We start from the raw sequence: 72089 nt of genomic DNA, 5'->3' as shown, positions 1-72089 counted from the left end.
AGTGTTATGGAGAGAATCAAGATGCTAAAGCTTTTATTTACTCCAAAGTTCCTGTCTTCCTTTGGAGAGAATGTGGATTCATTTCACGTAGGTGCACTCTCTGTGCCTGTGTTCTGAGATATCCAAGTATTTTATCCAAAATCATGTGAGTCACACTTCATAAAAATCTGCTTGACTGTGGTCATTAACTGGAGCTGTGTAACTCAGACACTGTAGTTATGTGCCTTTTCAAGCAGACCCTCCTGCATCTGGCAAACTCAAGGTGAGGACAAAACACATTTTCATCTGGCAGCAATAAGCCAGGTAAGCAAGCATATCTTATATGTCCCAAACTACCAAGTGGATATGCAAGTCTTTTTCATGTCAGGTGCCACAGGTCAGTGGAATATCTGTATATACATTTAAGCCTTGAGAAAGGTCTACCCTGGAGGAGTCTGCATATTGTTAGTGTGCAATAATGTCTTTATTGAATATACAGCCTGTACATCTCTGGCAAACTTGTGAGGTGAATACATGAATTATCCACATATACATGAATACAGTGCTGTTTAAGTAAAGTTGTTTTTTCCTGTTAGCATGTAAGTTTCTTTGAAGACACTCATATCAATTACTGAAAGTAAAGACAAAGAGTTTCCTTGTTTTCTAACTACTGAGGTAGAAAGAGTGGTTGGCAGTGTGTGTGGAGGGAGACGTCATAAGTAATCCTTATCAATCGATTCCCTTCTTATCTTTAAGGCACAGATGACTGCTCTGCTCTCCTAAGCCCACAAGTTAGTGAGAGGACCTCTAGCTTTTTTCTTTGTGACAGAATCCCCAACTTCTTTCGCTTCTCTATACAGTGTGTTAGGTTCTCCAAGTGTAACACTGATCAGCACAAGAATAAAATGTTGGATATGCCTTCCAGCTGTAATGCAAAAATGGCAATTATCTTTCAGATATCTCCTTGATTCTGGTTCATAACAATGTGCAATTAAGTGCATAGATATGTATTTAGCAGATATTATTAAAATACAATCAAGATGGTTGTTAATCTAGTAAGATTTCAAAAAAGTATTTTCTTGATATCTGTCCTGAAGGGACAGTGAACTGGAGTTGTGCACTAATTTTTACCTGTGGCAAATTCAGGATAAGATCTGTGCTGGTGAGAGTAAAATGAAACTAAGGCTTATAACCTAAACTCTGGATGCTAATGTGTGAGGTGAAAAGGGCCTTGAATTTCAGAGATTATTGGTCTAATAAGCAGAAGCAATTAAATTTCAAGTGTAGATTATGTTATTTTGATGATGAATCACTAAAAGTCTATAATTTGCAATCACTATGACTCTAAAAAGAGTCAATTTCAGTTATAAGACTTCAAGCTCGCTTTCTTAAATCAGTTTTTCCCTGGAAAATCCATGCTAAACTGTGATGAAAATGAACATTAGGAGAGTCATATTGGAAGGAAAAAAGGGATTTGAGAATTGAATGTGCAGGAATGAACAACAAAAATTGCAATGGTCTCATGTTAACCACTGTCAAATACTGCCACAGAATGCTTGTGTTCCAGAAAAAGTTTGTGAATGGAAAAATAAAACAATTAGTTTAGTTTCTTAGGAAGTACTGCAAATCCTTAGGAATCTTTTGGGGGCTGTACTACTTGAAGGATGAAAGTTGAGCAGGACAGTATCCAGGAAAAAGAAGCAAGCCCAGAAGAATTTTGCAAGAAAATTTATGCCTTAGAAATGGGTAATTGACCTAGACTAAGTACTAAGCATAAATTAATCCATTTTTAAAACAAACTGCTAACTCTGTGTAGCAGAACAGAAGCACATAAGTGCTTAACACTGTCTGAAGACAAGGCAGTTAAAAAGAAAATGATTGATAAAAGCATTCAAATTGAATGCATGGGTATGTTTTGCAAGTGTTTGAACTTGAGTACATGCAATCTTTAGCTATTCCATTATTTACTAACTAAATTCACTTGAGTCATGGCTGTTACAGTACAATAGACAATTACAACTGAGAAGCTTGCATCTCAACATTTATGTTTTAACTGTATTGTCACAAAAATAAATTATGCAAAACCACAATATTTACAGTTAAATTAGGTAACATAGAAATTCCATGGCTATTGGCTATGCTTTAACAGATGTCAGCAAGAACACTGTTTTTCAGTATTGTTTTGGACAGAAGTATATCCATATTATTTACCAATAGTTACAGCTCTGAACTGGATATCTAATGGTCTTCTGTCATAGAAATTCTTCCTTCTATCCAGTCCCCAAATCTGCTGTCCCCATTTGCATTTTAGATCACACTTAACATTACTTTGCAATGTCACAAATAATGTTTGTGAAATACAAAGAAGATAGACATATAAAAAAATAAAATAAAAAATAAAATAAATGACCTTATCTTTCCTGAGCAGAGCCCTCAATTTCCTCTGCTTCCACAAATTTGTCATTTTATATTCATACTCTTTTGTTATAAGTTAACAGCAGGATCCAAGAGAAATTCACAAGGGCTAAAGAAAGAAAACTTGTGGGGTGAGGTTAAGAGTTTAGTAAGTGAAAAAGGAAAAAAAGAAAAAAAAAGAAAAAAAGAAAAAAGAAAACAGCACAAATCAAAACAAGTGATGCAAAAAGTAGTCACTCACCACCAGCTAATCAATGTCCAATGACAGACCAGGCAACCCCTCCCCCCCCCAAACAGGTTTGGTTTTTTTTTGAGTACTACATCATATGGTACAGAATATCCCTTTGCACAGTTGGGATCATTTGTCTTGATGTGTCCCCTCCAAGCTCCTTGTGCATCCCCAGTCTTCTCACTTGCAGGGCAGTGTAAGAAGCAAAAAAGCCCTTGATGTTATGTAAGCACTGTCCAGAGATAGCTAAAATACTGGTGTGGTATTAGCATTGTTTTAATCACAAATTCAAAACATGGCACCATACTTGCTGCTACAAGGAAAATTGACTCTGTCCAACCCAAAACTAGGACACCTTTTCATCCTCTTTGGTATATCCAGGTATTGCACTGTCCTTTAGAGATTAAGGTCTAAATTTAGGATTATGGAGATTTCAAGTTACACTCTTATCTTTGATTCATGATGTGTGATCGTGAATGATCTGCTAACTTATCAGTGCATTTGTAAAATGGAATTTTTTGCATCTGTCCAGCAATGTGTTATATTTTTGAAAACAATTAAATAACTTTCTATCTGTCTATAATGTGGGAATAAAAATGTTGTTTTTGCGGAGTTACATTGTTTAAAGGTAAGGAATGCGGTATTGAGATATGCTTGCAGTGATAAGAAAACTTAGCAGGCGACCTTGTAAAATGCAGACAACCAGACTCCTCAGAACAATTAGGTGAAAATCACGGTGTTAAGTCAGATAAGTGAAGAAACATTACCACTTCAAACAGTAAAAAAGTCAAAAGAAATTTGAAATGTAACAGGACGGCAACTGAAGGCCATGCCTTGTCTGTGAAGCATCAGATAGGTTGTGAACCTGGATTACCCACTCAGTGGGGAAACAAGGGGGGGTCCTGTCATCAAAAAGTATATAAACTGTGTTTTGGAACCAGTAGGTGCGCTCCTGCTTGTGGGACGCCCGCCATTGCAATCGCGAATAAATTACTACTTCACTGAGATCCTCGCCTGAGCCTAAGCTGTTGGCTATGGAGTGTTTCTCACAATTTGGGGGCTCGTCCGGGAGCCAGTCACCTACTGGGGAGCCCCACCGCCGCAGCAGCAGGAAGGCATGCCCCGCTGATTTCAGCGGTCCTGTGCATCGAAGGTGGCGGTTCTGCAGAGAGCTGACAGAGGGCCCGAGACTGATTAAAGAGGCAGGATCCGTGAAATAGTGGGGAAGGGAAGAAGGTAGGCACTCCGGGTTTAAGAATTGATCCAGTAACTCTGTGCACAGACCAAGGTAAGAAATATTAAGTATTGCCTTGGGGGTCGGGTGAGACTCTGTGTGATGTGTGATTGAGACGTACTTTTGTACGAAGCGAGTGTGGAGTCCTGATCCGCGGTTCCATAACTCTGCGAGGGGCGCAGCCGGAGTTGGACGAAGCGTGAGATAAGGGAGAGAAAGGAAGAGTCTCGGGAAATTTGGTGTACGGTAAGCCCTTGCACAGGGAAGTGCTTGGCAGTACACCAGGGAAATTTGGTGTGCGGTAACCCTTGCACGGGGAAGTGCTTGGTAGTACACCCCCATTTTCCAGAATTGGAACGTTAGTGTGTGGTACCCTGCGGGAGGGAAATTTCTGTAGCAGCACACTGACAAGGGCTAGGAAAAATGGGAAATATGAGTTCCAGGGGACAGGGAAATATCCCTGGGGGAGTGCCTACTGAAAGTTCTTCCTGAAGAATTATAAGAAATTGGAGGAATAATCTCAAAATTAGAGGAGATGATAAAAGAAAAAAAATGGTTAAATATTGTGTATTAGTCTGGACAAAAGAACCAATTAAGGAAACAGCAGTGTTTTGGCCAAAATACGGGCCTGATGAAAATTCAGGCTTTAAATTTATGTGTAAACAATAAGATTCCTTTTTTTTTTTTTTCGGAGGAGGAGCCAAGTTATGCTCCCTATAATCCTAATATTGCACTGGTGGCAGCAGCAGTAGCTCCAGGAAGGGAGACTGGGACTGCAATTAACACTGTCCCTAGAGAAGGGCGTACTCTAGGCTCTGGCAAGAATTAGAACAAGGTAGAAGAGGTACTGAGAATTTTGCCTTCCCTGATACTAACAGTGCTAACACTAACTGTGTATCCTCTTAGGTGAACTTCCCCCCCTCCTTACCAGCAGAGAGGCTAGGAGTTTTAAGGAGATGAAGTCTTTAATTGAGGACCCCAACAGGCTAGCTGAACTATTAGACCAGTTCCTAGGACTTAACTTATAGGGAATTATGTATATAAGTATTTTGTTTACAGGGAAAGAAATGGGAATGATCAGGAAGAGAGCTGCTATACAAAAATGGGAAAGAGCTCATCCTCCAGGACCAGGGGTAATACCGGCAGGGCAGAAATACCCACTTGCCGATCCTGGCTGGAATAATAATAGTGTGCAACACAGAAATCATATGAGAGACTTGGGGTCAGAATGAGAAAGTACTTGGGGATGAATCCTGAGGACCCGGTATCCCAAGGGCTCTTGAAAGTTCATTTTGTGATTAAAGCCTGGCAAGATACACAGAAAATGCTCCAGAAGGTGGGGGGATGTAGTGAACAGTCACTGGGGGGCCCTCCTGCAGGAGGCCCTGAAGGTGTGTGTCAGGAGGGAAGATGAGAAGGAAAAGCAGAGAGTGAAACTAATGGTATTGACAGTGTAGCAGGTAGTCACGCAGAGGGTTGGAGAAAGAGGAAGAAAATCTTCAGGGGGAGTCAGGGCCAGGATGGAAAGGAGAGGAAGAGAGATGAAGGAATGGCGGGCAAGGAAAGCTACCTGTGTTGCGGCCTGAATCTTCACAGAGACAGGCTTTGATGGGATGTTTTAAGTGTGGCCAGGCTGGCCACTTCAGGTAGGAATATCCGGAGTGGAAGAAGGAGGAGAGAAGGAAAATGGGATAAAATATGTTATACTGATATGTTGTTTCAGCATCCTGGAGGGAGAAAGGTATGGAATTAAGTTGGCCAATGACTGAGACTTTGGTGAAAGTACAGGCTGGAGAAAGATAAAAAGAAGTGTTAAAAAGGGTTATTGAAGGTGTTAAAGGTGTGGTATGTAATGTTTGACAGAGCTGTTTTTTGAATGAGTTGGGAAAGTTGAATGAGCAGGGAAAGAGGATGTAGGCATTATCTAAGTAACAGTCTAGAAGTTTTGGTATATTTGCTGTGGTGTGTGGTCAGTTTCCCAAGTATCAAGAAGTGGGGGGGACGGGGGGACGGCCTGCTCCACCAGGGGCCTCTCCACAGGCCGCAGGGGGCTTCGGCTCCGGCGCCTGGAGCGCCTCCACCCCCTCCTTCTGTGCTGACTTTGGTGTCTGCGGGGAGGTTTCTCACTCCTCGCTCTCCCAGCTGCTGTGGAGCAGCAGGTTTTTGTTTGTTTGTTTGTCTTCGTGGATGTGCTCTCACAGAGGCACGGACTGTGTTGCTCATGGCTTGGCGCTGGGCAGCGGTGGGCCCCTTTAGGGCCGGATGAAATTGTCCCTTGTCTGCCACGGGGCGGTTTCTGGATTCTCCTCATGGGGGCTGCCACTGCAGCCCCCCCAGAACCTTGCCATCAAACCCAATACACTGGGGCAGCTAGGTCATTACTGGCCTGTAAAGTATCAGGGATTAAATTAACTAATGAAACCCTAAAAAGTGATGGGGGTAGAAGGGGCTGGGATAACAGTGCCACCTTTGGGGGATACCAAGCTGAGACTAGAGGATAAAATGATCACTGGGCAATTATTCTATGTACCCAAGGCAGGGACTAACTTGTTGGGAAGGGATTTGATGATGAAATTGGGCATTCAAATAGTAAATTGTTAGACTGGAATAACAGTGCTATTAATGGAGTGCTCTCAGGCCCTGAGAGCAAAGATATATTCACCTCTGACTGGAAAGACTCTGAAGTGGGGGCGGAAGCAACAATACATATGGACAGTTTTACCTCAGGGGTTTACAGGGCCACCGATTTATTTGGGCAAAGTTCTAGAACAGATTTTGGAGCAATTCCAGCCTCCCAAGAAGGAATTACTGTTACAAAATGTGGATGATTGTTTATTGTCAGGACAGGAGAAAACAGTTGTGAAGGAAGCTACAAACAAGCTATTCAACTTTCTGGGAAAGCAGGGCTTGGGAGTATTGAAAAATAAATTACAATATGTATAAAAAGAAGTCAGGTATTTAAGGCATCTAATGTCTGAGGGAAAACGGAGAATAAATCCAGAGAGGATTCAGGGAATTGTTGAAAACTAAGAAAGAACTAAAAAGTTTTAAGAGAAAGATTTTTTTAAGGAATCAGGAGCCATGAAGTCTGAGGGAAAATGGATACCCCCTGATGGGAGAGAAATGCTGAATAAAGCACCAATGAGGCAAATATTAACTGGTTTACATCAAGAGAGTCATTGGGAGGTGCAAGCAATGTGTGATGTTGTGCTAAGAAAGTATGTCTGTGTAGGAATATACACTTTAGTGAAGCAAATATGCAGAGGATGTACCATATGTCAAAAGGCAAATAAAAAGGTCATTCGTAACTCACCTAGAGGGGGACGGGAGCCAGGGATTCGACCTTTCCAAAGTATATAGGTAGACTTTACTGAGTTACCTAAAGCAGGGAGACTTAAGTACTTGTTTGTCCTAATTGACCACGTGACTGGATGGGTGTAAGCTTTCCCCTCCGTATCTGCCACTGCAAACATGGTGGCTAAGGTATCACTGGAGCAAATAGTCCCTAGATATGGGATAGCTGAAAACATTGATTCAGATCAAGGAAGTCATTTCACTTCACAAGTACTGCAAGGGTTAATGCAGGTCTTAGAGATTGAGTGGGATTTTTACACCCCCTGGCACCCCTCCTCTTCTGGGAAGGTAAAGTGAATGAACCAGACATTAAAGAACCAATTAACTAAATTAGTGTTAGAAACCCAACTTCCTTGGGTAAAATGCTTGCCTTTAGCACTCCTACAGGTTCAAACAGCACCAAGAAACGATATAGGAATTTCACCGTATGAGATGCTGTTCGGATTACCCTATCTGGGCAGAAGGGATGAGATACCACAATTCAAAACAAGAGAGTTTTCTTAAGAACTGTATTGTGGGGTTGTCCTCTTCTTTGTCATCTCTCAGGACCCGTGGGAAATTGGGTCCTGATTCAGACCTGGAAAGTATCAACTCCAGCCTGAATGGGAAGGACACTTCCAAGTACTACTAACCACTGAAACAGCCATAGGAACTGTGGAAAAAGGTTGGACTCACTATACTTGAGTGAAGGCATCCGTCGACCCTAGTACCTGGGAAGCTGTTCCTACAGAAGACTTGTTGGAAGCTGAAATCGAAGAAAAAAATCTCATAGTGGACTCTGAGTGGGATAAAAGCTTACAATTGTAAACTAACCTTTTATTTTCAGAGGTAACTAATGAGTGTGACTTGTGATTGAGAGAAAGGACAGACCTATAGTGAATTGAAGTGCTCCCAAGGGGGGTTTGTTATAGTAGTAGTGTACATCTTATTCTTTGTATTGATAATTATTTGGAAACCTGAGGTTTAAAAATAATGACAGAGAAAAATCAATTATTAATTTTGTTTTTAGTGATTGTAGGCCTCAGAGAAAGCCTTGGTCAATTGGCAACTTGGAAAAGGCATGACCAGATAATAGTAAGACGGGATACCCGGTCAAAATATGGGTGACTGTGACAGAGGGTTATGTACCACAATCTGTCATGTTTGGTGCTTGTGAGGTGTTAGCTTGTGGAGATTTAAATGCTCAACGACAATTGAGCAGAGAGAACAAATAACTGGGAGAGACCCAACAGCCAGATTGAGAATAGCTGTATGGAAACAATCCTCTATTTCCATCAGAGAAAGGGAGAAACTCAAGGAGAAAACAGGAGAGAAAACAGGAGGCCCTCTTTGAAATGCGGCAGTTCAAACATTTGAGATTGAAACAGGGTATGGGGATGTGAATGCCTGGATAGAATGGGTCAAATATACTGTCCAGAGTCTCAACCATAGCAATTGCTATGCTTGTGCCTCGGGATGACCGATTGCCCAGATAGTGCCCTGCCCATTGAGGTGGACCAAGGATTCCCAGGGGATGCAATGTATGATTGCATTGTACCAAGAAAAGACTGCCTGGGGAAATGAGGCCTGTAAGTCTCTCTCTTTGCTGTTCCCTTCCTTGCGTGACAGCAATATCAGGGTTCCCTCTGCATTCTCTACAGCTATAGGTAACCATACAGCTTGCCTCTCACGGCAGGGTGTGAGTGCTACCCGGCATCTGGGAGAACTTGCCTTGTGCACGAGGACCTTGAATGCTACCAAGGACTTGATGGGAAACTGCTCAAGACTTGAGATCCCCAGGGCAGATCTCTGGTGGTACTGTGGAGGGAAGATCTTACGGTCCACCCTACCATCTAACTGGGGAGGCACTTGTGCACTTGTTCAATTAGCTATACCCTTCACCCTGGCATTTGAAAGAGGAACATCACAAATACCCAGAAGAAGTAAAAGAAGCTTAGGAGTATCATTTGATGATAGAGCGTACATAGATTCTATTGAGGTGCCTAGAGGAGTTCCCGATGAACAGGAAGCCAGGAATCAAATTGCTGCAGGGTTTGAGTCACTGTTCTGGTGGGTAACAATCAATAAGAATGTGGATTGGATTAATTATATTTATTATAATCAGCAGAGATTCATAAACTATACAAGGGATGCGATAAGAGGAATCGCTGAACAACTAGATGCCACCAGCAAAATGGCTTAGGAAAACAGAATAGCATTAGATATGATTCTTGCGGAGAAAGGAGGTGTGTGTGTGTGATACTGAGCAACCATTGTTGCACTTTTATACCCAACAATACTGCCCCAGATTGCATAGTAACTAGAGCATTGCAAGGGTTTACCACCCTTGCCAGTGAATTGGCAGAAAAATTAGGCATATTTACATCCTTGATCGTAGTAGCAGGAGTTTTGACAGCTGTTGGTTGTTGCATTATCCCCTGTGTAAGAGGACTAGTACAGTGGTTAATTGAAACTGCACTATTGAAACAAATGACCATGAAGCCACCACCTTACTCAGATAAGGTGATGATAGTAGAGGAGATGGAAAGCAAAGAAGGTGAAGAAGAGGAAGATATCTACCAAATTACACCTTAGAGAAAAGTTTTGCAAAAATCAACAATTTATAAAAAAAGAAAAGGGGGGAATTGTGGGAATAAAAATGTTGTTTTTGCGGAGTTACATTGTTTAAAGGTAAGGAATGGGGTATTGAGATCTGCTAGCAGTGATAAGAAAATTTAGCAGGCGACCTTGTAAAATGCAGACAACCAGACTCCTCAGAACAATTAGGTGAAAATCACGGTGTTAAGTCAAGTCAGATAAGTGAAGAAACATTACCACTTCAAACAGTAAAAAAGTCAAAAGAAATTTGAAATGTAACAGGACGGCAACTGAAGGCCATGCCTTGTCTGTGAAGCATCAGATAGGTTGTGAACCTGGATTACCCACTCAGTGGGGAAACAAGGGAGGGTCCTGTCATCAAAAAGTATATAAACTGTGTTTTGGAACCAGTAGGTGCGCTCCTGCTTGTGGGACGCCTGCCACTGCAATTGCGAATAAATTACTACTTCACTGAGATCCTCTCCTGAGACTAAGTTGTTGGCTACGGAGTGTTTCTCACAATAAGGCATTCTTAAGTACTGAAAACTGAAGTCAAAAGACAAATTAAACAGCCTAATTAGCAGAGGAAGATTTTGTCCCAGACTGATGAAATAGAAATGAATCCTTTTCAGTAGACTACTATGCAGTTAAATGAGTAAGTTGTACTTTCATTAATTTCTCAAAAGCAGGATCAACTTTCCCTGTGAAACTTCTGTGACATTCTTGTTCAAACTCTTCTAAAAAGCTTGCAAAGAGAATATATACGAACTTTTTTTTCCTAAGTTTTATCCCTGTAATCATAAGAAAGATCCAACTTTGTCATTATGAAGCCTGCCATTCCTTGCTCTATCCATAATATACATGGAGAAAAGTTTATTCCTGTATTTACAGAGTTATCTTTTCATTATTTAAGCCCTTTTGTAGATTTCTTTAAACTAAATAAGACCATTCCTTTCAATTTTTGCATATTTTCCAATTTCTACCATTCTGTTGCACAGCTTTAATAAAGCCATATAGAAAAAGGTAATGTCTTAATCTGTGCAATAAACAAATGTGCTGTTTATATTCCAGCATGTCATTTGTCTTTTTTCAGTTGTCTTCACAACTGTTTCTTTCTCTTCTTCTTCTGATTCATTGTATCCACCAGGTCCTTCTGTGCAGTTCTGCTAAATGACAGCTTCTTCCCCATCTGGTACATTTGTAGATGTCTGTTCATTTGTTCGTATTTTTTCAGTCTGCTTCTCCAGTTTGTCAAGATCATTTTGAGTTCTGAATATGTCTTCCAAAAAACTTTCCAACCAGTTCCAACCTGGTGTTATTTGTAGAATTAATAGTCTCCAGTGACCAGAAAAATAAAAATACTGCTCAAAGTTATTAATAAAATGGCAATCTATCAGAATTCTTGGATCAACCCCTGAGGAATTTTCCTCATTATTTTCTCCAGTTTTGATAGTGAACTATTTATATGACTCTTTAGGTCTGAATTTTTCAATGAGTTTTTCATTCAGTTTACAGGATAGGTTTCCCAGTTTGCCTATGGGAATATCATTTGAGTGTTAAAAAAACAGGAGTGAAACTGTATCACTTTCAAATTTATTCCCAAATCCACAGTCTCCTACTCTGTCAAGAGAAAAATTAGACAAGTTTAACATGATTCCTTACTGACACAGTCAGCTACTATTCATTTATTCATTTCCTTCTACATGTTATTAAGGATTTCTTTTTCTCCTGGAAATTGAAATTAATTTCAGTTTATAATTTCCTAGTATTAAAAAGAAAGACAATTTGCTTATTCTTTCTCAGTCTTTCTATTCTTCCTCTTCTTCAGGTGGTCTCGGGTTACTGGAATGCTTCTGACATCTCTTCAATCTTTAGTAAAATACCCTGGGTAAATTCTATCAGGATCAGCTGAACTAAGAACATCTACTCTTCTAAGTATTTTGTAACACATTCTTTTCCTATTACAGCCCATCACCTTTTTCTCATGTTGCTGATGCAAATGATACTAGCTATCTGATATCAATTGACCACTTAAGGAAACAAATCAAGAGTTTCTTCCAACTTTTTGATATGTTCTTTGTCTTAGGAATTTGAAGGACTGTACTACTACAGATAGTCACAGAGAGAAGAATAGGACTCTCAGGTTTCTAACAAGGATATAAATACCATCTGAGACTCCATAATGAGGTACTTGCCTTTTCTAAAGAATCTAAACAAAAGGAGACTTTACAAAATAAGCACATCAAAAAATGGTTTTTTAATTTTCCTCACTTTTTTTTACATTCTGAAAAGTGTATATTGTTCTGCAATGATAATGAAATGAGATCAAATTTCTCATAGTAAAAATTCAAATTCAAAGGATTCCCAGTAACACAATGTTAAAAATATATATACATTAACGTAAATAAGAATCCTTTCTGTCTTTGCACATCAAAATAGTAAAAGTAATTCATTTGAGTAAATGAGGAAGAATAATTTCTCTATATACATCTCTTTTCTAAACAACTGCATAAACTGCTATGGTTTAGGAAAGACAAAACTGCCAACAGTGGAAACGGAGAACAATCAAGTTCAGTAGGAACCTCAGGGGGTCTCTAGTCTAACTTCCTCTCAAAACAGGGTCAGGTCTTAGGTCAGACCAAGACACTCAGGGCTTTATTCAGCCTTGTGTCCTGGTTTTGTCTGGGATAGAGTTAATTTTCTTCAAAGGCTTGTATGGTGTGGTGTTTTGGATTTGTGATGAAGATAAAGTTGTTAACACATCAATGTTTAGTCTTTGCAGTGTAAGCAGTGCTTACACTAAGTCAAGAACTTTTCTGCTTCTCATGCTGCCATGTCAGTGAGATACCCGGGACTGCAAAAGAAGCTGGGAGGGAACACAGACAGGATAGCTGACTCAAACTGACCAAAGAGATATTCCATATCAGATGATGTCATGTTCAGCAACAAAAATCAGGGGAAAAGAAGGAAGAAGAGGGAATGTTTTAAATAATGGCATCTGTCTTCCAAAGTAACCATTAAATGTGACACTGCCCTGCTTTCCTGGAAATGGCTGAATATACGCCTGCCGATGGCAATGAATTCCTTAATTTGCTTTGTTGCACATGCAGCTTTTGCTTTATCTAGCCAACTGTCTTTATCTTAACCCACGAATTCTCACACTTTTACCTTTGTGATTTTCTCCTCCATCCTGCTGGGGTGGGAGTATGCAAGTGGATGTATGGTGCTTAGCTGCCTACTGGGGTTAAACCACAACACCTTGTCTTGAATATCTGCAAGGATGGAGACTGCACAACCTCTCTGAGAAAACTGTCCCAGTGACTGAAGGTTCTCACAATAGAAAAGGATGTTCTTACCTGGTTGGAACCTTTCCAGTCTCAGTTTATATCCATTTTCCCACCACACCACTATGGAAAGCCTGGGCCCATTTTCTTGATAACCTCCTTGTAGGTACTGAAAGACAATTAATTAGGTATCCCGTACATCTTCTCTTTTCTAGGCTGAACAAGCTCAGTTCCCCCAGCCTCTCTTCTTAGGGTGAGTACTCCAGCCCCCTAACTACCTTGGTGCTCCTCTACTTACTTATGGCAATTTTTCAATGTGTTTCTTCTATCAGGGGCCTGAATATTGAACGCAGTATTCAAGATACTGTCTAAAAAAGTGCTGAAAAGAGGGAGGTTATCACTTCCATAGATGTACTAGTTATGTTGCTGTTAAAACAGCACAGAATACCATACACTGTGCATATAGTCTCTGTACATTTACTGAATTTCTTTATGTACCTTACTGCTTAACTGCCGTGGTAGTTAAATTTGTTTAAGCAGACTGTTTTCTTGGTAAACCTTTGGAATACACTTTTTTAGAAGAGCACTGATATTATTCTTTTTACCATCAGATGTAGGAAGATAGTACTATTATGGACTCACTGGTGAAGTTCTCAGTAATGCAGATTGTCATTCCCTTTGCACTGCTCCTGGGGTTTTGGCTGCCTGGGTTTTGGCTGCCTAGGTTCATGTCCAATTTTCACAGTGCAACTGTTTGACCTTAAATCAAATCCCTGTGAGAAGCCTCAGTTGGGTTTGTCCCCTTACTTTGCTTCTAAGCTGGGATCTCACCCTTGGTCTCTACTTGAGCTATGTTACAGGTATGCCTGTGCTTTCATATGTGTTTAGCTGATCCGGGTACTTGATCCTAACGTGTGGACTTCGCTTTTTGGCATGATCTTGGCTCTGCCTTGTCTGGTGCTCTATGGACTTGTCTAGCAATCACTGGACTGCTGGCTGACCCTAGTTACTATCACAGAGCTTAGCTGCTATCTTTGCTTATATACTCTTGTATACCTTACAGTGCTGTTACTGTTCTTGTGTACCTTGTGGTGACACTAACTTCCTGGCTCACCTTGCCTTATGGAAGAGCCTCTCCTGCTGTTCCCTGATGCAAATACATGCTTCATCCGTAATTATCCTTCTGTGACTCATCAGGACTTGAAGAATGTTGAGTAGCTTTTGAAATAGATGACCTGCTAGTATTTTCTCTATAAACAGTGTATGGGGACACATAATTTGTTAATTGCCTCCATGCAGATGGGAAATTCAGGTTGGGCTAATGCACATATGACCTCTGTGTTGTTGTTTACTCATGGGTAGATAGACTGAAGAAAAGCCTGGGAGATCTCCGGGATATCAACCTTATGCACTATGGACTTCAAAATGTCTGCCTAGCAATAAGCACCAAAATAGTGAGGCTTCACAATGCAGTGGAGGACTTTCTCCACAGGTGTTAGCACCCAGAATGTGGTATGGTGACACGTGACAGTAGGCACTAGAACATTGCATAGAACCTTGAAGGTGACCTTCCTTATATCAAAATTCTATATTTTCTGTTGGTCCATCCAGGTGCACAACACAATATGACCCCAAGTAATGGAGGGTCATTTTCTGCAGAGTGAAGAAATTATCTGCCCTTCATCGTCTCATTTCCTGGAGGAAAAGACTGGTTCAGTTCTTTCTAGATGCTTCCTGAGCATGAATGTAATTGAGTATACAGCAGCAGTAGAATCAAAAACAGCAGCCAGAATGGCAGCAGTATCTGTCAGCTTGTTAGTCAGTTGCCAGACAGGGTAATCTTGGTCTGGCTTTTGAGGTGTGTAGTGAGTATTTGCATATGAAAAGTTCTGTAGCAGATCATCAGGGCAAGAGAAAGTTGAAGAAATTGCTACAAGATCTGTAATTTGCTTGTTGCATAGGGGATGAATTATAATATACTAATAGTCAACAAAAACTAAAGATTATTTCTCTCAGCAGTTTGGTGACATGAACTGTGTCCAGCTCTATAAATGTACAAATAATTTAAACCATTAAGATGGCGCTGTAGTATGTTAATAACTGTATAACAGATTATAAATTGTTACATAATTTCATTGAATGTTGAAACATCACCAGCATAGATGGTATTTATAATACTTGATAAAAGCAGCATTTAAGCCTACTATTTTTCTGTACTGCTACAGTTTGATGAATCCACTAGCCTGGCAGAGGCATGGAACTGCATCTGTTGAGGTTGGTCTGGTGATGGTCTGGTCTGGTCTGGTCATGAAGCAGAGCACATACTCCTTACACATCTACAGAAGCACACACAAGCACACACAGTCACAGACACAGCCACACAGATCACCACACATAGAAAACAATTATCTTACCAGCACACATATAAACACAGTACTCGTACAAACAAAAAAACAACCACAGACGGTCTGATCTTGACAAATACAATATGGATGGTCCCTCATCTCATTTAGTAACACATTCACATCACCTCTAGTCTTTGTTTTGTCACTGATACACTTACAGAAGCCCTTCTTGTTGTCTTAAATCCCCATCGAAATTCAATTCCAGTAGGGCTTTGACGTTCCTAACTTCATTCCTGCATGCTTGGACAATGTCTCTGTATTCCTCCCAGGCTACCTGTCCTTGCTTCCACACTCTGTAAGCCTCCTTTTGTGTTTGAATTTGAATAGGAGCTCCTTGTTAATCTGCACAGGCCTCCTGGCAAAAGAAGGGGAAATGAAAATAGGTGCCCCCCTCTGGGGGCTGAACCCCTGAAGGAGAGCAGAACCCCTGCCAGAGCAGAGTCTGAGCCAGAGCTGCAGCCCATTGAGAGGAGCCCACACATGAGCAGATGGTCTGGCAGGAGCTGCTGACTGTGGGGGACCCATGTTGGAGCAGTTTGCTCCTGAAGGATGGACCCCATGGTACAGACCCATATTGGAGCAGTTCTTGAAGAGCTGCTGCTTGTAGAAAGCCCACGCAGGATCAGTTCAGGAAGGACAGAATCCTGTGGGAGGGACTCCATGCTGGAGCAGGGGCAGAGATTGAATGTGAAGAAGCAGTGGGGACAAAGCATTATGGACTGACTGCAGCGCCCATTATGCATTCCCCTGCACTGTTTGGGGAGAGGACGTAGAAGAGGGTGGATGGGGGGAAGGTGTTTTCAGCTTGCTTTTAGTTTCTCACTGTTCCAGTCTGTTAGTAATAGGCAATACATTATATCAATCTCTCTATGCTGAGTTTGTTTTGCCTGTGACGACAACTGTTGAGCAATCTCCCTGTCCTCATCTCAACCCTTGAGCCCTTTTCATCATATTTTCTCTCCCTTCCATTTTGAGGAGGGGGAGTGAGAGAGGTTGGGATGGAGTTCAGCCGCCCAACTGGGTAAAACCACCACACCTAGCCATCCTGTTGTTAGCTTTACGGGCTTAAAAAGGCTTTGTTACTTTCAGGAAGCATATGCAAGATGATTCCATAAAACAAAAGAAACTATGGGAGGGTAGGCTGCCTCATGGCAAGCCGGTGTTTAGATGTGTATTTAATAACACTGTGGAAAAGCTGTAGCTGGAAAAGAAAGGGATATGAAAGAGGCGAGAATGCCCCTGGGAACAAACTCATTAGATGACTGGGACCACTGTTAGTATTCTGTCACTAGTCCCATGAGTGATTTTCTAGTAGATAAGGGAGAAGACAGAGTATATGACCAGTGCTAACTTTAGCACAAATGTTTCTTTCTTCATTTTTTTTGGCACGGCAGTTTGCACATCAGGGCGAGCAGGAAGGGCTGTAGGCAGGCAGATCTCTACCCTCTATTCTGGAAGCATCAAGAAGTGGCTTTCCAGTGAGGCCAAAATGGTGTCCACCTGCCTCACCTGCTGGATTGAGACTGAAATACAGACGGAGTGGCCACGACCCACCCTGGCAGACGTCTCTATCCAGACAGACCTCCCAAGGACCGAAAGAGCTTCCCAGATGATCCGTTGCAGGGAATTCCAATATCTTAAGGTCCCCATAGGGCCTGAAGGCAGAGTTGGGTGTCATGGGTGCAAGGGTGACCAGGCAGATGAACTCTGAGCAAGTTGCCAGGTCGCGAGAAGAGCTCAGCAGGTTGCAATGCATCCAGGAATCCAAGCAAGAGATCGGCATGTTGTATCATGCGCTGGCGCAGGCTGAGCAACAGCCTTACCTTAAGTCCTTGCAAGGGAGTGGTAAAGTGGATTCTGACCCAAAACCATCAGAATTTACGGACTCGCAAGACATGAGAGGCTGGATCCTCATCTCTGCTCAGAGCAGAGTGAGAAATATCCCTCATGGCCTTGAAGTGTCCCTACACAACAGATATGATTCTCTGGGGCTCAAAAAAGGGAGAGGGTGTCAATAACAGCAATGGTAATGGTCAAGACCCAGGAAAGGGCAACTCCAAAAAAGTGGACCAGCAAACCACTTGAATAAGAGCTAGTGCCACAAAAAAAAAAAAGCACAGAGTGTGTTGGTAATTGAAGACTCTTCTCTGAGAGGCACCCATTTGCCACCCAGACAATCTCTTGAGGGAGGTTTGCTGCCTGCCTGGGGCCTGCATTTGTGACATCACAAAAAGGCTACTGAGCTTGGTCAAGCCAGACTTGTTCCTGCTCTTTCACGTAGGCACAGCTGAGGCCACAACAAGGAGACTCAGAAACATCGGAAGCAACTTTATGTCCCTTGGAAAGATGGTGAAGGGATCAGGAGCACAAGTAGTGTTCTCCTCAGTCTTCCCAGTTGGAGACTGGGACCCAAGGAGGGGGCAGCATGCACATCAGGTGAATGATTGGCTTCGTAGTTGGTGCCATGTTCAGGGTTTCAGGTTTTATGATCTTGGGTGTGCTCCTTGCATGGTTTGGAGGCAAACTATTGCAGCAAAGAAATGGGAGCCAGAAGTACACAGGATGTCATCAATGTGGCTAATTTTATAAAAACAAACCTTAAAACAGTAGAAACTTTACAATGCTTTGTATTCAAGATAGGGATGACCATAAAGATGTTTTGTACCACACAGAGTTTCATTCATTATTTCATGGCAAAGGGCTTAAAAAAGATGTCAAATTTAAAGACAATTTTTTACACGTTTTTCTTTTACAAAAAAGGTGTTCTGAATCTACTAACCTTTTTTGTGATAAGTGGCTGTCAGTAGTATGCTACCCAGCAGATATTTTCAGAGAAATAAACATATCTAATCTGTCCCTTCAAGGTTAAAGTGACATTTTAACGAGTGAGAAAGTAAGTGTTTTTCAAAAGAATCTTGTGCTGTGGAGATTTTATGATTTTCTTGTTGAAAATGATTTGGGCTACCTATAAAAATTCTCATATCTCTACAAATAAAAAACTTGAAAACAATTTTCTAACCTGTTTCCTTCCACAGGAAAGTTTCAGTGGATTTTGAACCCATTTATTAAAGATATAAAAATGCAATTAATTTGCAAGAACAACTGACTGACATCAGGGAAGATGGAAATCTATTAGCTGAATTACAGCAAAAACAACTGCATAAATATTGAGTGGAATTGAAAAATCAGTATCATGATTTAGTAACTGCAGCCAAAGACGCACTTCTTCCATTTCAATCTTTGTGAGGTATCTTTTCAGCTCAGACAGCCATTAAAGCCAAGTTGTGAAATAAATTGAACCTACAACCAGACCTTGAATCACTGTATGAACCAGATTCAATCACATTACTCTCACTAATAAAATTTGTTAATATTTTAGTGTGAAAAAAAATGTTTTGCACCATTAAGAAACCAAGTAAAATAAAAATAAAATATTTTATTTAATCTTTTTCTATTTTTGTATGTTTTATTATGTAAATGGGCATAATATGTACATACTACATACACATGCACAATAGTACAACTATATTCTTTAACAATAAATATGCATATATCAGGGATTGCATGCTCAAAAAATTTTTACCAGTAGAGGTGCACAATCAAAAAAGTTTGGAGACCACTGTCCTAGGCAAACATAGATTACATTAAAATATTTGTAAATTCACACTACATAAAGAAACAGTTTTGAAGAAAATATTTCAAAAAACTTCCCTTCATAACTGCCCACATCTACCATATTACTGACAGAAACTTCTGTGACTTCATTTCTAAAAAGGCTTTGTGCTCTTTCTTCAGTGTTCTATCCTACATATAAAACATCTCTCCCAAGCTTTATCACTAAACCCAAACCTGTCCACGCAGAACAAGAACTTTTAAAATTTTTCTTTTTATATCTGGAAAGTGTTTGAAGTCACTTCTTTTAGCAAGCAAAACAGATTTTTTGAAAGTATGCAATTTCCATATTGAAGCAAAACACTGACTCTATTAACACTTGCACCATTTCCCCAAACTTAATTTTGTACATGTCCAGACTTCACATTCCAAAGGTGAATTTGGTATTTGGTATTTTTTCATAGGACAGTAGAACAAAATGGTCAAGTGGAGTACTTTCAATAATTTTCATTTTCCCTGTTCATATCTTTCTACAAATTAATGGTTATAATTTGTGGCACTCAGAACAAGCATATAATGACAATTATAATGTTTAAAAATTTCTACACGTGAGAAAAACATGATAATCCACTTTGTAATAACCATTTTAATGTATCTGATAAATATAAAGAGCTGATCTGATGCTATAGTATAAGGACATCCATTTTCTTTCTTAATGTAAAAGAGTCTATGGTAAATATTTCTTATAAACTCAGAAGTGATACATCTAGAAATTATGAAATTCAGGGAGAAGTTTAGGCATCAGATATAAAATACAAATATAGGCATATAAAGTGGCACTTCAGTCACCTGAGTTCAAAACTGTGGTTAAAAAACAAAAACACAAAAAAACAGCAGCTTGGCTACTGCATAATCCTAAACATCTGTATTTCATAGTGTTAGGATCTTGGGATATCTGTTGTGTCTCCTCTTCCTCTGCCAGCGCAAGAGAAATCACAGTTTCCCAGTGATCACAGACACAAAGGAAGAAAATGAAAGAAAATGCCCAAATCTCTCTCAAGGAAGTGAAAGAGATAATAGAAACTCTCCTACACAGAGTTCACTGTATACTTTTTGAAAATGTCTTACATTTCTTGCACTTTCTAATATTGAAATGATCTTTATTTCTACCCTAATACGGGCATATGGGGTGCAACCCTATCATGAGAGAGAATGCACACATTCAAAACTTTTCTCCATCTTTACATACATAAATTCAGAGGGCTCTGTGACAAGCGGATTACAACACAATCTTAAAAATCCATCTGAGCCCTTTAAATGCAAATCCTTTCTCTAAAATGAAAAGACAGTAATTGAATACTTATCCAATTTGCATGCTTAGAGATAGCAGCTGGGATATTAATCATCAAACAAATGTAAAATAGCATAAATATTTAATGACTTGTTATAAGAGTTCTCCCTCTGAGATAAATAGATGGACAAGTGCTAAGTTGGGTGTAGCATTGCTCTGTATGTCTAGATCTTTCAGGAGCCTGTGAAAAGCTGCGTAAAAATTGTGAGTTCTTGATATGTCCAATATGTCCGATTTATTTTCTCTTATATGCCTAATAATTGTTATAATTGAATCAATGACAGGACTTCTTGGAAATGCAACTATTTTGGCTGTCAGTTCAGCTAGCTGCATCGGGAGCAAAATATTGTCCTCCTATGATATGATTATGATTTTTCTGAGTTTATCCAGATTATTTTTGCAGTCCTGGATGATGTTGGATTTCTTCCTAAGTCTGTTTTGTGAAGCCTCCTATTATGAAGAAAACTTGTTTGTAACTTTCAAGACAGTTTTTGTATTTCTGAACTACTCCAGCCTCTGGTTTGCTGCCTGGCTTAGTGTCTTCTATTGTATCAAGGTTGCCAGTTTTACTCAATCATTCTTCATCTGGCTGAAGCAAAGGTTATCCAGTTTCATGCCCTGGATGCTGATAACGTCATCTCTTTTCTCCTTTGTAATCTCTCTGCCTTTTTCCTGGGATATCTACAATGTGCACAACAACTTCACTACTCCTTTAACCGTGAGAAACTCTTCAGAAAGGAGAGGCACAATGAAAACTAGTTTGTTATTATTGATCCTTCTCTGTAACGCTGGTATAGCTTTACCTTTAATAATGTTTGTTGTTTCAAGTATCCTGCTGATTAAGTCTCTCTGGAGACACACCAAGCAGATGCAAAATAATGTAACTGGTTTCAGGGATCCTAGCCAAGAGGCCCATATTGGTGCTATCAAGTCAGTCTTTTTCTTCCTCATCCTGTACATTACAAATTTTATTGCTTTGGTTCTCTTTTTATCCGATGCTTTCTCTCCTTTCAGCATTGGAGAAGCGATATGTATAGCTGTAATGGCTGCCTGTCCTGCAGGACACTCTATGGTCTTAATCTGGAGCAACCCTAAATTTCGAGAGATGCCAGCTAGGATTTTGCAACACATAAACTGTCATGTTAGAACTAGATCCATGTAAAAGACCATGAGCTGTGTAGGACTTTCTATTTAGATTCAAATAAATTAAATTGAAGTCACTGTAGTTGTAAAATAATAGAAACATAAAACAGTAGTCTATAGTCCTGATCTGGAACCATGAAATGGGATTTTGCTTTGTTTGAATGTGACCCTTGCAATGAAGAACTTCATAAATTCTCTCCTGTTTTAAAAGATGATTGCCTGCAGCATGTAAGTATTGTACCTGCTGTATTTTTGTTTGGAAATCTCTATTGTTTCTCAAAGACAGCAGGGAAAAAAACAATAACTAAAAAAAAAAAAAGACCCAAACAATAATGTAATCTCATGAAATTCTCTCTCAATTCTTCTCTCTTGCCCAGAGTTGTGAATGCCCTTCCCTGGAAGTGTTCAAGGCCAGGTTGGACGGGGCTTTGGGCAACCTGGTGTGGTGGGAGGTGTCCCTGCCCATGGCACGGGGGTTGGAACTAGGTGATCTTTAAGGTCCTTTCCAACCCAAACCATTCTACGATTCTACAAAATGGTTTATATTCTGGGTTACAAATCAGATTCTCATGATGCTAATAGAACAGACCTACTTAAGCATAGACATGCTCAAACTTCATATGTGAATATGGGGCTTGAAGGCTGTTTCTGGTGAGTACAGGCATGTTAATGAAAATGCTGAGACCCAAGAATCTAGAAATATCTTACAGATCATTTTTGACTGCTTGTTGGTTCTAAAACTGGAAGATTCAAATTGAGTCAGTAAAAAGTAACACATTTTGAGCTTCTTGGAATTGTTGAATTAATAATCAGTGTCTGTGTTCCCAAGAAAAAGATGTATTAGAAAATTGTCTAAAAACATATGATTAAAGCTAATATAAAAAACATAAATAAAAAAGTTTTCTTAATAACAGACTTCTCTGAAGAATGAACTTAAAGATTAATATTTCAGATTTTGCTATGCAAAATAAATTCCTCAAATTTAGAATGATTGCATATTTGTGTCATATAAATATTGTCAAAATGCATTAAAATACTTACTACTTTAGTATTGAAATTAATCATCATTATTGAGAAATTAATTCACCATTTTCAATGTTAAACAAAAATGTTTAAATATATGCTTTGAAACTCTTCAAATGTTTCTTGAAACAGGCCCGTCTCCACGAAGTGTCTCACTTCTAATAAAGGTGTGTCCTGAAAAATTTTTCTACAGAGGGATTCCTTCAGCTTTAGAAATATACTGCTACTTCCTGTACAAATCATATATTTGTGAATCTGAACCTCAGCACATTATTGTTACACTAGAAGTGGAATTTTATGATCCCTTTCAGTTGCAGTGGAAGTTTACATTCTCTTAAAGTGATCATCACTAAAACTTCTATATATGGTTTGAGCCTTCTGTTGTAATTAGCATTGGACTAAGCCCATTCTCATGTATAATATGTTGTCAGAGCCAATCTGTTAGAAGCAATTTATGTGTATTTAATCTTGTTTTGTGCTGGAGTTTGTTTTTTGTTATCTGTTTTTTAAATTTTAAAATGCCAGATTAAAGAATTATTTCTCTTAGTCTCTCTTCCCCTTACAACATAAACTGTTGCACAGGTACCAGCAGTGGCTTGCAGATGGATTTTTTTTTTTATGGCATTTAACATAGCTGATGAAAATTCAGAATGAAGACAATGACACCATTGTTAGGGAAGCATCCATGAATAGCAGTGTTTCCCAGCTTAGCACCATGAAACACTTTTGGAGGTTTAGTCTTCTCTCTCCCTTCTTGCTGCCATAAGGAAAGCATCTCATATCTCTCTGAGCACAAGAACAAACAAGACATACGGGTTATGGTCAACCATTAAACAGGTATTTTGTCCTGCTCCAGGCTGTTATCAGGTATGTGGCTACTCAACAGAGGCACCCTGAACAGCATCTATCACATCACATGTTTTACTTCATATCCTTCTTTGCACTTTTCTGCCTCAAGAAAAACAAACAAGTCACATTTCTTAGTGGACATGAAATTTGAAAGAGATTCCTATATTGTTTTAAAGGCTTTCCTCCACAGCTTTCTTTAGAGTGAGCATTCTGGAAGCTCAGAGGGAAACCTAAGAGAGAAATACTGGAAGGCGACTTCTATGGTCTACCTTCTGCTAAACTTTTTTTTTATTTTTCCTCCGTTGCCCAGTTAACTAAATTGTCATATTAATAAAATCTATTTAAAATATGTTTTCTAAACTGTTTACCAGATCTATTTTGCTCTTTTTGACAAATGATTAAATAAGATTGATGAGCATTTTTTTTTCCTAGGGAAAAAAGTAACACACTTACTAGTAGGAAAAAACATAGTTAACAGAGCCTGTGATTCTTTCAAGTCATGTATCTTATCTCATAGGAGGCATTTTTCTCTTTTATATAAGTTTTATAGAAATAGGTTTGATTCCACCATCTTGAACTTACTGGTTGTCAATCTGAAAGAAATTTGAAATTTATCAAATCTTCTAAAATGTCCCAACTATTCCATATACACCTATGCTACTTAGGGGCAGTACCAGATCTATTCAGAATCTATGCCAAAAATCAGGAAACAAGCAAAATTAACAGCTGTTCCTGTTGTAACATTATCACAATGAGATGATAAAAATCATGTAGTCTTGTAACTGTTTTCATTAGGAATCCAGAAAAACTACAATATTTTCTAAGAAATTGCTACAATGTAGCATAAAACAGATGCCAGCTTTTGCAACCAAACCCTTTTCCATTAAGTAGACTTTTCTGGGTTTCTATAAGTTACTGGTTTAATCTTAGAATCACAGAAAATTCATTAAGGTTGGAAAAGACCTATAAAATCATCTGGTCCAACCATCCCCTTACTACCAATGTCAGCCACTAAACCATGTCCCTAAGTACCACATCCAACCTTTCCTTAAACACCCCCAGGGATGGTGACACCATCACCTCCCTGGGCAGCCCGTGCCTGACCACTCTTTTTGAAAAGAAATGTCTCCTAATTTCCAACCCAAACCTTCTCTGGCACAGTTTGAGGCCATTCTCTCTAGTCCCATCACTAGTTATATGTGAGAAAAGGCTGACCCCCAGCTCCCCACAACTTCCTTTCAGGTAGCTGTACAGAGCAATAAGGTCTCACCTGAGCCTCCACTTCTCCAGATTAAACAACCCCAGTTCCCTCAGCCGCTCCTCATAGGACTTGTGTTCCAGGCCCTTTACCAGCTTCATAGCCCTTCTCTGGGCAAGGTCCAGGGCCTCGATGTCCTTCTTGTACTGAGGAGCCCAAAACTGAACACAGTACTCGAGGTGTGGCCTCACCAGAGCAGAGTACAGGGGGACGATCACCTCCATGGCCTGGCTGGCTACACTATTTCCGATACAAGCCAGGATGCCGTTGGCCACCTGAGCACACTGCCGGCTCATGTTCAGGCAAGTATCGACCAGCACCCCCAGATCCTTTTCCCCTGCACAGCTTTCAAGCCACTCTGTCCCAAGCCTGTAGCATTGCGTGGAGGAGTTGTGCTCCAAGTGCAGGACCCAGCACTTAGCCACATTGAACCTCATCCCACTGGCCTCGGCCCATCAACCCAACCTGTCCAAATCCCTCTGCAGGGCCTTCCTACCCTCCAGCAGATTGACACTTCCCTCCAACTTGGTGTCGTCTGCAAACTTACTGTGGGTGCATTCAATTCCCTCATCCAAATCATCAATGAAGATATTAAAGAGGATGGGCCCCAACACTGATCTCTGGGGAACACCACTTATGACCAGTCACCAGCTGGATTTCACTCTATTCAACACCACTCTCTGGGCCCAGCCATCCAGCACTTTTTTAACCCAGCAAAGAGTATACCTGTCCAAACCATGGGCTGCCAGCTTCTCCAGGAGAAGACTGTGTCAAAGGCTTTGCTGAAATCTAGGTAGACTATGTCAACAGCCTTTTCCTCATCCTCCAGGTGGGTTACCTGGTCATAGAAGGAGATGAGGTTGGTCGGGCAGGACTTGCCTTTCATGAAACCATGCTGACTGGGTTTGATCCCCTGGTTGTCTTGTACATGCTGTGTGATTGCACTCAAGATGATTTGTTCCATAACCTTCCCTGACACCAAGATCAGACTGACAGGCCTGTAGTTCCCCAGTTCCTCCTTACAATCCTTCCTATAGACGGGCATTACCTTAGCAAGTCTCCAGTCATCCAGGACCTCTGCAGACAACTACAGTCTGTTATGGATGATGGAAAGCAGCCCAACAATCACATCCGCCAACTCCCTCAACACCCTCAGGTGGATCCCATCTGGTCCCACGGACTTGTGACAGTCCATGTGGAGCAGCAGGTCTCTAACTGTTTCCACCTGAACTATAGGGGTTTCTTCTGCTCTCTGTCCCAGACTTCCAGGTCAGGAGGCTGGGTACCCCAAGGATAAGTGGTCTAGCTAGTAAAGACAGATGCAAAGAAGGCATTAAGAACCTCAGCCTTTTCCTTATACTCTATAGTCATGTTCCCCCCTGCATCCAGTAATGGATGGAGATTCTCCTTTGCTCTCGTCTTGAATTTAATTTATAAAACATTTTTTGTTATCCTTAACCATAGCAGACAGGTTGAGCTTGTACTGGGCTTTGGCCTTCCTGATTTTTTCCCTGCATATGCTAGCAACTTCCCTGTACTCTCCCCAAGTTGCTTGCCCCTTCTTCCACCGGACATAAACTCTCTTTTTCTCCCTCTACCAGACATAAACTCTCTTTTTCTCCTGGACACTCAGCAAAACCTTTGTTTTTGCCAGAGGAGCAACTTCCTTGTCAACTGCTGTGTGATGTGATTTCAGTTCCCTGAAGAAATACTATACAACTACAACATTATGACTATGTTTTAACAATGTCTATGAGAAGCCTTGAGATTCCTTTGTAGAAGACAGGCAGAAAATCACTGTATGTTATACGACATGGGACTATGGACTATTGGATACTAATGAACTCTTTGCAGTAAAGGCACTGAAAAAAATGATTAAGGAAATGGGTCACAGTCAGAACTTCAATTTTGTGACAATATCCATATGTCGTATTAAACTAACCTATAGATCCCTGATAAATCACAAAATCCTTCATAATGATTAAAATAAAAATAAAAAAATCGAAGAGCCATTCAGAGGAAAGGGAACATCAACACTCATTTGTTTTCTAAATCAGAGTCTGGCCTCTTTTCCAAGTAATGAAACAATAATTTGATTGTATTAAGTAGCTCAGGACAAGAAATGCAAAGATATGCAATGAAATTGATATCTCACTGCAGGATCCTCCTTTCATTTGCATGCCTATAAACACAGCTGGAGTTTTCATGACTGAAATGCTGGAAAACATGCCCTTTCCCACTAAAAATGTTCATTTAAAGACAACTCAGCACCTGTACAGTGTGTGTGTGTGTAAAGCGTTCCTGAAAGTACATATTTTGTCAAACCCATTGTCTGCAGAAATCACTTTTCTAAAACTTCTAAATTTAAATTTTCCCATTCATACCCAGGCACTCAGCTTTGAAAAAATGGAGTGACAGACATCATACTTAATAGTATAAGAAGAATTAGGTACCAAATTCTTTTCCAACATGGTTTGAACCAGGCCTAAGAAGATCCCACTGCATAAAAGTAAGTCATGAAGTAACTCACACACTCTAACTTGGAGACAGTTGGAAAGGAAGACAAGCAAGACACATACCAAGTGCAGGAAACAGAGCCAGCAAAAGGGTCAGAGTGACTTATATATGACTGATTATCATTACAAGAGATAAGAAATTCAAAGGGAATTAATTAATCTTTAATTTATTTATTTTTCTCAGCATTTGGATATGTGCTTCTTCCTCATTTATGTTGGAGGTAACAACATTTTTCAACTCCTGGACAGTCAAGATCATCAAAGTCTTCACTGTCTGGAACTTTTCTTCTAACCAAATGCAGGAGAATAAGGACACGTTATAGGAGAAGCCTATGTCATTTCTCAATAGATTGGTTCTCTTATGGCAAAACTGGGTCATTGTCTGGAAAAAAAGCAGTGAGGGTAACATGTTCACACATGTTCCAATCTTAGAAGAACAATATAGCGTCTCTTAGGAAGCAAGAAAGACGTTGAATTATAGAAAAAATTCAGACACGTGGATCTTCCATGATCATTTGAAAAATGATTGAAAGAACGTATTTCTGAGGAAATCAAAGGTTCTTTGTTTAGCATTTTTTAGGAGAGTAGCTTAGTCTTAGAGTCACACCATAAATGAGGTGGGATTTTGTACATTCTTCTGTTCGTTAAATACAAATGAGTCTTAACAGTTAAATGGGTGACTTGAAGCTCTATAAACACTTTTTAATGTACCAAATATTTTTAAAGATAAATTAATACAAGATAATCTTTCAAACTATTTTGAAACTCCGTTGTACACGTATCATATAATTGTATAATTATTTGCTTTGAATGTAAGTTCTTACTGTAACTGGCATTGTAGTTTCATACTATATTTACATACAGTTTCAGATACTTCATAGATAATTTCCTAAGCTTGAGTAATTTTAGGTTTTGTATTTGTAGGGAACTTTCTAATGATAAAGCTGTTTTTAGTCCTGTAACTTCTCTCATCGAATAACACTGTGCTATAGATTAAAGTGTTCTGTATCTCATATACAAATGTACAGGCATATGGTATCTGTGTGGATTTTTCACAGACTATTTGTACAAGTTTGCTTGCAAACACCGACTGAGAATTTGAAATCAAAAAGGACTACTGTAGTTGCTGTTATCTAGTGTAGTTCATCTTTACTAATGGGTTAATCAAAACATTCATGAACTGTGATATGTGCTTGTCTCATGTATGAACAACATTATGTAAACAGGTTTGCTATTCTCAAGGAATCATTCTTCTCCTTTCACTGACATGAGTTTGTAAAAACCCCCATGTGCCCATGTTCCTGATAGGAAGTTGCAGGGCCACAAGCTACCTGCTCATACATAAAAATGGTGTGATAGTAGTCTATTCCTCTGGTTATTGTTGCACTTTTTTATATTTTTGAGGTTTGCCAGCAATAACTCAGCTTGAACATTGGTATTGTCAAATATAAGTCAATGTCACTCTGTTAGAAGCAACAACCACACTGTTTCTGCAAGCCAGAAGAGGACTTAACCCTCATTATTTCCTTGATATACCATGTTGTATGAAAGACAAATACTAAAGAGAGGTACAAAAAGCACTGGAAGAAACTTCTAAAATTTGCTAGATTCCATATTGTCTGCTTATTTGTGAATTTGTGAATTTTGAATTTCAGTTCTGTAAGTACTGAGAAATAGTCTATCCTATTTCTCACTTTAATTCTGGAGAAGATAAAATAAAACCTAGGTAAGGCGGCATATACCTTCTTCATGCATTATGTTTGTCCTGCCCCTAGCTAGCATAAACCAATGGAGTTGAGCAGCTCCAAAGACTGAATCACAACTGACTTATTTTCATTAAGAGTTAGTAGGAGAGGAACATGCTTCTCCTCCCTTTCTTAGTCTACTGTCTAGAATACTTCTTCAAGGAAGAGGAGCAGGATTTAATGTCTTCTTCAACCTGCAAACCGGCAAACAAGCATTCTGAGGATTTTCATAACTTCAGGATGCTTACTATGCATTGAGGGGGTTGGCTGAGGAGGAAGTTCTCTCAATTCATTTAGTGGAGATGTTTCATAGTGTAGTACTAATTGGACAAAGAACATGACTACCATTTAATATAAAGTGTCTGGGTCTAGGAGAGAAGAGTCCTTGTTTCCAGACCCTTTCTATTGATAGATTATCAGTTTTACATGAAATATTTATGGGACTAATATCCGGTAGTATTTGGAAAAAAAAAAAAAAAAAGATACAATACAACATGTAGACACTTAAATGTCTTCCTGGGAATGTGATGTCATATTCATGTTTTAGTTACACACTTTTGGCCTATATTTTTCAATAAAACAACCCTAGGTATTCCTTGTTTGTACATGGATTACTGCTTCCCTGTGGGGATCCTATCACTTTGCATTACCAAATCAAGTTCTTACAACTGCCAAGAGCCTTGGATGTTGATATTAGCAAGGTCTGTTCTACTCTAGGTGTAAAATACTCAATTCTTTGCAGACTGTCCAGCCACCAACTACAAAACAGATACAAATTAACTGGCACAGCTTGCAATTTTTTTATTGCCTGTTCTTTCTGGGTGCATGTTTCAGAAATGTGATACACAGATTGACCATACAAAGAGTTAAATTATGAAAAGAGGATATGCAAACAGCTATGCACTGTAGTTTGCATCTTTGTGATTACTGATTGGACTTTTAAAATCAAAGTACTCTTTATTGAGTGAAGAGAAGTGGAAAATCCTCTTGTATCTCTGAGGCTTTCACAGAGTTCTGGGCACTTTATCTTAAGAGCGGTAATATTATCCTGATTTTAATTTTCTTAATGCCTGTACACATATAGTAAATATGTGAAAACTGGTAAATAATTTTAAGAGAGTGTGTAGGAAATACATAAATATATATAGTATATATATGTGGTATATAATATAAAAATACCTCATATTTTTCAGTGTCTCTCTTTAAGTGATTACTCCCACAAAGACAACTAAATTCATCAACTTCTGCTTCTTGACATCTTTCTATCTATTTTTTTCCTTTTTTTTTTTTTTTTTTTAGCCTGAATTGGGCTTCATGAAACTTACCTCATTAAGCAGATAAAATATCCTTCTAGATTATGACTTATATATTCCTTATGTCAAAAAATATAACTGAAGTAAATAAATAAAGTGTTTTACAAGGGTAGAAATGAAAAATCAAATATCACATCAGTAAGGGCTAGTAATAATTGCTTTAACTATATTATGTCAGTCAGTTAGATAATTTGAAAGAAAAGATTTGTTAGTATCTCTGAAGAAATCAGAAGAGAGGTGGTTGGTATACAAATATGAAAGCTCAGAGAGACTCTGTAGAAATGACAGAGGCTAGCAGGAACTGGAAAATCAGTATATTTTTAAGGGGTCATAAAGTCATGAAGTCCAAGATTTTAAAAATCTCATGCAATAATGAATTTTAATACCAAGGCTCATTTTTAAAAGGTGTTTTCTAGAGTTTCCCTTAAGATCCATGATGAATACATGGCAAATCATTGTTTATGACCCTTATTTAATGTTTGTCGCTCATGCATTTTTATTGTTCTGGTGGAGTTCAGCTGCCTAGCGAGGTAAAACCACCACAGCGAATATCATTGATCCTTCAGAAGGAAATTTGCATACATGAGGCACCATCCTTTCCCTGACATTTTAGGACACAGCCAACTACATTGGATCCCCAGGAGGTACACTGTAGTATTTTGGCTTTGACAACAACAAGAAGTTGTTGTGCCTTTACTGATAGTTTCTCACACTTAGGGATGTTTTGTAGCCTAATTTGGATTTTTTTTTTGTTTGTTTGTTTTTTAGTGTGGCACCACACAGATGCTGATTGAGGTGGCCATGGTTTCTTTCTCCTCTCAACCTCTTTGCTCCTTTATGGAGGGTCATAAGTCAAACTGAGATCTACCCAAGAAGTGAATGTTTCTTTCAAGGATTTGTTGATACGTTTCCTAATAACATTCTAGAAGTTCTGAAGTGTATGCTCCAGTACATATTCAGAGTTCCCACACTATAAATAATAAATTTCAGGACTATTTAAAAAAAAAAAAAAAACTTTTCAGTGGTCAAGATTCCTGAGACAACTAAGTTCATAGGACACATATACTTCAGATTACTAAACAAAAATCTGTTTAAGCATATCTGCTAACAGCTGTGCAAATAAGCAGAAATCAATAGGAAAAACAGTGACAAATTAGGAACTCAGACAAACTAAACACTCTGAATCAGCTACTCCTAAAACCACTGAAGATGAATAATTTAGTAATTGCTCCTGTTGTAAAATACTCATTGGTGATTCAATTCTCTTTGGAAACAATATAAAGGCAGACTATTGCATAAAAATGTAAAGCAGTTAAAATGGGGTGATTGGGGGAAGAGGAGAATTTGGGGATAGAACAATGCAATTTTGAGGGGTACAGGATGAATTATGGGTTGCTTACAGGGATTGGGGTGGATTGTGGAGGGAAATAGAAAAACGGGGGAAGCGGAATATAAAAAAGGCAGTTGTACATTAGTACTGAATTAGTCTGGCCAATCCTTGCATAGGATTGCACACTATAGGCTGTCTTGTTTCCTTATTAAACTCTAACTATTTTCATGTAAGTATGCTCTCTATTTCCTCGTGTGTGTGGTTTGTCAGCAAAATTCAAGCTGGACTAGCCTGTCAGTAGCACAAGAAGTTTTGGATCCAGGTACTGAAGAGTCTGAAGATCTGGAAGCCAGCTACCAGAGACACCTTATCCACTGTTTTTTATCTGTGCCTTCAAAATCAGGAATGAAAGGTTTAAATATTAGGACAAAGGAAAAACTTAACTTGTAAAGAAGGACAAACACAAGCATGTATATATCACCTCCTTCCTTTTGGAATTCGAATCATTTGATCTTCAGAACTGAGATCCTGACATTTAATAACAGCTACAAAAAGAAACCACCAAAGTTTCCATGTATAAAATAAAATACCTCAGAGAAAGCTCACAGAAAACATCTGCCTTAGACCACAATCCAAAAGAGAAACAAAATAAAAAAATAAAAAAATAAAATAAAACTTTAATTTCAATTTGTTTTTTAACTCTTGGGGACAAATACTTCATATATCATAAAATCAAAATGTGGTTTATTCTTAAATTGAATGACATTAAAACATGGCTTACAAAACACAGCACATTGGCCTGTACTTGAGCAGTCCCTAAAAACAAATTTTGTCAAATCTATGTATTTCTTTAAAATATGCTTTCCTTAAATCATTGTTTTTAGATACACACTTTTATTATAAAATTTGATTGCCATTCCTCCAAAAGAATGTGGGTCCACCAGAGAGCAGCAAATGTGTGACTAACTTTTGGATGTTTTTGAAAAATACATTCACAAGAATTTACAAAGGCAAATGATTCCAGATAACTTCATTTTAGAAGTTTGCTTAAACCATTGTCAGTTTGAGATACAGAGATTAATCTTTCTCAAAGTTCAGGTTTAACTTAACCACAGGATACATTTAATTTCTCTGAAACTCTAAATTCCTCCAGCACGACCTGAGTAAGGAAGAAGGTGGTTTCCTTCCTAACTGCTCATTTTCCTTCAGACCCACTCCCTCCCCATCTTTACCTTAGCATTACATATATTAGCTCCATCTCTTATAAAGAAATTTATCTTTAGTTTAAAGATAACAGCAGTTCAAAGATGTGTATACTTTTATAGCCCCAAAACAAGATTTGTAACAGCTTGGATAAATTTTGGACCACAGGATATGACTTTATATATGTTTATCCTCCTCGCTCACTTTCACAGATGTACAGGCCTGAAGGTCTTAAGACCTGGAGGTTTTTATAAATTTGTACAGCCTTCTGTACAAAAGATTCTGCATTCTGATTAAATCCATTTAATAGCACTACAGGACAAATACCTAAGAGCTTTTGTTTTTTTTTTCACCTGTAAGCCTAATGATTTGAAATCTTTCCAGAAGCCATTGTCTAGTAAGCAGAGAGTACAGTGGCTTTTTCTGAACGCTATAGAGCAGAAATTGCCATAGTGTTGGGGCAGTAGCCCCTTCACCTGCCTACCTATAGCATGCTGGATAGGCTGGTGAGGGTAGGCAGCCAAGGGGCAACAAAAGCAGCTGCAAGGCAACAGTCACAGGAATGCTGCCTGGCTTTACTGGGTGGAGACTGAAAAATTACAAAGATCTGCCATGCTCTGTCAATTTTAATTGGAAAACTGTGCACGCCTGGAGTCCAAAGTGTGGAAAATAGCTCTAGAGTGATACAGTTCATGTTATTTGTGGAGAAAACTGTGTCAGCATGTGGTAGAGGGTATCAAAAAAATCACACAGGAGCTATTTACCTCCTAGTTATGTTGCAGTAAGTAGTATATATTGCAATTCTAAGTTTTACTGTACCATATCACTGGTATAAATTTCACATAAATACAAGAGAATTGTGTCCAGAGGAGTCAAAGCTAAAGATTACTTTTGCAAGCTGAAATCTTGGGATGGGGGGGCACCTTATGGGACACATGCTGGCTTATGCCTCTGCTTAGATACTGCATTTCTGTCATAAATGTCATAAAAGATCCTACTAGGCAAATCTGTGTGAATGAGCTGCGCCTATGTCTGTGAAGGGAGAAACAGTAACCAGAAATAAGAAAGTCAAAGAAAGGAGAGGTAGGTGCTGAAAGGTAGCATGTGATGGTCTCCCAAGAATATATAAGATGTGGAGACTAGCAGTCTTGTGGATCCACAAGAATAGACTAAGTCAGAACATCAAGAATCAGACAGATTAGACAGTCACCCAGCACATAACAGTCTCAACAGTGTGTTGTATATCTTAGTCCTAGGATGCAGTGACTGCTATGTACAAAGATAAAAATTATATACACACCTGTTGAAAAATATACCCTCAGAAGCCTTTCTGAGGATCAGTTAGAACCTTCTGGTACAGCAACCCTCTCTGCTTCTGGGATGAGTTTCTCAGATCCTGCTGTAAACAGTTAACTGTTATTGAGTGCCTGTGTGCGAGGCAATAATTGAACATATTGTGTGAATAGTTATCTGCTATTATAATAGCAGCTTGATCCTATGGATAGCAGTTTAACTAGCAAAATGTGATCTGATTATGATATTTTTCTCTCCTCGCTTGAACCATTAATGAGGAAAAAATATAATTCTACTAATGAAACCATCCTGTTCTGTGATATATTTCATACAGCCAATTTACCGTCTTCTTCAATTTAGCCGCTTCCAATAGGATCCTCCTTTGTACAGTTGATGCATGCTAACTTTGCTCCACCAGCCCAAGACAGTTTTCCCACTTTCTTAAAGGAACAGCATACTTGTTTCTGTAGACTATCCAGATAGATGTGGAACTTTCCCTTCAAAAGTATCTTTACCATCAAAAAGAAAAAAAAAAAAAAAAGAAAAAAAAAGTTACAAAATTTAAAAGAAAAAGGAGAAGAAACATGCCAATTCTGAGAAACTGAGAAACTGGAAGTATTGGAAAACAGCACAGATATACAGATTAAGTCTGATATACAGGGAAAGGTAGAAGAGCACAAGGTAAAATAACAGATCAGAATTTAATGTTAGGTAAAGAAGACCAGGACTGGGGATCACAAGAATGTGGACATTTGAATCAAATCTGAACAATGCCACACAACGGTATTAGAGCAGGAAAGAAGAAACGAAGGATGGAAGGGGAAAAATATGGAAAACAAACAAAAACCTAGAAATAATGAAAAAATCTGAAATTTCTTCAGAAATTGACCTCAGAAGAATGAGGTGACAGGAAGATTCTAAAAATAAAAGCAAAAGTAAAGATATAATCATGACCTAAAAGGAAAACTCATTAGAATATATCTCGAAATATAGTTGTGTGCTGTTCCTGAAATTAGGGTGTTTCCAAATCTGGGACCCCAACAGAAGCAAGACAGCCACAGCAGCACTGTGGGTCCAACTAGTAGTGAGGCTGAGCATGTATTCCAGTAGTCACAAAAACAAACACGTGTACAGTACACATACATACATACACACAGCTGGCCACAGAATATCACAGACAGAAACATCCAGCACTTATGCAAGCATGAACAGCACCAACGGCCTCATTCTGTGCCCCTCTTTGGCTTACCAGGTTGAAGATTGTGAAATGTATACATACAGTATGGGTACCTCCACTAGCTGGACTTAGACGTGCAGTCTATTCAGTTGCTGGTCCTTGAATTCCCAAGTCCCCCCAGCTGCTGACATCTGACCATCTGAGTCTGTAGTGGGTTTACATGGCAAGGTTTTGGTAGTGGGGGGAGGGGGCGTAGGGGTGGCTTCCGTGAGAAGAATCCAGAAGCTGCCCCATGTTAGATATGGGGACCATCGCTGGCCAGAGCCGAGCCAAAAAGTGATGACGTTTGTGCCTCTGTGAGAGCATATTTAAGAAAGGAAGGAGGAAAAAAAATAATAAAAACTACTGCAACCACAGCAGTTAGGAGAGTGAGAAGCGAGAACCAGCCCTGCAGACACCAAGGTCGGTGAAGAAGGAAGGGGAGGAGGTGTTCCAGGTGCTGGAGCAGAAGTGCAGCCCCTCCTGCAGCCTGTGGAGAGGACCATGGTGGAGCAGGCCATCCCCCTGCAGCCCATGGTGTATCACAGTAGAGCAGGGTTCCATGCTGCAGCCCGTGGAGGAGCCCACGCAAGAGCAGGGGTTCTGGGGGGAGTTGCCACCCATGGGGGACCCATGTTGGAGCAGTTTGCCCAGATGGATGGACCCTTTGGTACGAACTGATATCTGGAGCAGTTCTTGAAGAGCTGCTGCCTGTGAGAAGCCCACATAGGATCAGTTCAGGAAGAACGACATCCCGTGGGAGGGACACCACATGGAGCAGGGGAAGAGACTGTGAAGGAGTGGCGGCGAAGTGCTATAGACTGACCACAATCCCTATTCCCCCATTCCCCTGTGCCACTCGGGGGGAGGAGGTGGAAGAGGGTGGATGGAGTGAAGGTGTTTTTGGTTTCTTTCCTTTGTTTCTCGCTTCTCTAGCTTGTGAGTAATAGGCAATAAATTTTACTAATCTCCCTAAATCTAAAACTAATCTGAGTCTGTTTTGCCAGTCACAATAATTGTTGAGCAAGCTCCCTGTCCTTACCTCAACCCTTAAGCCCTTTGCATCATATTTTCTCCCTCTTTCCCTTTGAGGATGAGGAGTGAGAGAGCAGTTGTGGTGGAGCTCAGCTGCCCACCTGAGTAAAACCACCACAAATCTTCTCAAGGCCTGTAGATCTGCTTTATTTTGCTAGTACAGACCCCCTTACACATACAATTTTAAGGACTCTCCTGTAGTGGCCATGGGAGGAGCACAGCTAGGGTATTAGTCAGGGTCCTACACCTGCCATTGCTCCTCTGCACTCCTCTGAGTGGGTGGAGACAAGCTTTTTATAATGTAACCACTTAAAAGTAAAATTAGAGACTGCTGTACTATCCCCTTTCTTTGCACAGCACTTTACACTTGCCTGTTGTGCCTGGTAGGAGAACTGCACTCTAGGAGCAGAAGACTCCAGAGCTGCTGGAAGATTCCTTCTAAGGAGTCTGTAGATTTATGCATATCTGGTGACCTGTGTCTTACAGTATCGCTCCTAAGGAAGGGCAGTTGCAGGGTCAGAGTTACTGCAGTACCTCTACATAGTCTTGCTTGGACCCATGGGCATTATACACCTTTTGTCTTGTCTTAGTATGGTCAATAGTGCTGCTGAGTTGTGTTTTGGTTACGCAAGCTGGCGTACGAGCTTCATTGCTTATAGTACATAGCTAAATAAATTCCTATCACTTTCACAGATCACTGAGTGCCAGGACAACATGTTCAACACAATAACATTGTACGGCTGCGTAGTTGAGACTGTTTTAACCCTGCCAGCCTTAAAGTACCTGCAGAATCCATGGGGAAGCTACCTGCCGTGTCCTTGGTTGAAAGGATTTTCGACACAACTGGCACAAAATGCAAGGTATTCATGTGGGCTGTTGGCAATGACCTTGTGTGACCCTATTTTTTGTCACAGGTGACCCTAAAGTATACTGTTTCAGAACTGGTTGTCAAAAAAATACACATTGATCAGGCTACCCCAAGATAAATCCTAGAGTAATTAAGAGGCTATTTTGCAGACAACTGTGGGGGAAATCACATCTTTCAGGGAGCTCATGTAGCAGGCTGTGACAAAAACTGTTATGGGTGAAGCTGTCCCACACAATCTCCCAGAAGATGTTGAGGAATATATTAGGGGCGGTAGTGACCCAAATCACATCTTTCAGAGCATTTGTCAGAAGCATGATTTAGTAATCTAAGTCACTGAAAACAAGTTGAGCAAAGTTGTTAATGGGGATGGCCAGGAGTGTGCCAAGTGACCAGATTTCTGTGGTCACGTTGATAATAGAGACCTCTTGAACTGATTGACTAACTTCTACTGTGAATTTACAACATGTTTGGATATCTAACAATAAGGCTGTGGTATCCCAGTAATTTACATCATTACAGCATGTCTTCTATAGCATCACAGATCCTGTTCCCTTCCTAGGCTGACATTGCAGTGGGGTTTTAGGGAAGGTTTGACAGTGTCTGCTTGGTCCTCCCCATCCTTCCAGCCCTGAATGCTTTCTCTTCCTATTAATGAATATTGGTCATCAGTCACTACCTCTGGTAATATGATGTCAAATGTGAAACCAGCTATATATTCCATAGAAATGATCAGGAAAAGAATTACAGAGCTTTCAATGTTCTCTGTAAATGCTTTTTTGAAGTCCTTGTTTAATCTCAACTGAAGTTGCAAACGTAGTTGCAAAGTTGGTAGTGAGAATAAGAATTGCATTTCCTGAAGGGAAGTGATCAGTTGGGGCCAGGGGAAAGCAGCTAGGGGAAACCACTTTTTTCTTTCTCTGGTCTTGCTGGATGTATTTGTGTGTAAGAAAGCAAGTCAGAGTAAGAGGTATTTACTGTGGCTCTACAGTGAAGTGCTGGCTTTTAGAAGATTAAATCTTGTATAGGACTGATAATGTTGTAAGTATCTACCTGAGAAAAGTCTTTCTGGACCTACATGTTTGTGTGTTTGCTGATTTCCTGAAAGTATACATTATTTCTTTTGTTTTCCATTGATGATAGCAAACATTAGGGACAAGCTCTGAGATAATCACATCAAATACATGTAATAATACAAATGTCTCAAGTTTATCTTGTAGCACACACACACACATTTTCAGAGCTGCTCCGTAGCACTTCCTGTATTGCTACCCTGATGTTGGCTCTCATTCATGTATCAACCATCTGTCAGAGACAAGAGGTGTTTGTCCACAAAAGTGAGCTATGCACAGAAGGCAGAAAAGTCTTAGACATTCTTAGCGGTGATGTTTTATGTTTTGTGACCACCACATGAAGGTCGAGAGGTTCTTATGTGTTTTTAGAAAATTTTAATGGATGTTTAGCCATCATTGTGTGTTTGTTTGTTGTGTGTTTTTTTTTTTTTCTCTTTAAGAGAATAGGTAAAAGAAAGTCTTTCTTCTAACAAAGTTCTAGATTTTCCTTTAAAGTGCAGGATCTTCTGCTGTGCCTGGAGATATTTTCCAACTGCACTTTAGCAACAGTATTACTAATTCCACTCTTCCCTTTTTCTTGCACCATGATGCCATGTAGTGAAGTTTGTTTTGTAAATGTTGTGCTCTTAGAAAGAACAGCACTCATTCATGCTAGTATTTTTATGTGTCTCATAAATAGAATAATAGCAGAGCTGATCTCTCTCACCTGGCTTATGGTCCTCCAGAAGTTGCTTTCCTCAACATGAGATAAGCCACCTTATTTTGCCTTTATGAAAACAACAAGAAGTTCCATATGCTGTGAAGTAGACTGTTCATTTCTGGTTATTTCCCTGCCTACTTTACCATGTTTACCATGAAGGTACACATCTGGCCACAGAAGCCCTGATATAAGGGATGTAGATGACAAGCATTCCTGGTGCATAACTTAGCAGCTGAGATACAGTATAGGGCATTAATTATGGAGCTGGCCTAGCTTCAAGTATTCTGTGCCAGTGTAGGAAGCATACACGATGAACTGGCAGCTCCGTTTGTCATTAAACTGTGATACAGCCAAGAGTGCTGCTTGGGCATCAGTATATCTTGAAACATCTACTTGGCAGTGTGATGGTTTAACAGCAATGGTTAACTAAGCACCATACAGCCTCTGTCTCACACTCCATCTGCAACAAAACAGATGGTAAGTTTCTCTGAACTGCCCACTTTTTCAGATGATACGTTGTTCCTCAGCTGCTTCTTTTATCAATGGTATCTTCAGAATGTCTCCAGTTCTTAAGGTGCCACAGGGATGTCCCTGGTTCCCAAGCCAAGTTTTGAGGTCAAAGGCCAAGTTCCCAGGCTGAGTTCCCAGGCTGGCAGTTATTTTCTTCTGTCAGTGTTTAGCAGCCATTTTATATCATTATTTTCTCAGTATAGTCAGGCTAGCCCTGTAACTACTCCCGTCAGTGGTATTGCAGAATGCCACTCCATCCAGACAGAGAACACCAACAGTAATGATGGGTTGTATAAAAGTAACCTATAGATTACTTTTCCATAAAGAAATATGTCATGTCCAGGTCAAGTGAGAAGATACCCTTGAGGTCCTTCATAAATTCTACTAGGTACATAAGGCTGGATGACAGACATGGTGTCATGTTGCCATTGATCTTGTCCTTAAATAAATGCCTTCTCTTGGTCATTTGGCTAGAAGAACATCCTGGTGTCAACAGACATATTGACGACCTTTTAAAGGTATCATGGGGACTGTGGTTCTCAGGTAAACCTCGTGCCCACTGTGCATGTGTGTATGGGGAATTCATGCTACCAGTCCCAACTTACGTGATCAGTGATCCTGATGATATCTCTTTCTGCAATGGGGAAGAGAACAGGACAGCGCCAGCTCCTCTGTAGCTAAGACGTCTAGAGTTCTAACATCCATGGTCACTGGAATGTACATGGTTAATTGGTTGTAATGCCCAGGAGTCATACTCTGGTCATGAAGAGCCCGCATGCTGAGGAACAGATCTCACTCTTAGAGGGTTTCAAATGTTAATGAGAATTCTGTTCATGGCCACTAATCAGTAAGGAAAAGAGTTCTAAGAGAAGCCAATGAACCTCAGTACAGGAATAGACATTATAATGAATAAGTTGTCTACCTTTCATTAATATGCCAGTAGTGTGGTTTTTTTTCCTAACCCTGACCTGATTTACAACAGACTGTCAGTGACTTTCTGTTCTTCAGAGATCTGTAACAGAGAGCAGCAGAAGCAGATTGCTCTGCAAGGGAAAGTCAGCTAGGAGCTGAGCTTGACGAAAGAGGGTGGTGAGGCACTGGAACAGGTTGCCCAGAGAAGTAGTGGATGTTCCATGCCTGGCGGTGTTCAGGCCCAGGTTGGATGAGGCCCTGGGCAACCTGATCTAGTGGGTTGGGTTGGAATTAGATGGAAGGGGGGTTGGAACTAGATGATCTTTAAGATCCCTTCCAACCCAAGTTTTTCTATGATTCTGTAAGTCAGTATCCTCATCATCAAGGAGTACAGTTCCATGGTATCTGAACAAGAAGAGCAGAGTAGGCAGAGTAGTAGGTCCTCTGATTATAGCCAGCTTAAGTCAACAGTCTATGTGGCTGCACAAGATCACAGTTAATACTGTAAGTCCAAGACCAAGCCATAGAGACAAGTCAGCAGATCAAGGTCATATCAGCAAATGTAATGGCCAGACCCAAGCTTGGCTGCCATATATCTCTTGCAGAGACCACAGGCAACTGTCTGAGCTCCTGATCAGCTCCTGAACAAAGAATGGGCAGCCTCTGCCCAGGCTTTCCTCTGCTTTTCCTCACACAGTTCTTGCCACAGCAGTCTGACCCAAGATTACGCTGCAGCAAGGTTATACTGACCTTGAACACAGACAGCCAAACCCCCATTAGAAAGGTAAGAGGTTGCAGAGCTTCCTGGTGTACTAAGGACCTAACAGCTTGGATGTCACTAAACCTGAGATTCAGGATGAACATCAGATAGATTCTATCAGGTAACAACCACATGTGTATCAGTGTCATAAACTGTGTTCACATTGGTGCAAACAGACAGAACATTGCAACTTGTTCCAGTTTCCAAGAATATGCCAAGTAGCCAGAGTTAAAATTAGAAGCAGCTTTTATTCCCTAAATTCATTGTTTATTTTTACTTATATACATATATATATATATATGCTATAAATTGAGTGAAAGAGAGTAGGCAGAACTACCAGAAATGGTCATAAATAACAAAAAGAAACTCAGCAGAAAATACAGGAAGTCCTATAATTTGTATACTAAGGAAGATGGTTTTTCAAGAACTTCTGACCATATAGTTCTCAAGTCTTGACCAGATAAAGAAACACTTGAAGAGCCCTTGCCTCAAAGACAGAGTGGGTGTCATTTGTTACTTACAAAACTACCGCCAGTGATAAACTCCACTTGTGTGGATTATATCACGAGAGGACAATTGCTCCCAATGAGGTTGATGAGTTGCAAATTTATTAATTTTCTTTCCCTTTTTACTTTCCAAAATGATTCACAAAGTGACCAATGTTCTGCATTTTCACAATGCTCTATTGGGTGAGAAATAACCGTTTTACTTATTGCTCTGCCACTGTACCATGAATGTCAAACCCATAATGAAAAAAATACGGCATCGATGATGACATCAGAAACGCAAACATCCCTCAAATATGGTCACAGGTACAATTTTCAAATTTTATTGGAGGTTTTGGTTCTTTCAGATTTGAGATTAATATGTTGATAATGTCTAAAAAGGTGAACAATATTTCTATTGGTTCCTTCTTATAGCACATGCTAGGATGTGAATCTATATATTTCCTCCTTTGTAGTCATTTGTGAGGCAGAGAAACCCATGAAGAGAGTTTCGTCTTTGCAACGCCTAACAGAGAGTGAAGCTTCATCTGGCTGCAATAAGGATGGCAACAATGGGGCATCTTTCTACTCCAGTGTTGTGGCTCCTTCTCCTCTCCATTCAGGTTTCCCTGGGTAAGTATATACTTTATTTTTCATTAGTCACTGAGCTAAGAAGAGGATGTATATTCAGTATAACTGGGTTGTTACTCCATTAGCCTATAAGACAAAGTGTCAAGAAGGTGTTTAAATGAAGTTCTCTTTGATTCAATCTCTTTCCTGATCCTGGGAGGAAGAAGGATAAGCCAGTCTCAGTATTTTACTGAGACATTGATGACCAGACATTCTCGCCAGACTTCGAGTCCATATTCAGTGAAAAGTCAAGCTGTAATGGAAACCAGCTGTGTATTTTTACTACTGTCCTGCCTTCCCTGTTGAACTCTGTGTAGACGGAGTGAATAACTCTGGGTCTTTATTCAATCCCATTTAAAATGATGTTGCTGTGCTCTGTGGGTCCTGTGGAGTTTGACTGGGTAAGATACCATCCTCTCAGTTGTTCCTGTGTATCTGAAGTTTACCACTATTTGTCTCTCTGCTGTTGTAGAGCTATGTGCAGATGTTTGAAACTGACAATGAGAACCAGATTTTGGGGTCCCCATTTTTGTTTCTGTACACATGGAGGTGGTATTATGGCATTGTGACTGGGGGTTGCATCCCTCTATAATGAAAATAAGACCGCATAGTTGATACTTCATTTACCATTGCAGGCCCCTAGGCTTTTAGGTTTCCACCAGTTGTGTGGATGCAAATGGATGGGAAGAAGAGGCGTGAGACTTGCTGTGTAAAGGAGTATGAACAAAAATATTAAATATTTATATTTAGTCATCTCTGTAGCAGTTTGAGTGTGAACTCAGCAGTACTGTACAAAGGAGAGTGAGTTTTCTGCCAACATTTTTTTTAGTAACAGGGAACAGTAGCAGAGTGACTCACTAGCAATGCGGACAAGAGTAGCTTTACCTTGACATCACCATCAACACCTACGATCCATGATTTGCTCTGGCTCTGGCTGTACTTACACTCTCCATGCTATCACAGCCCTCTGCTGGTCCCCAGGAAGGATATAGAGTGAGAGGCACAGACATCAAGGCGTGAGCTGGCATCCTGAGATCAAGACAGTCTCCACATAGGGTCTGAGTACAGGGGCGCACGCCTCTTCGTCGTCTCTGGCTGATGAAGGTGCCCAGGTCTTCAGGTGGAGCAAGCACAAATGTGATGCCTTCTTTTCCAAGCAGAACCACATCCTGTGAATAGTACCACTGAATTTAATGAAGATCTTTGTGGGATATGCTATAGAGTGTGAGGAAACACAAAAGTATATGTCTGTAGGTATCAGAAAATCACATGAGATTGATTACAGTAAATGGCAGTTTTAATTAGGGAAGAATAAAGTCTATTGGCTGCTTTATGCCTAGCTTTTCCTCTGCATCCAGCCTTGCATTCTGTCATGTGCTGAAAACACAACATGTTGGTGCCCAGTGAGCATTTTCAATTGGATATCATCATGGTAGAACAACAAAAAGAAATTAGAAGCTGCTACTGAAGCCTTTGTGAGTCACACAGCAGGGTATTGCTTAGCATTTCCCATTTCTGTCAGGTCAGGAGGAGAGAAATCCTGCCTGTCATTAGGAATAACTTAAATTTTAGCAGTTTGGCTAGCTCAGACTTGTAAACTCACTAAAAACAAACAAACAAACAAAATTAAATGGGACTATTTAGAAATGTGATCCTAATAAGTCTGATTTAAGTGTAATTTAAAAGTAATAATAATCTCATTAACCATCTGCAAGAGATAAGTGATAAGTCTCTGTCCTTTCTATAACCTTGTTCTTTCTCTGTGTATGAAGGGGATGATGAGTTGAGGCTGACAAATGGAACTGGCCCCTGCTCTGGGAGAGTGGAAATAAAACATGAAGAGCAGTGGGGAACTGTGTGTGATGGTGACTGGAACATAGAAGATGCTGAGGTTGTTTGTAAGCAAGTAGGATGTGGATCTGCTGTTCAGGCCCTTAATCGAGCTCCTTTTGGAGAGGGATCTGGAAAAACGTGGTTGTATCGAGTTGACTGCCGTGGTGATGAATCTGCTCTCTGGAACTGCTCACATACAGGATGGGGTGCCTTTCTCTGCCCTCATTATTTTGATGTTGGAGTGATATGCTCAGGTAAGAAGTTATAAAACCTTTTATAATAGAAAAATTCCAAAAGGCAAAGGAACTGATGTCAACCTTAGTCCTAGCTGAATAGTCAAGTATTGCGAACAGAGCAGAGGTAACACTTTCTCCATGGTCTCTCAACCCAAGCAAGTCACCATCATAAGACTTCTGCTGACCACAAGTGTATGTCTGCTTTGCCTGGGCACAACAATGATATAGAATAGAAATAGACATAGAAAATTACACAGAAAAGAAATAGAAACACTATTTCTTTTTAACACCCCTCCAGGCAACTTGAGAGCAGGACTAGGTTTGCCTTTGGCCAGGAAAGGGAGCTAACAAGCAGGGAGATGGAGAAGCAAGAAAACACTGTTATGCCATACATCCAACCTCCTTCTCTAGATCTTCCTGTAAACCAAGTCAGGGAATTCTGCAATGGCGAAGAAACCCAATGTCTCTTGGCTGCCTTTCCCTGCAAGATACATTTGGTTTTGCTCCTTGGATAAAGAACCATTGTAAGGGGTTCTTCCTTACCAACTTTAGGACTTTGCATTTGGCCTTTCTTATTTTTATAAGGTTCTTGTCAGCCCATTTCTCTATCTGTCTAGGTTCCTCTGAATGGCAGCTTTGCTCTTGGGGTTATCTCAACTTAGTAACAGTGTACTTCATCACCTCCAGGTTGTTGATAAAGGTACTGAATGGAACAGGTCCCAGAAAAAAAACCTCTGTTGTACTCCACTTGTTGCCAGCCTCCAGGTTAATGAGGTAGAGTGCAACCTGCTAATGTTTACAGTCTGAGCCTGACCATCCAATCAGCTTTTTACCCATCTATTTGTCCACCCATCAAGACTGTCACATCCTAGTTTGGACAGAAGAATATTGTTCAAGATAGTGTCAAAGGCCTTGCTAATTTTCAGGTAAATGTCATGCACTGCTCTCACTGTCATCCAAAAACTGTTCTTATCAGACAAAATAATCAGGTCACACAGGCATGGTTTATCCATGGTTTATCTTGGTGAATCCATGCTGGTTGTCCTCTTTCATCTTCTTGTGCCCACATATATGTTCCAGGATGACTCACTCCATGTTTTTCTCAGGTACCACACTGAGACTGACCAGCCTGTAGTTCTCCAGATTTTCTTTTCAACCTTTTCTGAAGATAAGTGCAACATTTACCATTTTACTCTTGTTATAGACATAATCCCCACAACCTTTCCAAGATGTTAGAGAGCATCCTTGCAAGAATGCTGGCTAGCTTGAAAGCACCCCATTCCATCCCATGGATCTGGAAGGTCAAATTATCTCAAGTTATCTGATGGTAGTTCATCTCCTCACTGATCTGAGCCTCTAAACAGAACAGACTAAGAAATCTTGCTTGTGAAAGCACTGAGTACCTTGTTATTTTCTATGTTCTCCATCAATAAATCACTCACCCCATCCAACAGCAGGCCTGTATTTTCCTTGTTCAGCCTTTTATTACAAAGTCAGAAAGAGAAACTCTTCTCTTTCTCCTTTATGTTTCTTATGGTATCAACTCAATTTGAGCTTTGGCTCTCTGAACGTCATAGCTACATGACCAGTCAATGTTTCTGAATTCATCCTTTGTGCCTTGCCTGCTTCTACCTCCTATACACAGTTTTTCCTTTGTTTTTTTTCTTTTTTTTTTTTTCCATTTGAGTGTTGTTTTAAGCTCCCAACTTAGCCAAGTCAGTCTACTAGGCCATCTACTTGTTTTCCTCAGTACAGTGGTAGATTGTCCTCACACTTGGAAGATGACGTCCTTAAAGACCTTGTAGATTTCATGAGCTCTTCTGCCTTTCTGAGTTGCTTATCTTGGGATTTCACTAGCCAGTTTCCCGTATAAGCTGAGATTTGCTCTGTTTGCACTGTGCTTCTCTTCTCCCTCACTGCCTTCAGGATCTGGAAATCCACATTTCAGTTTCACCTATGGCCAAGGCTGTCAAATATCACCATAACCCCAACTATTTTTTCCTTGTTACTGAATTGCTGTGTGGTTCTTCATTGGCCCATCCAGTGCCTAATCAAGAAGTCACCCTTGACACCCTCCAGGAATCTCTTGGACTGCTTCCATTCCACCATGTTGCCTTTCAGTCAGCTGCCATGGAGGTTAAAGATCCCCATAAGCATAGAATTATAGAATCATGTAGGTTGGAAAAGATGATCTTGAGACACACATTTTTCTCTTGTCAGTAGCATACAGGAATTGCCACAATGACTATTTAAAAGTGTCACTGGTCCTCTGAGATGTGAATACCATGTGCCTTGCCCATGAGTGTATGAGAGTGATTAAATTAGGTCAGTATAATGAACAATCAATGCTGGATGTATTTCTTTGTTGTTTTTTTGTTTGTTTGTTTGTTTGTTTTCTCTTCCCCTCTTCCCCTTCCCCCCCTACCCCCCCAAGGTTTCTCTAGACTGCATCTGGCTGGAGGGGACACTGCCTGCTCAGGACACCTGAAAGTAAAGCAAGCAGAAACTTGGGCTACAGTCTGTTATTCACATATTGATTTCAATGCTGCCTCTGTTATATGTAATGAGCTAAAGTGTGGCCAGGCTGTGGATATCTTGAGAGGATTTCACTTTGGAAACAGGCATGAGTTGATCTGGCAAGAAGAGTTCCACTGTGTGGGGAATGAGACTCACCTTGCACACTGTCCCAGAATGTTGGACCGTAGCAAGGCATGCTCTCATGATGCCCATGTTCTATGTTCAGGTGAGACTTTGTATGCAGTTTACATGTATCCTATATATCTTCTTGTCAACCCACTTTTAGAGTCTCTGCATATCTCTGTGGTCCTAAAGGTTCCTTCTCTATCATGCCTGAGCTGTTCAGGGAAGGCCCAGAAGTAAAGGAGAGCAGCCCCACAGTCTCTCTTTCACCCTACTGAGAGTCTGCCTTTAACATACCTTTTTCTAACCATTTCACTTTGTCACCAGGGATGGAGGGTCACAAAAGGACTATATTTTCTCTTATGCTACTAGAGGCCTTTCCTGAATGGCTTGTGCATTCTGTAAGAATTCCTTCCTTGTCTTTCTTATATGCATAAAAGGAGAGGTGGCCAGAGCAGACAGCCAAGAACATGGAAAATATAATTTTCTGTTCAATGTGTGTGCTAAACCCTGGCACTTCAGTTAATTATAGGATTGGAGGAGGAACATCTACATACCTCTGAGAAATCAGAGGAGGCACAAGTCATTAACATTTATCTAAAAAAGAAAAAGAAAAAAAAAAAGGTTGTCAGAGGCCTAGATGTCTTTAGTTGTGACTGTCAGATATCATTATTTAAGAATTACATATAGTCATGACTGCTTGGGCTTTAAGTACAGCTAACATAGACACCCACTATAAAAATTATAATTAGACATAGCAAACTGAAGGCACAAATCAAAAGGGATAAGCTGAACATGAGGCATAGCTGCTAGTAATACCCCATTACAGAACAAACCTGGAAAGGACTGCACTTCATGTCCATTTCCCAGTCAAACGGCTGCAGTCTTTTTTAAGCCTGCCTTGGATGTCATCCCACTGGCCATGGCGGTCTAGAGCCTTGTATGGGGAGTTGTGGCAGCCAGACAGCCTTGATAAGATGTCTGTGACTGACAGGTCTTGGCTCCTGTCTCTGTCCTACAAGATTTATAGCTCTGAGAGGAAATCCATTTCTCATTAGGAGTATGATGCAAGGGTGAGGCAACAGTAAGTAGTAACAGTGTGAGAAGATAGAGGAACAATGTAGGGCTGGCAGTAGGACACCCCAGTCCTACCCATATCACACTTAAATTATTGTGAATCTGCTGATGGACATGGCCTGTTGCTTATGCTTGTGCTGTGGCACAGATGAAAGCTGAGAATTTCACAGTGCAGCTGCTGCTTACTGAGTAACATGAGAGGACCCACTACTGAGAGAGAAAGTGCTACTGGTAGCTCCTACTCTGTTTCTCACATGTGCCAAAAGCAAGACAATGCTGGGACTCCATCTGCAAGAAAAGATTTGACAAGGTAGCAGCAGCATTGTGGGGGAGGAGACAGCAAAAGAAGAGAGACTGATCTTCAAGAATTTGCACACATCTTTTAGTCGTGTAGTACAGGCTATAACATTGATGATAAAGACTTCTTTCAGAGCTGGCTTATGCAAATCCTAGTCTAACATTCTCCGCAGTCACCTAGGACACAGAAAGTACTAGTTCCTTGCAGCTAGATATCTCTTACAATTTTCAGTGCAATAGAATGAAAAGAAAAATGTAAATGCTAAGGTCCTTTATTCTTCCTGCAGGCTATGGTGGATACAGGCTGGCAAATGGCAGTACCACATGTTCAGGGAGAGTAGAGCTTCTTCATGGAGGCTTGTGGGGAACATTCTGTGACTACCTGTGGAATTTCCCAGCTGCCAATGCCCTCTGCCAGCATCTGGACTGTGGAATTGCCCTATCAATACCGGCTGGACAGTCCTTTGGAAAAGGAAATGGGTCGGTATGGAATGGCACATTAAGCTGCAATAAGGAAGGCTCACACTTGAGAGAGTGTCCTGTGAATGTGCTAAGTCAGAATGAATGCCCTGCTGGAAATGATGCTCGTGTGGTGTGTTCAGGTGAGAACTAGTAAAGGTTAAGAGGAGAAATGAAAAACTCCTTCTTTGAGACAGATATGGACCCAAAATATAGGGAGTCTGCAGAGCCAAGCTCCATCTTGTGCCTGCCGCTACAGGCATTTCCAGGAGCTGAGGCTGCACTTCACTTGCACCATGAGCCTGGTCTCTGTGAAATGCTCCTAGTGCCAGGCAACAGCAAGAGCAGGGGTGCTCCACAGGAGTGGTTCAGCTGGGTGCAGAGGGTGTGGGTAGCACAGGCACACTCCACCAGGGCACAGTCCAAAGCATGTGGACATAGAGGACAGAGAAAAGTACTGAAAACACAGTCTGTGCCAGACAAGGCAAAGTAATCAATCAGCTTTAAGGTCTAACTGGAGAGTAGAGTCAGGAGCAGCTGGAGACAGTTACACCAGTCACATAGTTAAAGCAAGGACTGAAGGCCTGTCCCAGGCTTAAGTGAGTCGTTGGACCAAAGGCCTGAGAGTGTATAGCTGGGGGACAGAAATGAGGATGGTTAGAGCAACCAAGGTTCACTTAGAGATTTGAAATCTAGTGCCCCAAATATAAAAATGGCAAAGGGGACCAGATCCTGATTTCTAGTCATTTTTCTTGGCAACATAGGGGAGACTGAATTCTAGTTGTAAGTACAGAAGTTCTAGTGGCCTAGTGGAGTCATTTTTGCTACTCCTCAGTGCTAAGAAAAACTCAGTCCCAATTCACAGTCACATTCAGATCACGCCCATGAGCAGTTACCATTATGACATCTTAGTATTCATTTTCTCTCATATTCAGGGTGTCCAGGGAGCAGATTAGTGAATGGCACCACATGTTCTGGCAGAGTGGAGATCCGCCATGGAGATACATGGGGAAGACTCTGCCGCTCCCACTGGAATTTGCAAGATGCTAGCGTTCTCTGTCGTCAGCTGAACTGTGGCTATGCAAAGTCAGTCGAGACAGGAGACCTTTTTGTGGATGGGAATGGATTTGTATGGAGAGATGTTTTTCACTGTGAAGGGACAGAGTCCTGCCTGTGGGACTGTGCTCAGGTGACTTTGGGCAATCCAACCTGTTCAGCCAGAGAAACAGCCACTGTTGTTTGCTCAGGTAAGTCAGGAATGGCTTTTTACAGGTTCTGTAACTTCGGACCAAAGCAGTCTTGATCTCACTCTGCCAAGTCAAGTATCTCAGACCATGTTTAATGTCCTTCCCCTTCCCTCACCACCAAACCACCACCCTCTCACCCACAGTTTCAGCATAAGAATTTAGTAGAAATCTGTTCTGGAGGGATTCACATTATTTAGATGTTCCTGATTCCTCATAGGATCTAGCCTTTGAGCTGGGCAAGTCTTTCACACTTCCTGTTGCAAAATCTTGTGTGCATGGAGGCAAGCAAAGCCTTAACACAGGCTTCATCCTTAACCAGCGGTGAGAAATACTTTTTACCGACATAGAAATTTGACTTCCATCTCTCTCCTGCATGTTATTTCTACTGTGGTAAGAGCAGTATATATTATTCAATACATTTTCCAAATCTCTTGAGCCCAGGCCTTTCTGATTCACTAAGACTCTCAGATGGTGAGAGCCGCTGTGATGGGCGAGTTGAGATCTCTCTCCATGGCATGTGGGGCAGAGTCCTGGATGATGACTGGAACATTAAGGATGCTACTGTGGTGTGCAGACAACTCCAGTGTGGAATAGCCAAGAAAGCCTATTACCTTCCAAGGTCTGAGAGAGGCATCGGTCTTGTGGGCTTAAGAAGTGTCCAGTGTGATGGAAATGAAACTCAACTGGTGCTCTGCAAGACCTCCCATTCTCAGGCACTGCCAACAGGAGTTGCTGAAGATGTTGGCGTGATTTGCTCAGGTGAGTTACTGTAATACAAAAGAAACAGAATGCTTTCCGGGGTTACCTCTGGCCAGCCTTTTACTGTGGTCTCACCAGACCTTAAATAGGCATGGATCTGGTGACCCACCTGCTTGTATACTCTGAGGGACAAAATATGGTCAAGGAATCAAGTGTAATTTACCTAACACTTTCTTCCCCCAAATTTAGCTCAGAGAATCAAAAAAAAATAAAGTAATACAGAAGTCATAAAAATACTAATTTGTCCATGGCTACCACACATTCTGACTGACACTCAGGAATTAAATAGGTTTGTTTTTGTGACTTTTCTTTATGTGTATAGACACATGCAGCCTTTCTAAGCATGCATTTAAAATAGAACTGTTGCTACATTTCTCTTATTCTCTTATTTTGTAAATTATCTGTTGCAGAAACTGTCTCTGAAACAAAGGAGTTTAGTTAGAAAACAGCTTCTCTTACTTTTAGTTTGCTTTTATTTCTCTCTGCTCTAATCTGTTATTAGTTGGCAATAAATTAAATTAATCTTCCCCAAGTTAAACCTCTTTTGCCCATGATGGTAATTGGTGAGTGATCTGCCTGTCCTTACCTCAGCCCGTGAGTTTTCTTCAGGAGTGTAGAAGCAGAAAACAGCTTCTCATACAAGATAAGGTGATCTCTCCATACACCTGGAGAGATACACTCCAACCCATTTGGTACACTCCTACACATTTGCAGCATCCCATGGGAATTATTTAAACATTTACCTCTTGCAGGATTAGTCCTTTTCTATTATGTGGTTTTAGCATCATAGGAGTTCTGCCCAAGAAACCATAAAAAAAGTACTGGAATGTAACAGGAACATGATGCCTTAAAGGTGCTTTAAATATACAGCCAATACACTGACTTGTGCATTATCATTATACTGCATATTGATATCTGGTTTTTCTTCCTGCAGAGAGCAAGAAGATCAGGCTGGTGAATGGGACACAGCGCTGTGCTGGGAGAGTGGAGCTCTATCACAATGGCATATGGGGCACAATCTGTGATGATAACTGGGATCTATCAGATGCAAATGTTGTTTGCAAACAGCTGGGATGTGGCTATGCCATCAAGGCATTTGTCTCTGCTCATTATGGTGAAGGCTCAGGACAGATCTGGCTGGATGATGTGAACTGCACTGGGGCTGAATCTGGTCTCTGGGCATGTCCCTCCAGGGCATGGGGTCAGCACAACTGCCAACATAAGGAGGATGCTGGAGTCCTGTGCTCAGGTGTGTTCAGAGACTCTTTTTTTTTTTTTTTTAGACTGTGGGTTGGAAGAGAAGGGATATGAAGAGGGAAGCTGAGACTTGGTAGTCTTTCTTGGATAGCCTATCATTCCCTCTTGACTGCAACCATGGCTGGACAGCACATCTTGTATCCCATCAAAATACAAAGGGTGTACTGAAGTCCTTATTTTTCATTAACATACACACACAACAAAGTGTATGGTGGGGTATTGTGGAGATAATTTGGAGGGTTCCCGAGCAATAGGATTTGGGTGTGCCTTCTTGGATGGAGGTCATCAACTGTCATGTGCCATTTACAGTCAGTTACAGCTGGATCTGAAACTGATAGAAACAACCCACTGTGCACCAAAATATCAACCAGTCAGAGGAGTACATGGTGCCTCTGCCCAAGTATCTGTTTAATTGATTTTTTTCCCCTCAATACCCAAAACAATCATTAAGATTGTGTTAAGTGGCAACAAATAATATTAAATAAGATTTCCCAGGTAGAAACTGTTTTGCCTGTGATAGCAGAAGGTAAGTGCAGGAGACACTCCAGCAACAAAATGGCATGCCCTGGGACTGGACTAATTTGTAGTAACTCAAGTTGTCCTTTCAGGCAGCCCTTGTTAGAGTAACTAAGGACATCTACAGAAAAGGGAATGCTGCTCACCCAAGTGTGACCACTCAGTGGGTCTTTACTCCTAAGTGAAATTAAATAAATGGGAGGAAACTTACTGACGCTGCTCCAGGGAGAGGCCTCTGCAGTGGATATGGCATTGCTGGGAAACCAGATCTGATCTGATACAGCTGAAAGCTTGAGAGAGCAGGGATTTGGCGTGTTCAGGGCCTAAGCTATTTGTCAACACTGCCCTGCACAATGGAGTATGTCTTTGGGCTTAGTTTATGGAGAGTTATGTTGAGCAGTGCCTAATTCTAATGGTCCTACAAACAACACACCTTTGTTTATTACGTACGAAGGACTGTGAAGAAGGGGATAATCAACTGCAGTTTCTTGGGCTGCTTGAATGTGCTTACGGGGAGAGGAAAGGGACACTGGAAGGATTGTGATCACTGATGTTATGGCTTGAAGAGTCCAAAGGCAAGGTGCAGTAATGCCCCTCTGGTATTATCTGGTGGGATGCCCTGTTGATCAAGGAGTGACCCATATACACCATTCTGGAGTGAGGATGTAGCAGTGCTAAACAAGTAGTCGTTCATGGAGGGAACTGGATGAGAGACATGCCCATATCCAGCGGAAGGAAGTCTTAAGTTTGAATAGATGGGTTTGGCACACCTTACTCGTTGTAGCTGGTCCTACTGCCTCTGCCATCTTTGGCATTGTCTTTCTTGACCACTGTAGGTAGATGGAGGGGACAGGAAGGCTTAGGGTATTTTGAAATAGGCAGTGTAGCTTGCAGAGGGAAGAAGTAGCTACTGAACTCCCCAGGACCCTCTATTCACCCCAGTACTGCTGAATTTGCTTAGGTGTCAGCCTCTTGGCAACCCAAGTAATTTGCTGAAAGGATTATCAAACGGACCAAGGAACCACTGATGAAATCCTAAAATTAATTATTTCCCTGGAAAAACAAGTAATGGTCTTAAACAACAGTCAAATTACAACAGTCCTGCTTGACCTGTATGGAGGCCTGTTAGAAAATGGTGGTTTACAATAGACTTTAGAGCTTTGAAAGAGATCACACCATCATTAACTGTTACAGTTCCAGACATACCGCAGCTCTTGTATGACCTAGAAGCCAAAAAAATATACCTGATATGCTATAATTGGTATTGCAAATGCTTTAAAAAAATATAAAAAAATCAGTCATCAAAGAAAGAAGACCTTAGTTTGCCTTCACCTGGAATGGTGTGCAGTACAACTGGAACCACCTGTCCCAAGGGTCCAAATACTCCTTACTATATGCCATGGCATCATCCATCAGACTTTAAAGCAAGAGATCTCCAAAGAACTTTTCCTCTATCCTGATAATGGGAGAAACTACTTTAGAAGTACTAAGTAAAGGGCAATAGGTAATCATTACTTTTCTTGGTGCTAGATTTACCATTAGGGTCTCCAAAACAAAAAGGGACTTTCAAAAAATGCAGATTTTAGACATGCGCTATGAGTAGAGATACATCCCAGCTGACCAAATTGCTTGGATAAGCACCACAGACACAATAAACAAGAAACCCAAGCCTTCTTGGGCATTACTGTATTCTGGAATATGCACATCTGTTGTTACTGCCAATTGACCAAACACGCATATTAAGTGATCTGAAAAAAAAATTAATTATAAGTAAGAAGAACACCAGTGAGCTTTGGAGCTAATCAGCAGGAGATAGTCCATGCCATGAAATTAGGACCAATTTGCATAGGTAGTAATGTAAAAATAGAAAGATTATATACACGTGCAGGAAAGAGGAATATCATACAGAGTTTGTGGCAATCAGCCTCTGAAGAGATGAGAGAGACACTTGGAACCCTAGAATCTGAACCACAAAAGAGCAGAAAATAAATTCTCTCCATTGGAACAAGAGTTCCTAGCTGCATATGTAGAGGGTGTGTGAGCGTCACAGAAGTGTTGGAGTGCAGAGCAGCCACTGTCGTTATGCACTCCATAAGCTATCCTGAATTTTATGTTCAAGGATTCAAAACAACTGAGGGAAGAACAGCCACCACAACATGGCAAAAATGTGTCCTAGCCCTTAGCCAATCTTTACATATTGTTTCAAGCTCCAGATCAGGATTAGCTGAACTTTCTAAGTCAATGGCCAGCAAATCAATAATGTGAGGAAGACCAAACACCTTTGGCTGTTGAAGCACTAGTGTATGATGAATTAAGTACTGAAAATAAAGAACAAATTTTATTTACTGGTGGATCCTGTAACAGCATAGCAGGAAACAGGAGATGGAAATCCTTGGAACACTTCTATAGGAGAAGCTGCCATCTGGGAGGAGGCTTAAAGAACTTTGAAAGGCCTTGAAAATAGCCTTGGAATATACTCAGAAGCATCAATGGGCTAGAGTATATATAAATACAGACTCCTGGACAGTGAGTAATGTTGTATGGAAATGGCCTAACGAGTGAAATTGTGGTAATTGGCAGCAGTTAGGAAAAATATTTTAAGCAAAAGTATGGAAAGCAGTACAACAGCTGCTTGAGCAGAAAGACTTAAGAAAGACTTAATGTCAGGCTAATAATGTGCATATCCCAAATTCAAAGTCAACTTAAGAAGATGAACACCGTAACTAAGCTGACTAGCTGCCTCAGTTTTTTCCTTAAAACTGTACTAAAAACACCAGAAAAAGGGTCTGTTGGGATGTATGACATCCTCACTTTCCTCACCTCCAGAAAAATGTGTGACCAGCTTATCTATAACCAGGAATATCTCACAGGAGCACTGAAGAAAACCATATACGCTGAGCTCGGTTGGATGATAAAGTACCAGCCAGCCCTGGGGATTCTTGGACTGGGAAGCCTACAACAGTCAAAATCCCTAGGGAAGTGGCCCTTATTGTTTGAAGAGCAAGGTTTACTTACTGATTGGTCTTTGGAAACAGGACAATGAAATGTGTGCTGAATCATGCCCCTCTAATTCCAATTTTATGTCTTTATTTTTAGAGTTCTTGGATCTGAGGTTGGTGAATGGCAATGACTGTGCTGGACGGCTAGAAGTTTTCTACAATGGAACATGGGGTAGCATTTGTTCCAATCATATGTCTCAACTGACTGCAATAACTGCATGCAAACACCTGAACTGTGGAGATGGTGGGGAAATTGAAAAAGATTTCAAATACGGCAGAGGTTCTGGGCCCATGTGGTTGGACCACATTGAGTGCAATGAGAAACACAGCTCTCTCTGGCAATGTCAGTCAGACCCCTGGGATCCTCAGTCATGTGATAACCGAGCAGAAGAGACCCATATTTCTTGTACTGGTAACTACAAATGCATCTGTACAGGACCTCCCAAACATACAGAAACCTGTGCATGCATATGTGGACATCCTAGTACTTACCACATGTTCAATTGTTTTCCAGTTTATACTTTTCGTTTCATGAAAATGGCACAAACATTTTTGTCTAATTCCTGTTCTAAATAAGTTAATTAAAATGATATGAGTATTGAAATCCAACGGAAGACCCTGATAGCATGGTGCCATTGTATACCTGTAAATTAAAAATCTTTGATATGCAGTTAGTCTGTGAGATCTGAGATAAGATCAGATTTCTCAAGAAGTCTAGAGGCACGTATGCATTTCTACATGTATGGATGCATACCAATGCATGTAGACATGTGAATGCACAGAAACATGTACAAGTGTATTCTAGTTCAATTCTAAAGGTCCATTTGTGGTGTCTGCTCTTATGATAGTATTTCATATCTGTGCGTTTCCACTGAAATACAAATGAATTTTAGATAACATTCAGATCTCTTGAAAGGCACTTCAAGAGAAAAGAAAGCAAGGTCCTCAGAGAGTTTCAGGAATATTTTTTTATTTAAAGCAATAGCCAGAGACCCACCAAGTATTAAATACTCCATGCATACATTACAGGAAAAAATTAACTTGATGATTAATCATAGAAACATAGAATGGTTTGACCTTAAAGATCATCTAGTTCCAACCCCCCCTGCCATAGGCAGGGATGATACCCATTAGATCAGGTTGGCCAAGGCCCCATCCAACCTGGCCTTCAACACCTCCAGGGACAGAGCATCCACAGGTTCACTGGGCAACCTGCTCCAGTGCCTCACCAGCCTTACAGTGAAGTTAATGATCAGGCATTTTATATTACTTCACTTTTTTAGAATAATCTAATGATTTATTTACAATATTTAATTTCTGCAGGAAGAAAAGGGACAGCAACTCCAGCCACATCTGCTGAGTGTCCAAATTCTACAAGTTGCTCAGGTACCTCTACCTCTTTGTTTTTCCTTATTGGTCCCTGTGGACCTTCCTGCTGTTCAAGCAACACAGAAGTATGTTTATTTTGCAGATAGGGAGAAGTTACGTGTCGTAGGAGGAGAGGATGTGTGCTCAGGAAGAGTGGAGATTTGGAACCAGGGTTCTTGGGGAACGATCTGTGATGATTCCTGGGATATAGCAGATGCTAATGTGGTATGCAGGCAGCTGGGTTGTGGGTCTGCCGTGTCTGCTCTGAGTGAAGCTGCCTTTGGAGAAGGGACTGGTCCCATCTGGTTGGAGAAGATCCACTGTAAAGGAACAGAACTGTCTCTCTGGGACTGTCCTTCCAAGCCCTTGTTTGGCAAAAACTGTGATCATAAGGAGGACGCTGCTGTGGATTGCTCAGGTTAGTAAATGGTCCTTTGGTTCATTACACAGACTAGGAGAGGAGGAAGATATACATCCAAGTGACTAGCCCCTTCATAATTCTGACTGCAGGAACCTCACAAATGATGAGAAGATGTTCTTCCTATTTTTCACACTTACCTATTCCTTAACCTAGACTCATATTCCTTTCATAGGTGTGACAGAAACAACAGCATCATCCACTAGAGCAGGTAAAATATTTCTTCTTCCCCCTCTTCATTTCTCCCATCAAATGAGAACTGAGTGTCCCTGATACTGCATAGCAGGTAAAACAGCAGTATATTCCAGCTCATGAGAAAGCATCTCACTTAGTCTTTTGTAAAGGATGGTTGTGTGGCACCATCCCCAGCTGCTGAATTCCCTTTACTTGAGCAGGACCCACAACTAGGCAGCAGGTGACCTGCTTCACCCTGCTACCATGGGCACAGCAGGAGGCCCCAGAGGAGCAGCCTCTGGATCACCTGATTCTCCACCTGTTGCTTCTCTGTTTCCATTCAGATCTTCCCCGCCAACCAGAGACACAAAATGTGAGAATTTCAGCGCCTGTCATCCTTTGTGTTATTCTGGGGGCTCTTCTCTGCCTGGTCCTTGCCATTCTCGCTGGACATATCAGAAGTGCCAGGGCACAGAAGAGAGGTGTGTCCCTCAGTACTGTTACGAAATGCCTCCTTGAAGAAGCTGGCAAGTGCTAATTGCCTGGGGCAGCTGGGAGGATGGGTGGCTGAGGTGAATGATACCTGGTGCCACACTGAAATTTTCACTTACCCTCTGGCAGTGAAATAGTCCACCAGTGCAACTGGGAACTGGCAGCAGCCAGGACAACCACTAAGACACTTGGACCCTGTCTTGCTCTGTACAGGTCTTGCAGTGACCTGTCTGTGCAGAGAGAGATAGAGACAAGAGGACAGGAGATGTGGGTGGCTGCAGCAACCGGAAAATTCACAGCCAACACGTTAGATCTCAGACAAATAGAATCATAGAATCATAGAATCATAGAATCATAGAATCGTTAAGGTTGGAAAAGACCTCCAAGATCATCTGGTCCAACCCTCCCCTACCACTAAATTCCCTCATCCAAATCATCAATGAAGATATTAAAGAGCATGGGCCCCAACACTGACCCCTAGGGAACACCACTGGTGACCAGTCACCAGCTGGATTTCACTCCATTCAGCACCACTCTCTGGACCTGGCCGTCCAGACGGTTTTTAACCCAGCAAAGAGTGTACCTGTCCAAGCCATGGGCTGCCAGCTTCTCCAGGAGAATACTATGGGAGACTGTGTCAAAGGCCTTGCTGAAATCTAGGTAGACTACGTCAACAGCCTTTCCCTCATCCTCCAGGTGGGTTACCTGGTCATAGAAGGAGATGAGGTTGGTCAGGTAGGACTTGCCTTTCATGAACCCATGCTCACTGGGCCTGACCCCCTACATGCTGTGTGATAGCACTAAAGATTATCTGTTCCACAACCTTCCCTGACACTGAGATCAGACTGACAGGCCTGTAGTTCCCTGGGTCCTCCTAACGACCCTTCTTACAGGTGGGCATCATATTAGCAAGTCTCCAGTCATCTGGGACTTTTCCGGTTGATCATGACCACTGATAGATGATGAAAAGTGGCTTGACAATCACATCTGCCAGCTCCCTCAGCACCCTCAGGTGGATCCCATCTGGTCCCATGGACCTGGGACAGTCCAGGTAGGGTAGCAGGTCTCTAACTGTTCCCACCTGAATCGTGGGGGGGTTATTCTGCTCCCCACTTGACTTCCAGGTCAGAAGTCTTAGTACCCCAAGGATATCTGGTCTAACTATTAAAGACAGATGTAAAGAAGGCATTGAGAATCTCAGCCTTCTCTTTATACTCAGTAGTCATGTTTCCCACTGTGTCCAGTAAAGGATGGAGATTCTCCTTGGCCTTCCTCGTACCGTTCATACATTTGTAAAAACATTTTTTGTATCTTTTACCACAGTGGCCAGGTTGAGCTCATGTTGGGCTTTAGCCCCTATGATTTTTTCCCTGCATATGCTAGCAACTTCCCTGTACTCTCCCCAAGTTGCCTGTTCCTTCTTCACTGGACCTAAACTCTCTTTTTCTCCCAGAGACCACTTTGCTAGGCCACTCTCCATCATCTTTGAAAGGTCATGGAGAAAAGGAGTGGTACCTGAGGACTGGAAGAAAGCTCATGTCACCCCAGTCTTCAAAAAGGGCAAGGAGGAGGATTCAGGCAACTACAGACCAGTCAGCCTCACCTGTTCCTGGAAAAGTGATGGAATCACTCATCCTAGAGGTCATCTCCAAGCACATGGAGAAGAAGAAAGTGATCAGTAGTCAACATAGGTTCACCAAGGGGAAATCTATGAGAACAGAGGACACTCTTACGAGGACACTCTGAGAGAACTGGGCCTGTTTAGCCTGGAAAAGAGAAGACTGAGGGGAGACCTCATGAATGTGTATATATATCTGAGGGGAGGGTGTTGAGAGGATAGAGCCGGTCTCTTTTCAGTTGTGCCCAGCAACAGGACGAGAGGTAATGAGCACAAACTGAAGCACGGGAAGTTCCGACTGAATATGAGGGGGCACTTCTTTACTGTGAGGGTGACAGAGCATTGGAACAGGTTTCCCAGAGAGGTTGTGGAGTCTCCTTCTCTGGAGATACTCAAAACCCGTCTAGATGCCATCCTGCGCAACGTGGTCTAGGTGATCCTACTTGGCAGAGGCTTGGACCAGATGACCTTCAGAGGTCCGTTCCAACTTTGGCCATTCTGTGATTCTGTGAGACTCAGCAAAAGTTCCCTCTTCAGCCACACCGGCCTTCTTCCCTGCCAGCTCGTCTTATGGCACACAGGGACAGCCTGCTCCTGCACCCTTAAGGCTTCCTTCCTGAAAAGCATCCAACCTTCCTGGACCCCTCTGCCCTTCAGGACTGACTCTCAAGGGATCCTCCCTACCAGTGTCCTGAACAATTCAAAGTCTGTCCTCCAAAAGTCCAAGGTAGCAGTTTTACTGACCCCTCTCCTGACTTCACCAAGAATAGAGAACTCTACCATGTGGTGGTCACTCTGACCAAGACAGCTCCCAACCACCACATCTCCCACCAATCCTTCTGTTTGTGAACAGCAGGTCTAGCAGGGCACCCCCCTGGTAGGCTCACTAACCAGCTGAGTCAGGAAGCTGTCTTCCACACATTCCAGGAACCTCTTAGAATGCTTCCTCAGGGCTGTATTTTATTTCCAGCATATGTCTGGGAAGTTGAAGTTATCTCCAGTTCTGACTGTGAGACCTTTCCCTAAAGTGCCAAAAACATCAGAAGAGTTTTCAGCATCCTGAGTGAGGAGTTATTAGAACACAAAGCAAAACATACCTTTAAACCAAGAAACTCAAATCTGCACAGAGACAGGATAAATCGAATGGATTTGTTGACATACCTGCTTCCCCATCCAATATCTACAATCTCATTGTCAAGATAAATTTTTCTCCAAGTTTATTCTCAGACAGCACCTTCCTGTGACTTTCTGGGTAGTAAACAGGCCGTGTAGACCCCTTTATGTCATTCATTTTCATGACCCCAGCCGAAGTGTGAACAGAGACTGTGTGAGTGATCATGTGTTTTACTTTCAGGCTCCAGAGTATCATATGACCCCTTCTCTGAGGCTGTCTATGAGGACATTGACTATAATCTGATGAGAGAAAAGCAGGGGATGACTCACCTCTCAGGTCTGTGTGTCTTGTTCTTATCAAGGGAAAATAAATTGAGGGTAATTCCTTCTGGTGGCCCAAATCCCAGTCTGAAACTTTGCAGTTCCTAAATCTACCAGAAAACTGAACAGTTCCTTCACTTGAGGAGAAGTATTTCCTGACCAGTGGACTGCAATAACTCCTCTTCAAGGGACAATTCATTTTGTGCTGTCCCCCCTGCATCTATAAAGCACAGAACAATATGCCTCCACCTCCTGTCTATCCCCACCCCCTACCCCCCCCCCAAAAAAAAAAAAAAAGAAAAAGAAAAAGAAAAAAAGCTTTTGTTGCAGTTGTTTAAAGCAGGAACAAATAAAGCAATAATCTGTATCCCCCTTCTGGTAGCCACATGTCTCTGTAGGCTTCCTTCTGTTGATTGCTTTCTGCTTTTATGGCTTGCCTGCCTTCCCTATGAGTTCCAGAAGAATTCTTAGCTATTTCAGTGTAAGCCCTTAAGGACTAATACTGACTGCCCAAGAGTCTGCTTCTCCTCCAAAGAAGCACCTTAGCTCATTTGGTTATCTTTGCTACAGGTTTTACTGAAGACTGCAGGCACTCTTCCAAATGGCAGTATAGACTATGTGCTACAAGCGGAAAGAATGCAGTCAGGTTTGACTGGCTTCCTGAATTTACAAACCCAGGCTACCAGTCCTCTTATATGCATTTAGTTACTTTCCTGTACATTGTATCATGCGTTGTTTTTTTTTTGGTTGGTTGGTTGGTTGGTTGGCTGGCTGGTTGGTTGGTTGGTTGGTTGTTTTTTTTTCTGGCTGATTCTTATATTCTATGAACCAGCACGTTTTGGGTTATTTGGCTTTTTGTTTCATTTTGTTTTGTTTTGTCATTGGCTATACTTTATCTGCATGCATTAGCCTCCAATCACTAGTAATATAATTTGTTACTTCATGCCAAATATCCTTCAGAACTATTTAGATACCTCCCCTGCTATCCCTATACATTACCATAGCTGCCTTAGTAAACAGCTACATTGGAGAGCAATAAACTGAATGTATGTATAATCCACACAATCAGTCATACTTGACCTCAAATTACTTGACTTAGATCTGCAGCCTTATTGATCCTGGATCTGTTTTCCTCATGATGCAGTTTAGCAACTCAGGAGAGTTTACTCTGATAGCACACTTTCTCATTGGTCCTGTAGCAACTCAAGGTAATGTAATGGAGATCCTATAATGAAAGAGACACTTCTAGCTTTTAATTTCCAAAGCATTATTGATTATTAAAATACTTTTTTTTTTTTTTCCTGAACTTCATGTTCAATAGTAATGTTAGATAGTAAGTGAAAAATTTTTCTTTAATTTTTGTGGTGGAAGTGTGTCATAAAATCTTGTATAAAAGTGCTAGTCTTCTCTTTTTTTCTACTTCTGAGGGCTGTCTGCCCTCCCTGCCCACTTTTTTATGCAGAGGGATGGAGAGTTCTTGCACACTAAGGAAAACATCCTTAAAGAGTTGCCAGCTCTGCTCAGCTCCTTTGTCCCTAAGGACGGAGTTCCAAGGGATCTCATCTACTAGGTCTTTAAATAGCTTGAAGTTCGCTCTTTGGAAGTTCAGATCCTGACTTTGCTCTTTGCCAGGCCTTTATTCCTCGAGATCACAAACTCAACCAGAGCATGGTTACTGCAGCCCAGTCTGCCTCCAATCTGGCAACTGCTTCTCCCAGGATTTGTAACTGTAATAACTTGCAAACTGTTGTTTCATTTCTGAGATAAATGTGGGGAATTAAGACAGAGAAAAAACATGCTGTGGGTGGCATACTTCTGGAGTTGAACAGGAAATGTTCAGCCCAGTGACCCGATGAAAAATGCAATCTTCCAGGTATGGTTTTGCTGGTGGTGGTGGTTTTGTTGTTGTTGTTGTTTGTTTGTTTGTTTCTATTTGACAATGGAAAATGCTTCCCGAAAGGGAGATTTTCCTAGTGCAGATCAAAAAAAATTTTTGCATTTTCCTAGTGCAGATCAAAAACCTCATTTTAATATTGCCTGCCCTCGGAGAAATCAATCGTCAAAGGCCCAACCAGTTTGGGATTTCAGCTGTCCACATCCCTAACTCTCTGCTGTGCTATGGTTTTTTAATTTTTATTGCTTTTACTATATTCAGGGTTTTAATTATTTAAACTAAAAGCTTTATTTTCCTTACTTGTTTTGAAGTTTTCACCAAGAAGAAAATTATTCCAAATAAGATCTCTTTTTTCTCATTCACATTGAATGTTGAATATTGTGCAAAAAAAATGAAATGGGAGCACTTTGATCTACTTTCATTTCATATATGTTTTATATGTATGCAGTGTTTGTGTATGTATATACCATAAGACAGTGAAAACTAAGATTCTTTGAGGGATGACTTCCAGGTATGTCCAGATCACAGAGCTACCTACCCTTGAGAAATCAGAGAGCTCACTACTCACAGAACTAGTGATACACAGAGATAAACAAGGAAAACTTATTATTTTGTAATTATGAAATGTAATAGGGAAGCTTACCTTCATCACTAGCATTACCTGCATCACTAGCTGCATTCTTCCAGACCTTTCTCCCTTTCGCATTCATCCTCCATATTGGCTTCTGTTCTGTACTTGTTACAACAATGTATAACAATTATTGGAGCTATATCATTGTCATCTGGAATACTTTAGAGCTCTCAGGAGGATTCTTAATTTCTTATCATTCATTTTCATCACAGTACTGTCAGTACTGCAAGCCCTTATCTTTGGATCGTCAGCTATTGTTCTCTCCAGTGGAAGTTCTCTCCCTTTTACAGTTAATACCAGTATTGTTCCAGAGGTCCCACTACTGCCTGGAAATGCCCTGGAAGACGGTTATGATGATGTGACAGAAGCTCCTGGACCTAAAGATGCTTCCTTTCCAGGGAAGAATGAACAAGAAATCATTGGAGTTCTGGACAAAAGTGACAGAAACAGGTATTCATGGACAGGTGAGTCCAGAAGAGCACTGCTGCTAATTTTCATAATCTATAGTTATTGTACTGAACTCAGGGGAAATCAGTGTGGAGCATACCGCAAGAGATCATCTAGATTTATCTAACCACTGTAAGGAAGGAACACTACCTTCCTACGCTCTTCCAGTTAGATGTTTGTCTGGTCTTTCAGACATTCAGTAACAATGTTCTCACAACCCCTGCAGATAATCTATACCCATACTTTGTTTTCCTTGGGAGGATCCAAATCAGGGCATATTCATGGGAAAGAGAACACATCTACAAAATTTGCAATGTGTCAGATAAAGATAGCAAAAAAGCTTTTTAACATTGGAGGTGGTAAAGCACTGAATCGGGTTATTTTGTGTTATTGAATACAGATTGCCTTTATTAAAAATGTTTATTATTAGATCAGATTTAAGAAAAGTATGCTTGATCCTTGGATATGTGTACATGTAGCAGGAGGCAGAATGAAAAAAGCTGTTCTCAAGTTTTTCTGAAGGAGACAACTGCCAGCCCATGCCTTCAGCTGCACAGCTGTGTAGAGGTAAAACATACAGAATGTGCATTTGTCTGTGTTCTTTCCTTCATGTTTTCAGATGCGTCAAGAAACAGGACCTCTGAGACTCAAAGAGATTCATCCCCTGCTCTTGAAGACACAGTTTATGACGACATTGAAGAGACAGGACACTGATCAAGATCGCTGAGCAGTACTGAACACTTTTGGAAGTACTTCCCTCTTCATAAAATGCTAATCATGTACTAGCAGAACCAGAACAACCTGCATTTAGAATTAGTTTTCATAAGTTCGGTTTATTTGCAGAGAAGTGATTGCATATTTAGAAGAAATACAAGCATTAGCTTGTTTAGACAGCTTTTCAAGTTTCTCTTAACTACCTGGGCACTTTTTTTTTTTTTTTTAAATTTCTAAATAGTTTCATTGTTTCTTTTTCCTTAAAAAAAAAAAAAAAAAAAACTGAGGTAATTTTTCAGCCATGATATTTTCTTATTAAAACTGTTTAAAGATCTTTTCTCAAATGTATGTTTCTCCTCCCAGATACACCTCAGTGTATTAGGAATTTTGATTATTAGGAATTGAGACTGAACTGCGAGAAAATCATCAAAGCTGTGTTTAATCTTTTGGATATTCTTATTTGTCACATAGAATGTGTGAGCCAGAAGTAATTTGCTAGGTAGCACTTAGTGAGATAACAAACTAAGCGAGAGGTTATTCTTGTCCTCACTTTAAATGCAGGTCTGTCATTTGAACTATGTGCAAGTGAATTACAATTTAGACTGGGTGGAAAAACTCCTCTTATCTCCCTCTATACCATGATGAATTATTGTCTCGCAAAGTCATATCAATTATATAGTAATAGAAAGTTTAATTTCTTTCCACATATGGCAAATGGTGGTCATATCTATAGGTTTCCATCATGTCATTTATTTTCATCATGTGAAGGCAGACTGCAAAAGTCCAAAAGTTGATGGAGTAGAAGTACTGTTGTCTTGGCTCCTAATGAAATTTCTTGTAGGTTTTGAAAGAAAAAGCTTCCCTTGAAATCTGCTATCTGTATTGGTGTACTGGTTTTGGCTGGAATAGAGTTAGTTTTCATCACAGTAGCAAACATGGTGAGGTGTTTTGCATTTGTGATGAAAAACAGTATTGATAATAAACTGATGTTTTAGTTGCTGCTAAGCAGTGCTTACACAGTATCAAGGTCTTTGCCTCTCATGCTGCCCTGCCAGCAAGGAGGCTGGGAATGCACAAGAAGCTGAGAGAGGACACAACCAGAACTGATTCAAACTGACCAAAGGGACTTTCTATACTGTATGATGTTATGCTCAGCAATAAAACTCAGGGGAAAGAAGGAAGAAGAGGGAATGTTCAGAGTTATGGTGTTTGTCTTTCCAAGTAACAATTATGTGTGATGGGCCCTGCTTTCCTGGAAATGACTGAACATCTGCCCACCAATGGCAAGTAGTGAATAAATTCCTTATTTTGCTTTGCTTGCATTCACAGCTTCTGCTTTACCTATTAAACTGACCTTATCTCAAGCCATGAGTTTCCTCACTTTTCACTTTCTGATTCTCTTTACCATCCCACTGTGGGTCCATGAGCGAGCTGCCTGCTGGGCTTAAACCACAACACTTGGCCTCCACTTATCCCTCAAAATTTTTGGGCCCCTCAGTACGAGAAGGACCTTGGACCTTGTCCAGAGAAGGGCTATGAAGCTGGTAAAGGGCCTGGAACACAAGTCCTATGAGGAGCGGCTGAGGGAACTGGGGTTGTTTAGGCTGGAAAAGAGGAGGCTCAGGGAAGACCTTATTGCTCTCTACAGCTGCCTGAAAGGCAGTTGTGGGGAGCTGGGGTCAGCCTTTTCTTGCATATAACTAGTGATAGGACTAGAGGGAATTGCCTCAAGTTGTGCCAGGGGAGGTTTGGGTTGGAAATTAGGAGAAATTTCTTCTCAGAAAGAGTAGTCAGGAACTGGAACGGGTTGCCCAGGGAGGTGATGGTGTCACCATCCCTGGGGGTGTTTAAGGAAAGGTTGGATGTGGTACTTAGGGACATGGTTTAGTGGCTGACATTGGTAGTAGGGGGATGGTTGGAGCAGATGATCTTGGAGGTCTTTTCCAACTTTAATGATTCTATGAAAATCTGAGCCCCACCTTTCCAACAGACACTCCCAACAAAGCTGCATTTGCATAAAGTGTGCCACTGTAAAGATGTGTCTAGATGATATATCCATGAGAGTCACCATAATGAAGATGAAATTCTCATTTACATATAAAAACAACAGTTGTTCTAGCTAGCATGGTACATCAAGAAGTGTAAGTTTGTCCCAAACAGCAGAGAAGACAAACAGACAAGTAAATCCTTTCCCAAACAATCTCATTAACCTCATTAGCCCACCATCAGGACACCTTATAACCTTGTGCCAGGGACTGAGGCAGAAGAAGTTACACTGAGATGAACTGAATATTTCTTTGTACTCACTGAAGATCCTGGCAAATCTATGCTTCTCTGGATGTCTGCCTCTCAGCACCAAAGAGAGCTTCACTGCAGAATATCATGAGAGCACAGTGTTCTGCTAATCTGTACTGCTACTATTATGTGATATTTAGGATGTTTCTATCTGCGTAGCATTATCCTTTCTGAGCTAGACTGAAAGGAATGAAGAGGAAACTGAAAAGGAAAGGTAAATTTGGCAAAGATGAGGCCTTTTGTTAAAATTCCTAAGGGAATGTAATCGTCTGGACATGTATCTCCAAGCAGGACCTGTTTACTTCCTCCCTGGTTATACCTAGGATTACAAGAGTACATCAAGTCATTCCAGTAACCAATTATCCTGGTCCCTCTGGTGGCCAAGTCTTGTTTATACATGACTAGCCCTTTTTATCCCCTTATACCTCTATTTTTGCAGCCTTGTTCCTCCTCACATCACTTAGATGTATTCCTTTCCCTCTTTTTGGTCCCCCCCATAAACACCCATGAATCTGGTGCAACCCCAAAATGCTCTTCTCCTGTATCCTATAAGGTATCCCAGGTCCCTTTGCAGTAATATCCTCTCAGTCCCTCTCTTGTTGACTTGATGGGTTTTATCCTTGAATAATGGGGCTGATGGCTGTGCTAAGGCAGCCCTGTGTGGAGCCTGGGAAGGTGTTTTCCAGCTCTTGGAGGGAGATGGAATTTGGGTTCCCACCTGCTATTGTGCCCCTCAACTCCTCTGGACTCGTGGAGATGGACCTGTGACAGGCTCCTGTGAAGAGCCTGGGAGCAGACCTTTTACTTGGGCATGGTATAACCTGTCGTTCCCACCCCCCACCCCCACCCCACCCCACCCCTTTTCTCTCCTGTGCTCCTTTTTGGATGTGCACTTGCGGTTTTTATAAGATCACCCAACAACTTCAGGCTGCATTACATGGTGAGTAGGAGGAAAACCTGTCCTAGAAAGACTGAATCTGAGCTGGAAGTGGCTAAGGGAGCTTGGAGCACAGTCCAAAGGCCAAGCTACGAGCCTTTGCTGAGCATAGAGGGATCCATGAGTGCTTGTGAAATAGGTGTCTAACTGCATGCCTCTGCTAGCAGGATCTACAAATGTGCGGGTGCTTGTGAATCTTAGAGGGTGATGGTGTGTGTTTTCACTAGCATGGGGGGGATCAGCTACCGAGATGAGGGATATCTTGGCCAGCTGTGTGCATGTGTGTCTGTGCCTGTGTGTGTGTATGGACAACAGTCTGTACCAGCATCTGGAGTGAGGCTGTAGCCTCAAGGGTTCTTATGTCCAGGTATCACCTGGATCCAGGGGCAGATCTCGAGCAGTCTGAGTGTCTGAGCCCAGCTGTTGGAGGGATCCACCTTGTACATCTGTATATATCCTCACTAGTAGACTTCCATTTTGCTCAGCCAAAGAGGGTAGCAGAGTGAGGCCATTAGAGCTGTCTGTTTCCATGTGAGCACCCTGAGCATATCTGTGATCTGTGTGGCCAGCAATGTCCATGCGCTTACATAGTGCATATGTGCACTCTGTGTGAATCTGCCTACTGGAAATATATCTTCAGCCTCACCACTGGATGGACCTGAGAAGGACATGGAGAGATATGGATTTGAAAGGTGGACTATCTGGTGGATAAGAAACAGGCTGGACAGTTGCATCTGGAGAGCTGCTGTCAACAGCTCAACGTCCAGGTGGAGATCAGTGATGAGCAGTGTCTCTCAGGGGTCCATACTGGGACCTGTACTGTTTAATATCTTTATTAATAACATAATAAGATTGAGTGCACCCTCAGCAAGTTTGTGGATGATGCCAAGCTGAGTCACTTTTCCTTGAGACGCCTCTCATTTGTAGGCATCTGCTACATATCCAGCACTGTCCCCCAAAAGTTGATCAACATCCTGAGTCCTAAGAAAGCTACATCTTTCGCTGTGTGTAGTGCTCACACATGCATCTTCCTAGACAGCCCTAACTGAATGTGTTTAATTGGCAGTCACTGCATATGATCATTACACAGCAATATTCCATTCACTATCTTACAACCTTATCACGAACCAAAAAATTTGTGAAGGGCTGGCAGCAGCATCTTGGATATGTGGATTTCTTCTAGCCATGTCCACAGAGCTCATACCTTGCAGATGCCATTCAGTGGTCCAAATGTGATTAACCACTCCTAGTGCAATATCCTGGCACTACTTAATCTTGTTTGTGCTGGCACCCACAGAAATGAGATCAGTATGTTTGTTATTGGCATTCTTACTCTTTGCAATTTTAGTTTGATCTTGACCTCCTACACCCATCTTGATTCACTTTGGTGTGGGACAGCTCAAAGCATTTTTAACCTGTGCTTTCCACCTTACTGTGGTTCTACTATTCTATGGCAATGCCACATTCATGTATATGACACCTGCATCTAGCTATTCACCAGATCAGTCTGTTTCACTGCCCCTTACTGGACTGATCACACAACCAAAGCTGTCAACTCACCTGGCTAATATGGAGTATGATTAACCCCCAAAATATTCCCACCATCGCCAGACATGTGAATTAGCCATACAGAACAAGCACTTGAAAGGACAAAAATTTCAGAGAAACAATATGACTATTCAGGATGAAGATCTGAGCTTGGAAGTGAGCATAATACAAAGGGGAGAGATGAAACTCTAACTTCTTGAAGCAAAATTCATACTGGGGAAAAAATGTTTCTGTACCAAAGTAAACAGCAGGCATCAGTAAATAGGGAAAAAGGTATGTAACTCCTTTAACAATAATTACTACTATAGCAACAAATTATGCATGAAGTAAGTGAAACCAGGCAGAAGAAACGAGAAAAGAGAGAGTAGAAATTGTTTACATTGAGGAATTCATTCAGATATTCCTCCACTCTTACTCCAGAAGCAGCAAAGCTATCTAGAAACAGGTTATCTTTAGTAGAAGTTAAATAAAGTTTCTGTATCATTCCAGTGACAAACACACTTGCAGTATCACAGAATCACGTGCAAGCTAAACAATTGCAGGAGAAAGAACTCGTGAGGGAGATCAATCTCTCCATAAATCCACACTCCACCTGCCCTGAAGTCCAAATTGGTGAACTAATCCACTTCCAGGGAGGCAGGAGAAAAGAATGTCTCACTCCACTTCCTTTCAGAAATAGGAGCACCCCTGCCAACCCCATTCACCTTCTCTCCCACTCACCTCTTCTCAGCCACAGAAGGATGTCAGGAGGGAGGCACCTGTGAACACTGTTCACAGCAGGGCTCCCTCCAAAGCTAGATCCAGCCTTCCCAGGTTAGATCATGACAGTCTCTTTCCACCTTCGCAGCTCCCCTCCCTTTCCATCGGCCCAGAAGAGCTCTTCTTCCCGCTCCCACAGCAAGGCTGCCATCCCAGGGAAAGAACCCACTCCAGCGTTTCACCCTGAAACGTTTTAAGCCATTCCCCCACCCTGTCCACAGACTGCACGGGGGGAAACGCACACTGTGAGGTCCATGATACCAGTACCCTCTGTAGGCTCCAACAGGGACACTGTACTTTTGGGAAAGCATCCTGGACTTCTCTGCTAAAGACAACTCCCGGCTTTCCTCCTTGGGAGCTTCCTCTCCTCCTGCCTCAGCACAGAGAAGGACACAGACTCCCTCCCCACCTCCTCCCTCTTCTTCCCAAGCCAGGCTCCATAGGAAAGACAGCAAACAGCACCTCACAGCTGGGACCAGGCCCCAGCCGCGCCAGGCCAGGAAAATTCCCAGGGAAAGCCACACAAAGACGTGAGGAAAGGAAGACAGACGGAACCAGACCAGGCACCCCCAGTCCCCTTCCCCCCCCCGCCGGCCCCGCGGGCCCGGGCCCCGCGAGCGGAAGGGCGCCAGGCCCCGCCTCGCCGCCCGGCGGCCAGGGGGTGGTGCCGCTGGGGCACTGGGTGAGGGGTGGCGGCACTTCGGGGCGGCTCAACTCAGCTCGGCTCGGGGCTAGGATGGGACGGACGCTCGTGGAGCTGTTCTACGATGTGGTGTCCCCATACTCCTGGCTGGGGTTTGAGGTGAGAGGAGGGGAGGAGACGAAGGGAGGCCGGCCGGCCGGCTGGCTCTTCCCGGCAGTTCCGACGTAGCCCCGTCCTCCGCGGCGGCTCCTCGCCGGGAGCCGGCCTGGTACGGCCGGGGTCAGGAGTCGGCTGAAGGGCAACTCGTGCCTCGCCCACCCTGCCGCAGGCAGCGGCGTTACAGAGCCAGTTTACCTAACGGAAGATCCGTGTTTTGGTTTGGTTTGTTTGGTTTTGATTTGTTTTACCCACGATATGTTTGGATTTCATTTTTCTCTCACTTGTGAGAGATATCGCAGTTTCCTCATGATGTTTTGAAAACCAGGGAATGCTTATGAAGCACATCCCAGCCTAACTGCAGCATGGCCTGTGCTGATTTGGGAATTATTGCTGAACATTTTACTTTAGTGAAAGTTTTGATGTTAAACAAGTGCCCACTCATGAGCCTGATCTCTTGCTTATTTTGCCCTTGCTTAGACTTGTGTAGTCATAATCCAGATGTGGTCTTTTCAGTTTTTCTGAGATGAGATTTCTCAGGCAGCATCCAGAAGAGGATTTTAGGACATTGCTAATAATAAAGGATTTATCTGCAGCATTTATTTCATGCCTTAGCTTATTTTCTATTTGCATGGAGATCTATAGACCTCTCCGACTGTTAATCTGGCATTGCCTTTCTATGTTGCAGGTACTCTGCCGGTACCAGCACATCTGGAACATTGATTTGCGCTTTCGTCCGGCTTTCCTTGGTGGCATAATGCAAGCAACTGGTAGCTAATATGTGGAGATTAACTCTGTGGGAAATTACTTTCTTCACTAGTGGGACACTCCTGTGCGCAAGCTCAATGAGTGCTGAGCCCACAGAGCCACCTTTAAACTCAGTTTTGGCACCATCAGCAAAGTAACTATAGGATTGTGGAGTTCGGTAGTGACTGAGAAATC

General features: G+C 41.4%; 3 protein-coding genes across 7 annotated transcripts in view; all 3 read left to right on the top strand.

Annotated features, from left to right (window-relative positions):
- Positions 1-20666: 20666 nt before the first annotated feature.
- LOC118247542 (taste receptor type 2 member 40-like) lies at positions 20667-21602 on the top strand. The gene has a single exon (XM_035545593.1). It carries the CDS (start codon positions 20667-20669, stop codon positions 21600-21602), a length of 936 nt encoding a protein of 311 aa, XP_035401486.1.
- Positions 21603-42141: 20539 nt separating this feature from the next.
- LOC118247768 (antigen WC1.1-like) lies at positions 42142-66171 on the top strand. 4 transcript variants are annotated; one of them, XM_050712947.1, is made up of 15 exons: positions 42142-42302; positions 44072-44386; positions 46803-47111; positions 48670-48984; positions 49777-50088; positions 50530-50847; positions 51782-52096; positions 55717-56031; positions 56943-57005; positions 57091-57405; positions 57581-57616; positions 57924-58061; positions 61044-61139; positions 63939-64112; positions 64715-65150. In XM_050712947.1, the coding sequence occupies exons 1-15, from the start codon at positions 42233-42235 to the stop codon at positions 64807-64809; spliced, it is 3186 nt and encodes a 1061-aa protein (XP_050568904.1). In that variant the 5' UTR covers positions 42142-42232; the 3' UTR covers positions 64810-65150. The 4 variants fall into 4 exon arrangements, with proteins under 4 accessions (XP_050568904.1, XP_050568906.1, XP_050568911.1 ...); XM_050712949.1 differs by lacking the exon at positions 57924-58061 and having other exon boundaries at positions 42154-42302; positions 64715-66171; XM_050712954.1 differs by lacking the exon at positions 57924-58061 and having other exon boundaries at positions 42154-42302; positions 55717-55791; positions 64715-65071.
- A 4812-nt stretch (positions 66172-70983) lies between these two features.
- GSTK1 (glutathione S-transferase kappa 1) overlaps positions 70984-72089 on the top strand; it is a 7388-nt gene continuing 6282 nt past the window's right edge. The window contains exons 1-2 of one of the 2 annotated variants that reach the window (XM_035545592.2): positions 70984-71150; positions 71836-71917. In XM_035545592.2, the coding sequence (XP_035401485.1) occupies positions 71085-71150; positions 71836-71917 (148 nt within the window). In that variant the 5' untranslated portion in view covers positions 70984-71084. The remainder of the gene's footprint in view (positions 71151-71835; positions 71918-72089) is intronic. The other variant, XM_035545591.2, reaches the window with a different exon arrangement.

Source organism: Cygnus atratus, chromosome 1, assembly GCF_013377495.2.
Source record: "Cygnus atratus isolate AKBS03 ecotype Queensland, Australia chromosome 1, CAtr_DNAZoo_HiC_assembly, whole genome shotgun sequence".
Lineage (NCBI taxonomy): Eukaryota > Metazoa > Chordata > Aves > Anseriformes > Anatidae > Cygnus > Cygnus atratus.
This window is presented reverse-complemented; position numbering and strand designations above follow the sequence as displayed.

What these genes read in the sequence shown, in the direction of transcription:
- LOC118247542 (XM_035545593.1), top strand. Translation starts at nt 20,667, where the DNA reads ATGTCCGATTTATTTTCTCTTATATGCCTAATAATTGTTATAATTGAA.
- LOC118247768 (XM_050712947.1), top strand. Translation starts at nt 42,233, where the DNA reads ATGGCAACAATGGGGCATCTTTCTACTCCAGTGTTGTGGCTCCTTCTC. An exon ending in CTCCATTCAGGTTTCCCTGG is followed by an intron (nt 42,303 to 44,071) that starts GTAAGTATATAC and finishes CTGTGTATGAAG; the next exon opens with GGGATGATGAGTTGAGGCTG. An exon ending in TGCCAGGGCACAGAAGAGAG is followed by an intron (nt 58,062 to 61,043) that starts GTGTGTCCCTCA and finishes TTTTACTTTCAG; the next exon opens with GCTCCAGAGTATCATATGAC.